Source organism: Tinamus guttatus, unplaced genomic scaffold (genome assembly GCF_059628265.1).
Source record: "Tinamus guttatus ecotype Peru unplaced genomic scaffold, ASM5962826v1 Tinamus_guttatus_pri_ptg001307l, whole genome shotgun sequence".
Lineage (NCBI taxonomy): Eukaryota > Metazoa > Chordata > Aves > Tinamiformes > Tinamidae > Tinamus > Tinamus guttatus.
Genome location: NW_028289841.1, coordinates 1 through 53,118, shown reverse-complemented (window position 1 = coordinate 53,118; position 53,118 = coordinate 1). Strand labels below are relative to the sequence as shown.

Genomic DNA, 53,118 nt, shown 5'->3' with positions numbered 1-53,118 from the left:
GATGTACGGTAGGGGATCTCCCAGCGTCATTGGCAGCCGCAAGGGGGTGGGAGGGTTCGTGATTGACGGCGCGGTGGCGAATCAGAAGCGGGTTTTGCCCTTGGGCGCCCGCCCACCTTCAATGCGGATTGGCCGGTCCCGCAGACTGGCAAAAGGGCTGGCCAATGACAAAGGAGGAGGGCGAGGCCTGAGGAAAGGTGGGAATGAGAAGTCCCGTTCTCTTCGCGAAGCGATTGGCTGGCGGGCCGGATTGGCACTTCTCTTGGCCAATAGGGTGGCGGGAGCGGTGCCCTGGGGCCGGGGCCCGCCGCTGACAGGCCCTCAGCCCTTCCCATTGGCTGGCGGGACGGAGCGACGCATAGCGCGGCCAATGAGGCGGGAGGGGATGGGCGTGGCGACGCAGTCCCGCCCTCCACTTTGAGTGACAGCGGGTTAAGCCACTCCGCTCTCCCGCTCGCCCTGACTGACAGGGAAGGCAACCAATGGCGCCGCGCGCCGGGGGCCGCGGGGCGGGCGCGGCGGAGCGGCGCCGCGGGGGGTGTCGCCAGTGCCGGATGAGGAGACGCGGAGGGGAAGTTTGGCCGCCGCCGCCGGGGACCGTGTGAGGAGGCGCCGCCGCCGCGAGCGGCCCTCGCTGCCCCCGCCGCCATGGGGAACCGCGGCATGGAGGAGCTCATCCCGCTCGTCAACAAGCTGCAGGACGCGTTCAGCTCCATCGGGCAGAGCTGCCACCTCGACCTGCCGCAGATCGCCGTGGTGGGCGGGCAGAGCGCGGGCAAGAGCTCCGTGCTCGAGAACTTCGTGGGCCGGTGAGTCCCGCCGCGACGCGCCGGGGAGGGGCGGCCGCGCCGTGCGCCAGCGGCGCAAGCCGCCCCGCTGCCGCCCTGCGCCAACTGCGTAGCCGCCGCGCTGCGAGCCGGGCCGCGCGCCCGCCGGTGGCGTAAACGCGCTTCGTGAATAGCGCTTGCGGAAGGGGCAGTCGCTACGCAAACTGCGTCCGGCCGGCGCTGCCCGCGTTGCGCACTCTGCGTAAGGCGCCGCCCGGGGGAGCCCTTACGCCAACAGCGCAGGCGGAAGCCCGAGCCGCGCGCGGCGCCCGCGGCGCTGGCGTAGGGCGGCTCCGTGAATAGCGTAGCGGCTCCCCGGGTTAGCGCCCGGTTTCCGTTCCCGCCGCTGCCCTGTGGCGCCGGCGGCGCTTGGGGCTCTCCCGAGCCGGGATCCCGCTCGGATGATCCCGGGCGGATGCGCCGCGCACCGGGGATGACCCCCTTCCGCTTCCCTGCTGCGCTCCGGCCTCATCCGGAGCCGCCGCAGTGACAATAGCGGCTTTCCGGCCGCGTCGCCTCATCCCGACGCCCGTCGGGAGCACACACGGAGCAGCCTCTCTCCCATTGGGAATAACGGGAGCTTCCCTGGCACCGACCCGTCTTTCCCAGTCTTTTTGGCCTTGCAGTCGCCTATGGGACCTCTTGGAAGCGCTGCCTGAGGTTTCTCCACCGTGGGGCTCTTCCCAGGTCAAATTCCACCTCGTTTAACCATTTTCCTAGCAGGAAGCTCCGGATCCGGCGCCTGCCCGGCGTCGCCTGACGCCGTCTGCCTTTTCCCCCGCGCTCACAGGGTTCTGATCCGTAACGTGGATTCACAGCCCTCGAGGAGGCCCTTTCCATGCGGGAAGGAGCGGAGGCGCCGGCCGGAGCAGCGCGGGTCCGAATCCGCCGGGATAGGCTCATCCCGGGCGTTTTCCCGGGTGTCTTTGCAGAGAGGTGGGAACGGTTGAGTTTTCACCCCTCACCTTGGCAGCCTCTAATTACGGAGCTGCTGGAAAACCAGCCTGGTAATTAAAACATCCCTCTTCCGGGGCGTCTAAGTCATCAGGAGGATTTAATGAGGGTTTAACTGCGCTCCGACGGCCGCTCCCAGCGGAATATGTGCGGGAAGGCTCTCCCAGATGCTTGAGCCGAGTGTTTTTTTCCATAAACGGGATTTTTTTGCGTATATTTTGGGTTTTTCTCCCATGTTTTGCACTATCTCTGCGGTGAGGCTTGTGTTTGTGACCGTGCGTGGCAGATTCCGCCTTTGCGCCGATAAAATCCGCGTTAGCGTCTCGCTTTTCCCATTGATTCCTGTGGGCACAACAGAAGCCTTGGGGGCGAAATAACGACGGATCCGGATTAGAGCCGGGATTCGGCGCCGCGAGGGATTAATCGCTCCGAAACGGAGCCCGTGGAGGGCAGGGCCGAGCGCTTATCTCGGCGCGCAGGGCCCGGGCGGCCGCTCGATACGGCTGCTTTTAGGCACCAATATCCGTTTGTGTCCGAATTCCCCCGTAGAGGCCGACGTGCCCTTCCCGCTGGGAAAAGAGCCGCGTTCGGCCGCGACGGTGTCCGGAGAAGAAGCCGATTGCGGCTCCGGATGGTGTGTGGAGCTAGTATGTGTGTTTATTGTTGTATTTTTATTATTTGTTGTACAAAACGCGATGGAAAGGGGAAAACCTGCCTATGGAGAGCCTGGAAGACGCGTCCTCCCGTCACAACGGTCGCGACAACGGAAAGGGAATGGGAATGGGAAAGCGTGTTGGATTCCACGTGCTCCAGAGTGACTCGTTCCTCTCTTTTTTAATGGAGGAAAGCCTCAAAGGGAACCTAAAACCTGCATGGAAGTGACATGGAAACGTGCTCCAAGCGGGTCCCGTCCTTGTGCCGGCGCAAACGCGCTCGACGCTCCGGGATCCGTCTCTCCGGCGGGATGACAACGGAGCCTTTGTGGCCGCTGTCCCTGGAGCGGCACCGGCCTCAATGGCGCATTATGAAGCGCGGCCGGATCGGGGCCTGCGGAGCCTCCGGATGCGGGAGAAACGCGGCCGAACGCGCCGGGAGCCGCGAGGGATGTCGGGAATGCGGCCGGTGTCGGGAATGCGGCTCCGCGCGGGGTCCGGATCTGCGACGGCCGAGCCTTTCCGAGGGAAAAATCCCGGGATAGCGACAAGCGCGACCTGTTCCTGTCCCGTTCGGCCGCTTGTGGCAAACGCTTCCCGGCTTCTCCCGAGGGAACGGGCCACACTCGGAGCCGGGATCTGCCCTGCAAACCGCAGCCTTGACTCCGCATCCGAAGGGTTTTACAGCCGGAATGGCCCTGGGATTTAATTGCTGGGCGTTGCTGCGTTAGCAGCTGCTTGGAAATGCAGCAAGAAACGAGGAAATAGGGAAAACGGAGAGCGCTTCCGGGAGAGCTCCCGCTGCCGTATCCCTGGGGATGTCTTTTCCATGTGCCAGCCCGAAATCCCGGCGCCCGCAGCGGGCACGGAGGAGGCTCCGTGCGCACCGCCCATGTTGGGAATAGCGGAGATCCCGGGAAGCGCTGACTGTTCCTTCCCGGGAAGGGCCGTCCGTCCTTTCGCTCCGTCTTGGCAAACAGGAGAGGGTTTCCAGGCGCCGGGCGCAAACACGGATAGAGGAGCCGTGAGTAACCGGATCGATGGGGCAGATCCCGCGGCACTGTTGACATTCCCGATATCCCTTTGTGTCCCCTCGTCGCTGGCGTCACTCCTGCCCCGCCGATGGGACAATCCCTATTGTGTCGATTGGGAAATCGCTCCCGTGACGTCCCGCTCCTCTTCCTCCCCGCGGAGAGGGGGGTTATCCACCTGCAAGGAGAAACGGGGTGGGAAAAGCGGAGCCAAAAGCTCTCGGGAATGCTCGGACACGCCGGAATAACGTGGCGGCGGTGGGAGTTATCCCTGCTCTTTGCAGCCCCGTTTCCTCTCATCCGAGGCTCCGTTTTGGTGACACCCGCCCGGAATGTCGGCAAAGCCTCCGGCATCCTGGACTTTTTTTCCCCGTGTTTGTTTAAAGGGGCAGGAGCGGCCGCCGCGCTCCTCGCTGCGTCACAAGGAAGCCGGAGCCGCGGCGTTCCCGGCATTCCCAGCGCCGTGCATGGCTCCGGCCTCCCCCGCTCTGGATAAGGCCGCTCCGGATAAGGTGTTTACTGGCCTCCGGATGCTCAAGGACAAAGCGGAGGAGCGAGCGGAGCCGGGGCCGTCGGCGAGCCCGGATAACAGCTCCGTGCTCCGATTTATCCCACAGGAGCAGCCGGGGCTATGCCGATGGAGGGACCTTGTCCGCTCCTTGCCATCCCGGAGAGCGGCATTCCCGCTGTGCCGTAGCATCCGGGGAGGAATCACCTCCCCTCCGGTGGCGGATGCGGATCCGGTTTTCCCAGCGCGTTGGCCGGCAGCTCCGGTATCGGCGCGGGCTTCCCGGCGTGTTTAATCCCGCCAATGATCCCGTGTTTTCTCTCGATTCCTTGCAGGGATTTCCTCCCCCGGGGCTCGGGAATCGTCACGCGGCGGCCGCTCATCCTGCAGCTCATCTTCTCCAAGACAGGTACGATCCAGCGCTCCGGAGCCGCTCCGAGTCCCGCTGCGGATGCTCCCAGGCATCAGAGGCTCTTGCGGATCCGTCATGGAGCCAATATTTTGGTTAAAAACCCTGGCACTTTTAAAAAAATCCCTTAAATCAGCCCCTTTTTAGCCCCGTTGCAGCACACGGGGCACCCACGAAGCCGCAGACGGGGGAAGAGCCGGAGCCCCCGCGCGTTTCGGGCCTCTCTTCCATTCCCATCCACTGGAATCTCTTCCCAAGCTGCGATTCCGCTGCTGGCAAATCGCTCTTTGCCCTGTTCATCCCCCTCAGCACTGCTGAGAAGCCCGGAATTCCTGAGGATAAACCACAAGGCGCCTTCCCACCAAGCGGAACGTCGGGAAGCCGCTGGCCGGGGGCTCCCATTGCCCTTCTCCGTAGGGAATACGTGGGATTATCCTCTTGCTCAGAGGTGCCTTCTTGGATAAATCCTTGCTCTGCTGTCCGGAACTGCAGCCGCTCGCTTTTTGCGCCCTTTTTTTGCATTTATTAAAGGAATTTTTATTGCTGCTGCACAAAGATCGGGAGTCAAGAGGTCCTGGAAGTGGCAGGAGCGGAAAGGTGACATTGGCTTTCCCCCTTGTCCCACCCCGCGTCCGTGGTGCCGGAGGAAGAAAGCAGGAAGCGCCATCCGTGCGGAACGTCTCCTCCCCGAGGCCGGCAGCGGCTGCAGATTCCTTAAAACCCTTCCCAAGGGATTCGGAGCTGTTCCCGAAGCCAGGGAGCCTCTCTCCGGCCATGCTGCATGTCCCGCGCTGCTCCATGGAGTTTTCCAAGTCCTTGCAAAGCTTCTCTTGAACTAGGGGCTCATGAGACCCCTTTGGAAATATCTCCCATGGAATTTTCTTCCCTAACGGCACCGTGGTCCTTCCCACTGGGTTCGTTTCCCATCCATGGACCTGAAGATCCAGTGCTCCGGGCCGGAGCCGCCGCCACCTCCAGGCAGCAGGGTGGAAGATGAGGTGCCAAATCCTGGGATCTGTGACCTCCTTTGGAGCGAAACCCTTTCCCTTGGCTCCGGAACGGGTCGGAGCCCGGATTGGGAATTGCGATCCTTCCCCAGCTCGCTCAAGGGGGATAATGCAAGGACAAGGGCCCGCGTTCCCAGCACCCTCTCCGAGAGCTGGCCGGAGCCCTGCCGCCTTCCTGGCGCTCCGCAGTGGAAGACTCGGATCTTTCCTCGGCAGCGGGAGCATCGGAGAGATCCCAAAGGAATCGGCGGGTGCCGAGAAGACACCCGAGCCCGGGTGCCGGCAGACACGGCCGCTCCGCTGCGGGAATTGCATAAAACGGGCAAATCCTGGCGCGTGTCTCCCTGGGCCGGGCTTGAGGTAGGAGCCGGATTCCCCGTTCCCGTTTTCACGCGCGCGGGGGCTTCTTTTTTGCAGAATACGCCGAATTCTTGCACTGCAAATCCAAGAAGTTCACGGATTTCGATGAGGTGCGGCAGGAGATCGAGGCGGAGACGGACAGAGTCACCGGCACCAACAAGGGCATCTCCCCGGTGCCCATCAACCTCCGGGTGTACTCGCCGCACGGTGAGCGAGCCGCGGCCCTCGGGATGAGCTTGGCACGGGGGAAAAGGTGGATTTTCCATGGGTTTGTCCCTGATCCGCAAACGGGGCCGTTAACCCCATCCTGGGGATACACGGAGCAAAATTCCTAAGAGCTGGAGCTCCAAAGCCCTGTCCCTTTTGCAGTGTTGAACCTGACGCTCATCGACCTGCCGGGGATCACCAAGGTGCCCGTCGGGGACCAACCGCAGGACATCGAGTACCAGATCAAGGAGATGATCCTGCAGTTCATCAGCAGGGAGAGCAGCCTGATCCTGGCCGTGACGCCGGCCAACATGGACCTGGCCAACTCGGACGCCCTCAAGATGGCAAAAGAAGTCGATCCTCAAGGTAAGGACGCGTCCTGCCCGGTGGGGACGCGGTGGCTTGCGGATTGGTGGCCTAAAGAGCCACAAAAGTCTTAGCCGCTGTGGCAGGAGAGCAGCAGAAGCCACCAGCACCGTTTTGGGGGTCTCCTCCTGTTGCTGGGGCTCCTCCAATGGTTGAGGAGGTGTCAGCCGCTCCGGAGTTCCGGAATTGCGGATCTGCTGACACCCGCGGGCCTCTTCCCGGTGCGTCCCGCGGAATAAAGCGGATTGTTGCTTCCCTGTGCGGCCGCCTCAGGCTTGCGGACGATCGGAGTGATCACCAAGCTGGATCTCATGGATGAAGGCACCGACGCCCGGGATGTGCTGGAGAACAAGCTGCTTCCCTTGCGGAGAGGTAACCGGAGCGGCGGAGCCTTCGCATTATCCCATATCCCGCGCCGAAGCAGAGAGCGGTTCCTATGCCATCCCTTATCCGCAAACGGGATCTCCAGGGACCCTCTTCCCGAAGACATTCCCTTCTTTTCGGGAAGAGGCGCTCGGCAGGGCCTTCCCAGAGCCGCTGTGTCCCCTCCAGGCTACATCGGCGTCGTCAACCGGAGCCAGAAGGACATCGACGGGAAGAAGGACATCCGGGCGGCGCTGGCGGCCGAGCGCAAGTTCTTCCTCTCCCATCCGGCCTACAGGCACATGGCCGACCGCATGGGCACCCCGTACCTGCAGAAGGTCCTCAACCAGGTAGAGCAGGAGCTTTGGGGCGAATTCCCGCTTTTCCGGCGCTCAAAAAGCCGCCCGCGGAAAGCAGCGGCTGCCCCGGGCGCTCCGGCCGCGCTCCCATTCCCGCTTTTTCCGTAGCAACTGACCAACCACATTCGGGAGACGCTGCCCTCGCTGCGCAGCAAACTCCAGAGCCAGCTGCTCTCCCTGGAGAAGGAGGTCGAGGAATACAAGAACTTCCGTCCCGACGATCCCACGCGGAAAACCAAAGCCTTGTTACAGTAGGTCTCTCCCGTCCTCCATCCCGGGGCCTCCGGTGGCAAAGGAGGGTTAATGTCACCCCCATCTTTATGAAGGGCTCCTTTATTGTCACCAATTCTGCTCCAGCGACTCCCGCGGAGGGAATCCGCTCTTTAATCCGGCTGCTTCTCCGCAGGATGGTCCAGCAGTTCGGCGTGGACTTCGAGAAGCGGATCGAGGGCTCCGGAGACCAGGTGGACACGCTGGAGCTCTCCGGCGGGGCCAGGATCAACCGCATTTTCCACGAGAGGTTTCCCTTCGAGCTCGTGAAGGTAAAGCCGGATCCGGGAGGCCGCAGCGGGAGCCTCCGCGGTCGCTCGCGGCGCGTTCCGACCCCGCGATTCCTCCCTCCGCAGATGGAGTTCGACGAGAAGGATTTGAGGAGGGAAATCAGCTACGCCATTAAAAACATCCACGGGGTGAGGCAAGTGTCGGAGCGGCCCTTAGGATAGAGCCGGATCCGGGCGGCGTGTCCCGTCGGATAGAGCCGGATCCGGGCGGCGTGTCCCGTCGGAATAGTGCGGCCGAGCCGGGGTGAACCGTGTCCCGTGGAGACCATGTTTTCCAGGGGTGGAGGGATCGCATTCCGTGCGAGTCCTTGGCACGCTGGATATCTCCATGGGAAAGGGAAATCCGTTGTTTCCTTACCTGGATGCTCTCCCCAAGGAGCTGCTCCTGGGAATCCCTTCTCCCTAGACACCCCTGGAAAAGCCGCTTCCCGTCCGCTCCCGCTGGCTCTCGCCCCTCTTGGCGGACGGAGCGCTGGGATTTGCCCGTGGATCCGGGAAGGGCCACGGGGGACCTCGCGACCGCCCATCCAGGGAGGGAATCGCTCTCCAGGGTGGGATCCCGGCGGCCTCTCCGGCTCATCCCTGTTTTTTTCCTTCTCTCCGCTATATCCCGGCCCGCGTGCGGATTCCTCCAGGACGGGGCTCTTCACCCCGGACTTGGCGTTCGAGGCCATTGTGAAAAAGCAGGTGGTGAAGCTGAAGGAGCCCTGCCTCAAGTGCGTCGACCTCGTTATCCAGGAGCTAATCAATACCGTTAGGCAGTGTACCAGTAAGGTATCGATCCGCTCCGCGGGCCCCGGAGCGCCGCGCCGCTCCGCCCTGCCGGCTTTCCCCTCCCGAAAACACACAAAAACGCCAAATTTGGGAGCAAATTGGGGCTTTCTGACCTTCTCCTGCCATGGAGCTTTCCTCTCCCGAAAACACAAAAAAACCCACCAAATTTGGGAGCAAATTGGGGCTTTCTGACCTTCTCCTGCCGTGGAGCTTTCCTCTCCCGAAAACACAAAAAAAACCACCAAATTTGGGAGCAAATTGGGGCTTTCTGACCTTCTCCTGCTGTGGAGCTTTCCCCTCCTGAAAACACAAAAAAAACGCCAAATTTGGGAGCAAATTGGGGCTTTCTGACCTTCTCCTGCCGTGGAGCTTTCCCCTCCTGAAAACACAAAAAAACCCACCAAATTTGGGAGCAAATTGGGGCTTTCTGATCTTCTTCTGCCATGGAGCTTTCTCCTCCCGAAAACACAAAAAAAACCCACCAAATTTGGGAGCAAATTGGGGCTTTCTGACCTTCTCCTGCCGTGGAACTTTCTCCTCCTGAAAACACAAAAAAACCCACCAAATTTGGGAGCAAATTGGGGCTTTCTGACCTTATCCTGCTGTGGAGCTTTCCCCTCCTGAAAACACAAAAAAAAAACCAAATTTGGGAGCAAATTGGGGCTTTCTGACCTCCTGCCGTGGAGCTTTCCCCTCCTGAAAAAACAAAAAAAAAAAAAAACAAATTTGGGAGCAAATTGGGGCTTTCTAACCCTCTCCTGCCGTGGAGCTGAGCCCTGTGGAGCGCTCCGTGTTGCCGGGCCCTCCGAGGCCTCGTGGATTCGGGAGCGGCGCTCCCAGCTCCGGTTTTTGGGAAGTGCTCGGAGGGGCGTTGTGCATCCCGGGAGCCTCGGGAATGCCGGCATGGCCGGAGCCAGGCAGGCCCGGCTCCTCTTTCCGCACGCGGCTGCTTCTCCGGCCGCGGTTTAAACCACTCTGGGAGCCAGTGGGAATCGGAGGCTCCGGGAGCCTCCGTTGCAACCAAACCTCTAGCTCCGCATCCGCAATTAACAAGCCCGGGATAACGAGCGCGGCTCCATGCAAAGCAGCTCCCTTTGCTCCCGCGTCCAAGCCGGAAAGAGGCCGGGATGAAGAGCTCCCGCTTCCTCCTCGCGCTGCTTTTGCTCCAAAACGGGCAAGATCCGGAGCGCAGCCGAGGAGCCGGCTGTCCAGAGCGGGATGCGGAGCGGTTTAAACGCCCGGCTCCGGCGGGGCTCCCGGTGCTCCATGGAATTTCCTGTGCGCTCTGTAATGTGGTGTAGCCACTGCCTGCTGCCGAAATTCCTTCGGTCCCCAGGAATCCCCCTTGGAAAAAGCGGAATTCCCACTCGGCCAGAGGGTGAGGATGAGGAGAGGCTCCATCCTATGGAGCGGAGGCCGAAGCTCCAGTTTCTGCTCCATAGGGATGACGTTTTGGGATAACATGTGTTGTTCGGAGCAGAGCGGGAAGTTTTACCCTTCCGTGTGGCTCCAAGAGCTGGAAGGAGGCCCTTTATCCCAAAGGGACTTGGGAATTCCCACTTGGCCAGTGCCGGATCTCAATGATCCGAGCTCACGAGCGCCGTGGGGGCTTCCAGGGAAACCTCGGAGGCAAAGGGGCATCCTAGGCACTGCCACCACTGCAAATCCATCCCGGCACGGCGCGCAGCCGGAATTCCGATCCAAGATGTCAGGGCAGCAAAGGGGATCCGAAGGGCCCGCCAAGGGGCCGAAGGAATTTCCCAGGCGGGCGCTGTAGCTCTTTCCCATGCATGTGGCTAACCTTAACTTGGAATTTTCCGGGGAAAATCTCACGCTCTTCTCTCCCTTTTTCCGGCGCTTTTCCCCCCTTTCTCCGCGGGGCGCAGGACGGGGCTCTTCCCAGAGCCCTGGGAGCGCCGGTGGGAAGAGCGCCGGCGTTAATCCGGCTCCGCGGCACGGATCCTGCCGGGATATATTGCCCAGGTGTTTGCTGTGCTGAGAATCCCCCTCCTTCGCCTCGCTCCGGAAAATCCTGGCTCTCCGCTCCGGAAAATCCTGGCTCTGCTTGGCGGGAGGAGGAGGTGGCTCCGACGGGACGCGCGCTCCCGTTCCCGTTGGGAATGGGCTCCGGGGCTGCTCGCGCTGCGTCCCGCGGTCCCCGCGTTCCCATCAGCAGCCGTTTTCCCCGGCCTTTTCCCTCTCTTTTCAGCTCGGTTCCTACCCCAGGTTACGGGAGGAGACGGAGAGGATCGTGACCACTCACATCCGCGAGCGGGAGGGCAAGACCAAGGACCAGGTGAGCCCCTTCATCCCAACCCATCCTCCTCCTCCCTTCGCTCCGCCGGCTCGCGATCCCGGAGCTCCCTCTCGCGGCTGGCGCTTCCCGACGCTCCGGTCTCTTCCCAGATCCTGCTGCTCATCGACATCGAGCTCTCCTACATCAACACCAACCACGAGGACTTCATCGGATTCGCCAAGTAGGTCGCTGGCCGCTTTTTTTGGGGCCGTTTCTTTCGTAAACGAAGCCCCTGGGCCCGTCCCCGGTTTGCAGGGGACACGTGGGGGACGTTAAGTGACACTTTTGGGGTCACCTATGCGATGAGGAGGCCCCGCCGCTTCGCTTGCCACCAGGCCCAAGCCACAACCGCTTCCTTCTCTTCAAATTCACTTCTTCTTCCTCCGTAAATTCACTTATTCCTCCGTAAATTCACTTATTCCTCTGTTTTCTTTTCCTCCCCTCTTTTTCTTTTCTTTTTTTCTTTCTTTTCTTGTCATTTTTGGTTTCTCTCTGCGTTTCACGTTCATCCGCAGTTCCTTCCTCTCCTCCTAATCTCTCCTGTTTTTCCTTTGAACCGTCTCTTCCCTCTTTCCTCCGGACTCCTCCGAAACTCTTCCCACTCCCCAGCTGTTACACTGAGCAGCACTTGACGACAGGGTGGGTACCTGCCGAAACTGTACGTACCGAGGGCCCGGCGCTTCCCGAGCGCTTCCCGAGCTTCCCAAAGCGGCGCCGGAGCCTCCCGCCTCCCAGGATAGGGGCAGGAGCTGCTGGGAACGCCGGGATCTCCTGCTCTTCATCCGGGTTGCGTTAGGGACAAGGCGGATAAAGAGCCGCCTGCTCCGGTGGCAGCGCAGGGACATCCCGGGCTCGCAGGGACATCGGCTGCGGCCCTGGGTGGAAAATATCCCAATTTGTGGAAAATATCCCAATTCGCCTCGTCGCCTGCTTGTCCCCGGGGCGTCCCGGCAGATCCCTAACTCTTTTCCCGGATTTTCTTCCTGCTGCCGCCTAACGGTCGCGTCCCGCACCTCGCCCCTTGGCTTGCTCAGGAGAGACAGGTAGCTTCTCCCTGGGAATGCCGGTCGGCTCTTCTCCATGCCGGGGGGACCAGGAGCTTTCCCGGAGCCTTGGGGCTGCTCCGCGCTGGTGGCCGGGCTGGGTGCACGCGTCGCTCTTCCGAGCGGGCACACGCTGCTGAGCTGCTTGGGTTTTCCAGCTGGGATTCGGAATCTCGGGAAGCGCCCGCGTGCCCGGAGATAAGGGCTGTAAGGAAGAGCATGGAGGTATCCGGCGGGGGGGAAAAATTCCCACATTGGGGCCTTGGAGCCTCAACTCACGCGGCCGTGCGAGGAGCAGTGGATCCGGGGGCGCTTCCCGCGGATCCGGGGGCGCTTCCCGCGGATCCGTTGGGATGCGGGGGGCGCGCGGCGGTCCCGGCGCGCTGCCGCCCGCTCAATCCGCGCGCTCCGCTCTCGTTGCAGCGCCCAGCAGCGGAACACGCAGACCAACAAGAAAAGAGCCATCCCCAACCAGGTAGGGCCCCCGCTTCCCGCTCCGAGCGCGCTTCCGAGCGGAAAGCCGGATGCGCAAACGCCCTCCCCGAGACAAAGCAGGATTTGCCGGGGCAGGGAACGCCGAGCTCCGACTCGTGCCATTGGGAGCGTTTTGCTCCGTCTAAAAACGGTGGGATTGGGACATGCCTAGGAAGCGGCGCATCCGGGCAGGAGCCAGCGGAATTCCGTGCTCCCGGTCCGCAATAACCGAAGCTTTCCAGGGAAGGGGCAGCGGGAGCCGAGGGAGCCGCGTTGGCCTCCGCTCCGTCCCTTCCCGCTCCGAGAGGGAATCGCTCTCCGGGCAATCGGAGCGCGATCGGAAGCGCCCCCTCGCATGGTGTTAGTCCTAGCGGGATATCCCGCCTCGTGCTTGGAAAGATTATAATGAAATATTAACACTGGAAAATTTGAATTAATAGCATGTAACTTTTTCTTTTGCTGTTTTCTGCTTTTTTTTTCCTTTCCTCCCACCGTTTTTTGTGCTTCCCGCTCTCCTCCCGTCCATCCCCTCGTTTTTTGTCCCTCTCCTGTCTCCTTGTCCTGCTTTTTCCTCCTTTCCCCCCGTTAATTTTGCGCACCTAAAGGGTGAGATCCTGGTAAGTACCCACAGAGCGCGATAGAGCCGGGAGCCACCGGGCAGCGATGGAAGCGGCCGTGCCGGGCGGCTCCGCGCGCATCCCGCACCGGAGCGCTCCGGCGGCGTTTCCTCCGGACGGGAAAACTTTCCCTCTTCGGCCACGCGCTCTGGGGTGGGTGGAAGGGCCCCGATCCCACCGTTCCAGAGTTGGCACCTGTAGCCCAAGGAGATGGAAGTGTCTGATAGGGAAGCGGTCTCCGGGTTCCCAGGGATCGCCTGCACTCGGATCCCGGGACGGAAGCGAGGATCCCGCTTCCAGGATGATAATTGGGCTCCGGTGAGAGGGTGGATGAAGCAGCTGGAAGGTGGTGGATGGGAGCCGGATTTCCCCGGGATCTCCCTCGACTGCAATTCGCTTCCCGCTCCCAAAAACGGGGTTGAAACGACTGGATTTTTACAAATCCAGAGGAGCGAGAGGGTTGCGGCGCCTGCCGCGCTCTTCCCAGGGAATTTCCTCCGCTCCCTTCCACTCCGGCTCTTGGGGCTCCCATTCCCAAATCCCGGCTCTTCCAAGCGCTCAGCCACTTCCATCCTCCTTTGGCGCCATCCAGGCGTTCCCGGGAGCTCCGCGCACGGCTGCTCTTCCATCGCTGCCCGGGGGGACGCGGTTGTCCAGGCGAGGGGACAGCGCAGGAGACCTGGCAATTAGGGAGCCGCTTCCCATTGGGAGCCGGGGCGAAGCCGGAGGCGCCTCGGAGCGCTCTGGATCACCCGGGATATCTCCGGCTCCGGAGGGTTCCCTTTCCCTCCATTGCCCTTCAGCTAAAGAAATCAAATCCTGGCTTTTCCTTCTTGAATTCCGCAATTCCCTCTGTGCTACAACCCAGAGAGCGCAAAGCAGGAGGCGAGAGCTTTAAATTAATATTTTTATTATGAGGAAAATGATGATTTTATAGATTGGCTGCCCAATCCCAGGGCTCCTTCCTCCCCCTCGCCGGGAAAGCCGCAGGGGTCTGAGCCTTAGCACTAGCTGCTGCGCTCCGAGCGGCCGGGATTTGCTCGCGGCTTCTCCGGGAGCCTCATCCGAGCTGGGAATCGCGGGGGCTCCTTCCCCGCGCGGGACTCGGAGGCGGCTCCGGACAAGCCGCGACGGAGCCGGGAAGCGTCCGGCATCCGGCTCCTGGCCGCGAGGGTTGGCGCTTCCCCCGCGCTTCCCGCTTGGAATTCACCGGGCGCTCACAACTAACCGGAGCGGCGGCACTAACACCCGGCGCTGGGAAGCACCGCGTTCCTCCCGCTCCCGGGCTTTGCGGCGCGGGATGCTCGGAGCCGCCGGAGCATCCGGGTCGCTCCCAGGATGGGATCTGCACTAGCCGTGGCGGAAAAGCTGGGTGCCCAGGGCCACATCCCGCCGGGAGCACGGGGGGTTTCCTATGGGAATGGCTTTCCCGGGTCCTTTCCGGCCTTGCCCGCGGTCCGTGGCTTGGAAGCAGCAGGGAAGAGCTTCCCGCATCCGAGGGCGTTCGCTTTGCGGGAGCGCCCCCGGAGCCGCCCGTAATCCCGGTCCTTCCGCGTCCCCTTCCCGGCTCCTGTCCCTCCAGGTGATCCGCAGGGGCTGGCTCACCATCAACAACATCAGCATCATGAAGGGCGGATCCAAGGAATACTGGTTCGTGCTCACGGCAGAGTCCCTTTCCTGGTACAAGGATGAGGAGGTAGGTGTGGAAAAATCCTTGGATACTCCGGGGAAAAAGGAGCATTTTTCCTAACTCCCAGGCTTGGAGTGAAAAAAAAATGATATTTTTTCAAACTAAATTGAGGGGGATAAACCCCCAAATTGTCCCGGGACCGGAGCATCCGCGTGTCCCGGAGGAGCCCGAGCTCCGGCCCCGCCAGCGAATTCCCTGGCTCCGGATGCTCTCCCGGAGCATCTTTATCTGTGTTTACACAATTTACTGGGATTGCATAAACACAGATAAAGCGGGAGATTCCGGCAGGGACAACGGGATCCGGCTGCCTGGGTGGTCTCAGCAGGACCCCCACCCCCTCCTGCCTCTTTTGGGGAGGATTATTGGGAATTTGGGGTGAAGGATTAAGGCGAGATCTGCCACCCCTCCGGAGTCCTCCTGTTATCCCAGCCCCAAGGGCTCTTCAGCTCCGGCTTCTCCCGGAGCCGCTGCAGGATGCGGCCATTGGGAAAAGGCTCTGGGAAGCGCAGGACCCGGAGCCGGCGTCTTGGCCGCGCCGCCTTGGAATCTTTTTTCCCGTTTTTTCCCGGTGCAAATCCAATTCCATGCCTGCTCCAGAGGGAAGCTCCGTGGGGATCAAGGGAGCCACCGCGGCCCCTTTTCCTGCCTGGGGGCCTCTGGGATTCAGAATAAGGAGAAGCAGCCGGTGCCGAACGGGGCTCCGTGTGGGTAGCCACATTCCCGGCCGCTTCCCGGCCGCTTTGGGGACAGCAATCCCGCTTTTCCCCCCACCCTGGGAATAACGGGCGATGCCGAGCAGAGCAAGGCGATATTCCCGGGATTCCCCCTTACCTGAGGCTGCCGGGGGGGGAATTGCCGCTTTGCCGGAGCGGGATAACCAATGTGCAGACTACTGTACAACGTGGCAGGCTCCTGAACAGGTAGTCTGAACACTGGGAAGCCCGGGCCGGAATCTCATCCCGCCGGTGCCGGAGTCGCCGCCTCCCGGGATTTTCCAGCGGGAGCGGAGCCGCCGGGCGCGAGGAAAACCGCTTTGTCCCTTCTGACGTGGCACCCGCGGCCGGGCTGGAAAGGGGAGGGAAAGAAAAAAAAAAGGGAAAAAAGGAGCCTGTGGGATTTTCAGGAAATGGTGAGGAGGAGTGTGGGGGGCGGGGGCGGCCCCACGTCACTTTTTGGGAGCGCGCGGACAAAGCGGAGCCGTAAACGCTTCCAGATGTGGGAAGGAGGGAAGCGGCCCCCGCTGCCGGCCCCGGCCCTGCCCGATTCCTGCTTTTTTTTTTTTCCCTGGGAGAAACTGGCTGGCGCTCACCCTGGTTTCCCTCCGTGCCCTCTGTTTCCAGGAGAAGGAGAAGAAATACATGTTGCCGCTGGATAATTTGAAAATCCGGGATGTGGAGAAGGGATTCATGTCCAATAAGCACGTCTTCGCCATCTTCAACACGGAGCAACGGTGAGAGGCCGGGATCCGAGCCGGGTAGCTCCCAAAATCCCTGGTAGGGCCCAGAACACTCTGGGATACGCTCCGGGCTGGACTGGGATACGCTCCGGGCTGGACCGGGATACGCTCCGGCTGGACCGGGATACGCTCCGGGCTGGACCGGGACATGCTCCGGAGTGCGCAGTGTTGTCCTGGCCTCGGTGCCGATCCAGGCTCCGGCCACGTATCCGGCTGCGCGATCCCATGGATGAGGATCTCCCCGGAGGGAGCGGCGGCTCCCAGTTTTCACCCCCATTCTGCAGGATTTGGGGCTTCCTCCGGCTCACGCTCCGGCCCGGAGCCCCTCCGGAGTGGCCGCTGGAGCCTCCGGCCTCCCCCTTCCTGCTCCATCTTTATCCCCGTCCCTCCTCTCCCAGGAATGTGTACAAGGATCTCCGTCAGATCGAGCTGGCCTGCGACTCCCAGGAAGACGTGGACAGCTGGAAAGCCTCATTCCTCCGAGCAGGAGTTTATCCGGAGAAAGACCAGGTAAACGTCTCCCCCGGGAGCCAGACACGAGCCGGGACCTTCTCCGCATCCCGGCCGGAGAAGCCACTGGCCTTAGAAACCCTGAGCTCTCATCCCAAATTCTCCATGTTTTCGGTCCCGGGGGTTGCAGTAAATTCTGGGAATCCCTGGGGCCGTGCGTTGGCTTCTCCATGTCCAAGTCTAGATCGGGATTCCTGGAAAACACTCGGATACTGCAGAACCTGAGGGAATTCAGTCTCTCTTTAGAACCTTTAGCTTTTACGCCGTGGCCTGGCGCGATCCGACTCGGAGCGGGCCATCCCGGCGGGAATCCCGCTAACCTGTGCCCTGCTCTCCCTGTGCAGACGGAAAACGAGGACGGCGTCCAGGAAAACACCTTTTCCATGGACCCGCAGCTGGAGCGGCAGGTGGAGACGATCCGGAACCTCGTCGACTCCTACGTGGGCATCATCAACAAGTCCATCCGGGACCTCATGCCAAAGACCATAATGCACCTCATGATCAACAACGTGAGTCCCGCATCCCGCCCGGAGCCGGGATGGACGCCGGGATCGAGGACGCGGAGGGGAGGGATTGGAGCCGCTCCGTGTGGAGCGGTTCTGCTCCGAGAGGAGGGATGGAGCGGAGCAGCCGTTCCGCATGGATCCGGGATAGACGCCGGGATTGAGGACGCGGAGGGGAGGGATTGGAGCCGTTCCGTGTGGAGCGGTTCCGCTCCAAGAAGAGGGATGGAGCGGAGCAGCCATTCCGCATGGAGCCGGGATAGACGCTGGGATCGAGGACGCGGAGGGGAGGGATTGGAGCCGTTCCGCGTGGAGCGGTTCTGCTCCGAGGAGAGGGATGGAGCGGAGCAGCCGTTCCGCATGGATCCGGGATAGACGCCAGGATTGAGGACGCGGAGGGGAGGGATTGGAGCCGTTCCGTGTGGAGCGGTTCCGCTCTGAACAGGGATGGAGCGGAGCAGCCGTTCTGCCCGGAGCCGGGATAGACGCCGGGATCGAGGACGCGGAGGGGAGGGATTGGAGCCGTTCCGCGTGGAGCGGTTCCGCTCCGAGGAGAGCGATGGAGCGGAGCAGCCGTTCCGCATGGAGCAAGGGGAGGGATTGGAGCCGTTCTGTGTGGAGCGGTTCTGCTCCGAGGAGAGGGATGGAGCGGAGCAGCCGTTCTGCCCGGAGCCGGGATAGACGCTGGGATCGAGGATGCGGAGGGGAGGGATTGGAGCCGTTCCGTGTGGAGCGGTTCCGCTCCGAGGACAGGGATGGAGCGGAACAGCCGTTCCGCACGGAGCCGGGATAGACGCCGGGATCGAGGATGCGGAGGGGAGGGATTGGAGCCGTTCCGTGTGGAGCGGTTCCGCTCCGAGGACAGGGATGGAGCGGAGCAGCCGTTCTGCCCGGAGCCGGGATAGACGCCGGGATCGAGGACGCGGAGGGGAGGGATTGGAGCCGTTCCGCGTGGAGCGGTTCCGCTCCGAGGAGAGGGATGGAGCGGAGCAGCCGTTCTGCCCGGAGCCGGGATAGACGCCGGGATCGAGGACGCGGAGAGGAGGGATTGGAGCCGTTCCGCACGGAGCGAGGGGAGGCATTGGCGCGGAGCCGCTGTTCCACGCGGAGCGGCTCCGATCCAAGGGGATGCATCGGAGCCCTCCGGCCCCGTCGCGTTCCGCACGCCGAGCTCTTCCCGGCGCCGCTTCCCGCAGACCAAGGATTTCATCCACTCGGAGCTCCTGGCCTACCTGTACTCGTCGGGAGACCAGGGCAGCCTCATGGAGGAGTCGGCGGAGCAGGCGCAGCGGCGGGACGAGCTGCTCCGCATGTACCACGCGCTCAAGGAGGCCCTGCTCATCATCGGGGACATCAGCACCAGCACCGTGTCCACGCCGGTGCCGCCGCCCGTGGACGACACGTGGCTGCAGCCCAGCGGCGCGCACAGGTACGGAGCGGCGGGAGCGCGGCCGGCGTTCCGCACGGAGCGCGGGCGGGAGCGCAGCCGGGAGCGGAGCCGGCGTTCCACCTGGAAGGGAGGGATTGGAGCCGTTCTGCATGGAGCGGTTCTGCTCCGAGGGGAGGGATCAGAGCGGTTCTGCTCCAAGGGGAGGGATCGGAGCGGTTCTGCTCCAGGGGATGGATCGGAGCGGAGCCGCCGTTCCGCACGGAGCGTGGCCGGGAGCGGAGCTGGCGTTCCGCACGGAAGGGAGGGATTGGAGCCGTTCCGCGTGGAGCGGTTCTGCTCTGAGGGGATGGATTGGAGCGGCTCTGCTCCGAGGGGATGGATGGGAGTGGAGCCACCGTTCCACACGGAGCAGCTCCGCTCTGAGGGGCCGGACAGGCTTGGATCCTTCCCTCTCTATGGAGCAGCTCCGAGGGGCCGGGCGGGCTCGGATCCTTCCCCATGGAGCAGCTCCGCTCCGAGGGGCCGGGCGGGCTCGGATCCTTCCCTATGGAGCAGCTCCGCTCCGAGGGGCCGGGCGGGCTCGGATCCTTCCCCACGGAGCAGCTCCGCTCCGAGGGGCCGGGCGGGCTCGGATCCTTCCCCATGGAGCAGCTCCGCTCCGAGGGGACGGGCGGGCTCGGATCCTTCCCCATGGAGCAGCTCCGCTCCGAGGGCCTGGCCGGCTCCGCGCTCCGGCTCCGGCCGCGCTCCGGCCTCATTCCGTGCTCTCCGGCCTCATTCTGTGCTCTCCGCAGCCCCCCTCCGCAGCGCAGACCCGTGGCGGCCGCAGGGCCTCCGGGGCGGCCTCCGGCCGTGCGGGGCCCCACGCCGGGACCCCCCCTCATCCCGGTGCCCGCGGGGGGCCCGTCCTTCGCCGCCCCCCCGGTCCCGCTGCGCCCGGCCCCGCAGAGCGGCTTCGCCAGCGACCCCTTCGCCGCCCCCCCCGCAGATCCCCACGCGCCCGGCGCGCATCCCGCCCGGAATTCCGCCCGGCGTGCCCAGGTGAGAGACGCGGCGCGGGAGCTTCCCGGGAAGCCCCGGGTGTCCCGGGATAACGGCCGCGTTGCAGCACCCTCTGGGATGGCTCCTGCTGCAGCCGGATCCCTCTGGCTTTCCAGAGCAGCTCCCTCTTCCCACCCTGCTGGAGATCTCCGGCCCTGACTCCCCTATGGACACATTAGTCCTTGCTGGAGCTGCTTGGAAGGTTCTGGCATTCCAGAGCTTGGGAGCGCCGCTGGGGATCCCATGGGATTCGCTCCCGTTTTCGGGAGCGGAACAGCGGGACTCGGTGGGGCGGCACCATCCCGGCTCCGGGAGGGACCGTCCGTCCGTTCCCGCTCACGCTCCCTTCTCTCCGCAGCCGGAGACCCCCCGCGGCACCGACCCGACCCACGATCATCCGCCCGGCCGAGCCCTCCCTGCTGGATTAATCCCGGTGCCGCTCGGGATGGCGGGGAAGGAGGGCGGGATCCGCCGCCTCTCCGCTCCCCTTTCCCAAGGAGCCGCCGGCGCCGGATGGACCCTGCAGGATCATGGATTTGTTTGGGGAGGGGGGGTTGAACATTGCACTTTGTCCCCCCCTTGTCCCCATCCCGCAAGGAGCAGCCTCAGAGCCCCCTTCCTTCCTCTTCCTCCTCCCCAGAATTTTTGTATTAATATATTCTATATAAAAATAGTGATTTTTGGTTTCCGCCCCCTCTCCCCCAATCGATGCTAATCTGACCATAATCTTTCACTTTTTATAGCTTTGAGGGGAAAAAAAAACAAAAAAACCCACAGATTTATCCCCGGAAAAGGAGGGGAACGCAGCTCGCGATCCGCTAATCCCTCTAATCCGCGGCGCGCCGGAGCCTCCCTGCCCCGCGCCCACCTCAGGTATCCCGGTGCCGGCCCGGCCTTCCCGGCGGAGCCTCCCGGCTCCCGCGGGCAGCAGACGCTGTAAATATTTTTAAAGACTTGTGATAATTGTATAGAAAAAAGGAGAAAAGCAAAAAAAAAAAAGACAAAAAAAAAGATAAAAATAAAAGTAGGTTTCGAAGAACATCGACCGCAGCCCCGGGCCGGGGAGGGGGCTGCGGACCGGCCTGCCTTAACTCTGCTCCCTTTCCCGGAGGCTTTTCCATAGGGATCCGCTCCGGGATGGAGGGAGATTCCCCATCCGGACGGACGGATCCGCTGGGAAGGGGACGGCCTCTCCCGCCGCCTCCGTGTCCCGTGGATGAACTAAGAGCAGCCCCAGCCCCTTCCCTCGGTTTTGCCAACGTGTAAGTGCCTCCGGTCTGTATCCTATTAATAAACTAAAAAGGAAAAAAAAATAAAGGGAAAAACTCTCCTGGTGGAAGGTGACGGCGCTTCCTGGTGTTTCTGTCGGCTCCGGTGGTGGAGCACCCAATGGGATCGGGATGGGGAACCTTTTCCCGCTGCCTTTTCCCCAGGAATGGGGAAGGAGGGAGCTCCAGAGCAGATGCTCCAAGCTGGAGCGCGGGATCGTGTCCCCGGAGAGGGAAGCAGAGCCGGGACACCGGATCCTTCTCCATGGGGTGGATTTGGTACCGTTTAAGGAATATTCGGAGCAGGGATCGCAGCGGCACATCCCAAGGGTGGGAATGGTGGAGAAAGTGGCGGATATTCCCCAGGGAGCATCCCAAGGCCCCAGCAGGGATGGAAGCGGCGCCTCCTCCCTCCCGCATCCAGAGCGGCGGGAAGAGCGCGGCCCGATCCCGGCGGGAAGGCGGCTCCGGCGCCCCCCTCACGTCCGCAGGCGCCGCGGCTCCTGGAAGAGGCTCCGCAGGGTGTAGACCTGGAGCAGCGCCACGAGGAGCAGCGCTCCCAGGTTCACGGCCGACCAGAAGTCCACGCGGCCCCGGTTGCTCTCCTGGAGCTTGCGGTCGCGCGCCTCGAACGCCCGCAGCAGCGCCTGCATCTGGATGCTCCGCTCCAGCCGGCTCCGCATGGTCTCGATGGATTCCTGCGGGAACGCGGGAGGCCCCCGGACGGGATCGTCGGCCTCCCCTCTCCAGGCCGGGATCACCCTTTTCCTGCCTGGATTGTCCCCCCTGCTGGGATCATCCCCCCTTCTTGCCGGGATTGTCCCCCTCTGCCAGGATCATCCCTCTTTCTTACCGAGGTTGTTCCCCTCTGCCGGGATCATCATCCCTCCCAGGATCATCCTTCCCCCCAGCTAGGATCATCGCTCCTTCTTGCCAGGATCATCCCCCCACTCACCGGGATCATTCCCCCCACCCCAGGCTGGGATCATTCCCTGCCCCAGGCCGGGATCATCCTCCCCTCACCAGGATCATTCCCCCTTCCCAAGTCGGGATCATCTCTCTCTTGCCAGGATCATTCCCCGCTCTGATTGGGATCATCCCCCTCTCCCTGGGATCCCTCTCGCTGGGATCATTGCCCCCTCCCGTTGGGATCATCCCTCTCTTGCCAGGATCATTCCTCCTCCTCCAGGTCGGGATCATCCCCCTCTGATCAGGATCATTCCCCACCCTGGGTCGGGCTCATTCCCTGCTCCAGTTGGGATCATCCCCCTCTCACCAGGATCATTCCCCCCCGAGTTGGGCTCATTCCCTGCTCCAGTCGGGATCATTCCCTGCTCCAATTGGGATCATCCCCCTCTCCCTGGGATCATTGCCCCCTCCCCTTGGGATCATCCCTCTCTTGCCAGGATCATTCCTCCTCCTCCGGGTCGGGATCATCCCCCTCTGACCGGGATCATTCCCCCCTAGGTCGGGCTCATTCCCTGCTCCAGTTGGGATCATCCCCCTCTCACCAGGATCATTCCCCCCGGGTCGGGCTCATTCCCCCTTCCAGTTGGGATCATCCCGCTCTGACCGGGATCATTCCCCCCTAGGTCGGGCTCATTCCCTGCTCCAGTCAGGATCATCCTCCTCTGACCAGGATCATTCCCTACCCTGGGTCGGGCTCATTCCCTGCTCCAGTCGGGATCATCCCTCTCTCACCAGGATCATTCCCCCCGGCTCGGGCTCATTCCCCCTTCCAGTCGGGATCATCCCCCTCTCACCAGGATCATTCCCCGTTCCCATTGAGATCATTCCCCCTAGGTCAGGCTCATTCCCTGCTCCAGTCGGGATCATCCCCCTCTCACCCAGGATCATTCCCCCCCAGGTTGGGCTCATTCCCTGCTCCAGTTGGGATCATCCCCCTCTCACCAGGATCATTCCCCCCGGGTCGGGCTCATTCCCCCTTCCAGTTGGGCTCATCCCCCTCTCACCAGGATCATTCCCCGTTCCCACTGGGATCATTCCCCCCAGGTCGGGCTCATTCCCCGCTCCCGTCGGGATCACCCCCCACCTTGATGTCCTGGATCTTGACGTCCAGCGCGTCCTCGGGCTCGGCCGCCTCCAGCCAGGCGTCCCCGTCCCCGTCCCCGTCCCCGTGGGCTCCGTCCAGGAGCAGCTCGAAGAACACGAGTTTCTCGGAGACGGCGCTGAAGGAGTTGTCGAAGCAGAGCCGGTAGTCGCCAGCCTCCGTGGGCTCCACGCTGCGGGCGCGGGGACACCGTGGGGACATAGGACACGGGGACATGGGGAGGACATGGGGACACCGTCGGGGACACAGCAGGAACAGGGGGAGGACAGGGCAGGAACACTACGGGGACACGGCGGGGATATCAGGGGGATGCGGGGACACCGTGGGGACACAGGCAGGACACAGGGACACAGCGGGGACATGGGGGACACCGTGGGGACATGGGGACACTGTGGGGACACGCAGGGACACAGTGGGGGATACTGGGGGACATGGGGACACCGTGGGGACACAGGCAGGACACAGGGACACAGCGGGGACATGGGGGACACCATGGGGACACAGGGACACCGTGGGGACATGGCAGGGACAGGGGGAGGACACGGCAGGGACAGTGGGGGATATTGGGGGACACGGGGACACCGTGGGGACACAGGTAGGACATGGGGACATGGGGAGGACATGGGGGACATGGGGACACAGGCAGGGACAGGGGAGGACACAGCAGGGACACCATGGGGACACGGTGGCAGATATCAGGGGGACATGGGGACACAGCAGGGACATGGGGAGGATACACGGGACACCATGGGGACATGGGGACGCCGTGCGGACACCGCAGGGACACGGGGGGGACTTCGGGGGACACAGGGACACCATGGGGACACCATGGGGGCACGGTGGGGACATCAGGGGGGCACAGAGACACCGTGGGGACATGGCAGGGACAGGAGAGGACACGGCAGGGACATGGGGAGGACATAGGGGACACTGTGGGGACATTGGCAGGACACAGCAGGGACACCGTGGGGGGACACTGAGGACACAATGGGGACATGTTGGGATGTTGGGGACACACTGGGCCACTGGGGACGTTTGGGACACGCTGGGGACATTGGGAACACATTGGCGGACACACTGTGGACACGTTGGGGACACACCAGGACATTGGGGACGCGCTGGGGACACGTTGGGATGTGGAGGACACGCATTGTGGACGCGTTGGGGACTCACTGGGGGCACGTTGGGACATTGGGAACACACGAGGACATTGGGGACACGTTGGGGACGCCCTGGGGACACGTTGGGGACGCCCTGGGGACATGTCGGGGACACGTTGGGGACGCCGGGGCCGCTCACGTGTGCAGCCCGTCCGCGCGGCGCCGCTCGCTGACCAGCAGCCGCCCCGAGGGGCTCTCGAGGGAGAAGTCGACGTCGAGGCCGGCGCCGCCGATCACCTGGAGGGGGGGGGACACGGCCCCAAATCCCCCCCGTTTCACCCCAAAATCTTCACCAAAACCCTCCAAATCCCCATGGGAAAACGCGCCCCCCCCCCGCCGCTTCCAGACTCCCTGGCCCCGCCCCCTCCCCGTACCGACCCCAAGCCCCGCCCCCTCCCAGAACAGGCCCCGCCCCTTCAGACACCGCCTACATTAGCCCCGCCCCTCCCCGTCCCGACCACCTCTAGCCCCGCCCCCCAAATCGGCCTCCTTAGGCCCCGCCCCCTGACACCGACCTCTTCTGACCCCTCCCCCCTCCCGGTACCCACCTCCTACGGCCCCGCCCCTCCCCGGCACCCATTTCCCAGGCCCCGCCCCCTCCCGGTACCGCCCCGCCCCTCAACGCTGACCTCCTCTGGCCCCGCCCCTCGGGATCGGCCTCCCGAAGCCCCACCCCTCCCTCCCGATGCCGGCTCCGCCCCTCCCGGGCCGGGCCTCAGTCTGCCCCGCCCCCCCGCTGGCCCCGCCCTTCCGGTACCCACCTCCCTTGACCCCGCCCCTTCGTGGTACCGCCCTCATATGGCCCCGCCCCCTCGCGGTACCGAGTCCTTCGAGCCCCGCCCCCAACACCGACCTAGGGAGGCCCCGCCCCGGAACCGACTTCCGTTGATCCCGCCCCCTCCCGGTGCCGCCCCGCTCCTTTCCGGTGCCGCCGCACCTGGTACTCGGCCTCCATGGAGGCGTTGGCGGGCGCGCTCTGGTAGAAGCACTCCCGCCGCCCCGCGGGCAGCACGAACGTGATCTCCGCGTCGGCGGGAGGCGGCTCCGCGGCTCCCGGTGCGGCCCACAGCGCCAGCAGCCACAGCCAGGGCGCCGCCATTGCCGCGCGCTGCGCCTTTAAGGGCGACGGGGCCGCCCGCGCCGCGCGCCTGAGGTGGGAGCCGGCCCCGCTGCTCGCGCCTGCGCGGCGGCTCCTCGCAGGCGCCGCCGCGGACACCCCGCCGGGGAGGGGGTCCTCGAGAGCGGCCAGGCCCCCTCCGCGTGCCGCCCCGCCTCCTCATAGCTCATTGGCTGCGACGCTTCGTCCCCGCCCCCTCTGGCTCCTCATTGGTGGAGCCACTCCCTCCCGCGCTTTTGGCGCCGTCCAATGGGCGTCGTGCGGCGGCTGAGGCGCTGGCTCCGCCCCCTAGGGCAGCCGAGTTCCCACAGTGCCCTGCGGGCGGGGCCGTAGAGAGGGGGCGGGTGGGGGGTTCGGGCGCAACTCTATGGCCTTGGAGGGCAAATAGGGGCCTGTGGGGCAGATATGGGGGTCTATGGGGCAGATATGGGGGTGGAGAGCAGATATAGGGGCTTGTGGGGCAGATATGGGGGTCTATGGGGCAGATATGGGGGTGGAGAGCAGATATAGGGGCCTGTGGGGCAGATATGGGGGTCTATGGGGCAGATATGGGGGTGGAGAGCAGATATAGGGGCTTGTGGGGCAGATATGGGGGTCTATGGGGCAGATCCCATATCTGTGGGATAATCTGTGGGGTGATTATGGGGGTGGAGGGCAGATATAGGGGCTTGTGGGGCAGATATGAGGCCAGTGGGGCAGCTGTAGGGGCCTGTGGGGCAGATATAGGGGCCTATGGAGCAGACATATGGGCCTGTGGGGCAGATATATGGGCCTGTGGGGCAGATATAGGGGTCTATGGGGCAGATATGGGGGTAAAGAGCAGATATAGGGGCCTATGGGGCAGTTATGGGGGCCACGGGGTGGATATAGGGGCCCTGGGGCAGTTGAGGATGTTGTGGGGCAGCTCTAGGGCCTTGGGGGGGCAGATATGGGGGCCTATGGGGCAGTTATGGGGGGTTATGGGGCAGGTTGTGAGGCTGTGGAGCAGGTTTAGGGCTTTGGGGGGCAGCTCTAGGGGCCTGTGGGGCCGATATGGGGGTTGTGGGGCAGATAGAGGGGCCTGCAGGGCAGATATGGGGATAGAGGGCAGTTCTGGGGGCCTATGGGGCAGCTCTAGGGGCCTGTGGGGCCGATATGGGGGTTGTGGGGCAGATAGAGGGGCCTGCAGGGCAGATATGGGGATAGAGGGCAGTTCTGGGGGCCTATGGGGCAGCTCTAGGGGCCTGTGGGACCAATATGGGGGTTGTGGGGCAAATATAGGGGCCTGCGGGGCAGATATGGGGATAGAGGGCAGTTCTGGGGGCCTATGGGGCAGCTCTAGGGGCCTGTGGGGCCGATATGGGGGTCGTGGGGCAAATATAGGGGCCTGCGGGGCAGATATGGGAATAGAGGGCAGCTCTGGGAGCCTATGGGGCAGATATAGGGGTCTGTGGGGCAGATATAGGGGCCTGTGGGGCAGATACAGGGAATCCCACGCGAATTCCTGTCTCCCGCTTTCCGGCACGCCAAGCGCCCCCGGCTCCTCCTCGGAACGCCGGGATAACCCGGAGCGGCCCCGCGGGACGCGGCAGTTTCGGGGCTGGAAACAGCCCTTTTGGGGTGGGATGACCCCAAACTGCAATCCCGGCGTGAGCCGCTTCCTTCCGGCCTCGCGCAGCTTCTCCGCGAGCCAAAACTTCTCCTTTTCTCCCCGGAACGTCGCCCGTCTGCGGCCTCTCCGGAGGATGACGATGGTGCTGATGAAGCTGCTTTTCCTCGTGGCCGGTGCGTTTCCCTTTTCCCATTCCCTCCCATCCCGCCGTGCCGGGCGCCCACCCTCATCCTCCTTGTTTTCCCGCAGGAGCGTCGGCAGCTCCGGAGCTTTCCCTGTTGCCGGCGCCGCTCGGGCTGCTCTCCGGAGATTCCGGGGGCTCCCTGCGTATCCATTGCTTTGCTCCGCGCGGCTTTTCCGGCGGCACCTTCGAGCTCTTCGGAGCGGATCCCGGCAATCCGGTGCGGAGCATCCCGGCTGCGCCGCTCCAGCATGTGGCTGACTTTATCCTGGATGAGGCCGTCCCGGATTCCGCCTGTTTCCGCTGCCGCTACCGGAGCTTCAACGGCAGCGCCTGGCTCAGCTCCCGCTTCAGTGCCGTCATGGCCGTGAACGGTGCGGGAATGCCGGGATGCTCGGAGAGACCGGGATGGGGCTGGGAATGTCGTGGCTCATCCGTGCGCGTTTCCCATTCCAGCCTCATCCGGCTGCGACGCTCCGGTCGTGCCCAGCCAAGCGCCGCCGCCGCTGCCGCCGGAGACCCTGCGGGAAGGTAACGGCACGCGGATCCCGCCGGATATCCGAGGAGGGATCCGGGCTCCTTCCGAGCGCTCCGGGATGACGGCAGCCTTTCCCTCCGCTTCCCAGCTCGCTCCTGGATCATCCCGGTGGCTCTGGGCGCCGCCGGATTCGCGCTGTTGGCGGCGGCGCTGGCGGCGCTGGCCTGGCGAGGTGCGAATTCCGGGTGATTCCACTCCTCCTTCCCCCTCAGTCCAGCAAATTCCAGAAAAATGGAGCAGGGATTTGGCCGGATGGGTCTAAGGTACCCTCGGATATCCGGGGGGATCCGCTGCATCCATCTCCTTCCTTCCTTGGCAGGCAAAGCCAGGATTCGGCAGGCAAAGAGGTGAGCGCCGGCACCTCCCCGCATCCATAGGGATCCGGGGGTGTTGCCATTGCTGGAATGTCACCGGCTTCGCTTTGCAGGGCCCAGGAATCACGCCGGAATGAGCAGCGACATCCCGGGAGCGGTGAGTCCCGACAGCCGCGTGCCGAGGTGGGAAACGCTCCGGCTCGGCTTCCCGCTGACGCTCCCGGATTTTTGTCCCACAGAGTTTTCCTTGGATTTCTGCGCTCAGGGCAGCTCCGTGGTGAGTGGCGCCGGTGCTGGGAATGGGATGTGGATCCGGCCGCGGCGCCCGGCCCATCCCTGCATTCCCAAGAGCAGGATGGACACCGGGAGCCAAGCGTGGCCGCTCCGGAGGAGGGAACATCCCGGAGCCGCCGCGCTCCAGCACCTCCAAGGCTCTCATGTGACCCCAGTGAATCCCAGATTCCCGGCAGCTCCGAGGTGGCCGGCACAGCCTTTCCCAGGCTGGGAGGAGGCCTGGCTCCGGCTCCGAGGGCTTTCCCGGCTGGATAGGAGCAGGACGGCAGGGGAAGGATGGACAGCACCGAGCTCCATCCGGCTGCTCACGCCTTTGTCTTCCCTGTTTTTGTGTCTTTTTCCAGGAAAAGAGCGAGGTTTAGCGCTGCCGCGGCCGCATCCCAACGGACACGGAGCCAGGGGGCCGCTCCGGGCTCAATAAAGGCCTTTGCTCCGGGACAATCGTGGATCACGTTCCGGGGCCCCATTCCCGGTGCCAGCTCCCTGTTCCCACTGGCTTGCCTGGTGCCTTGCAACATTCCCGGTGTCCTATTCCCGCTGTGTTGCCTGGTGCTTTGTTCCATTCCCGGGGCATTATTTTCTTCCCAATGTATTGTCCAATGCGTTATCCCATTCGTGGGGCATTATCCCTCTTCCCAACCCCATCCCAGTTCTATCCCAGTCCCATCATGGTTCCAACCTGGCATTATCCTGGCTCTATCTCAGTCTCATCCCGACTCTATTCCCATCTTATCCCGATCCTATCCCCACTTTGGCCTGGTCTCATCCTGGCATCATCCCGTCTTTGTCCCCGCTCCCATCCCACCTCGATTCCAGTTCCATCCTGGCTCTATCCCGGTTTTATCCCGCCTTGATCCTGGTCCCACCTGGCCCCCATCCTGCCTCAATCCCGGTCCCATCCCAGCTCTATCCCTGTTCCATCTTGGTCTCAATCCGGCCCCATCCTGCCTTGATCCCAGTCCCATTCCGACCCCATCCCACCTCGATCCTGGCCCCATTCTGGCTGTCTCCCGGCCCCATCCCGTCTCGATCCAGGTCCCATCCCGCCTTGATCCTGGCTCCATCCCAGTCCCATCCCGGCTGTCTCCTGGTCCCCTCCTGGCCCCATCCTGGCTCCATCCTAGTCCCATCCTGTTGCGATCCTGGCTCTATCCCGGCCCCACCCCGCCTCGATCCAGGTCCCATCCTGGTCCCATCCCACCTTGATTCCGGCTCCATCCCAGTCCCATCCCGGCTGTCTCTTGGCTCCATCCTGGCTCCATCCTAGTCCCATCCCGGCTCCATCCTGTCACGATCCTGGCTCTATCCCGGACCCATTCCGCCTCCATCCAGGTCCCATCCTGGCTCCATCCTGGTTCCATCCCGGTCCCATCCCGGCTGTTTCCTGGCTCTATCCCGGCCCCATCCCACCTTGATCCAGGTCCCATCCTGGCTCCATCCCAGTCCCATCCCGGCTGTCTCCTGGCTCCATCCTGGTCCCCTCCCGGCCCCATCCTGGCTCCATCCCAGTCCCATCCCGGCTGTTTCCTGGCTCTATCCCGGCCCCATCCCACCTCGATCCAGGTCCCATCCCGGTCCCATCCCAGCTCCATCCCAGTCCCATCCCGGCTGTTTCCTGGCTCTATCCCGGCCCCATCCCACCTCGATCCAGGTCCCCTCCCGGCCCCATCCTGGCTCCATCCCAGTCCCATCCCGGCTGTTTCCTGGCTCTATCCCGGCCCCATCCCACCTTGATCCAGGTCCCATCCCGGCCCCATCCTGGCTCCATCCCAGTCCCATCCCGGCTGTTTCCTGGCTCTATCCCGGCCCCATCCCACCTCGATCCAGGTCCCCTCCCGACCCCATCCTGGCTCCATCCCAGTCCCATCCCGGCTGTTTCCTGGCTCTATCCCGGCCCCATCCCACCTCGATCCAGGTCCCCTCCCGGCCCCATCCTGGCTCCATCCCAGTCCCATCCCGGCTGTCTCCTGGCTCCATCCTAGTCCCATCCTGTCGCGATCCTGGTCCCATCCCGGCCCCATCCTGTCGCGATCCCGCTCCGCTCCCGCCCTCCCACCCGCCAGGGGTCGCTCCCCCCCCCCCACCACGCAGGCGCCGCCGGGCGGATGTGACGCAGCGACGCCGCGAGGGGGCGGCGCGCGGCGCCATGGGCCGTGTGGGCGGCGCGGGGGGCGGCGGCGGCGGCTCCAAGATGGCCGCGGTGTCGGTGTTCGCCGGCGTGCGGCTCCTCACGATCGGCGACGCCAACGGCGAGATCCAGCGGCACCAGGAGCAGCAGCCGCTGCGCCTCGAGGTGCGCACGGGGCCCGACAGCGCCGGCCTCGCGCTCTACAGCCGTGAGTGGCGCCGCACGGGGCCGGGGGGGGGGCTCCGGTTGGGGATGGGGGGGGGGCTATGGGGCTGGATCTATGGGGGGGGTATGGGGAGGTGGGGGGGGCTATAGGGGGGGTCTGTGCGGTTGGATCTATGGGGAGGTGGGGGGGCCTGTAGGGAGGTGGGGGGGTCTATAGGGTTGGATGTATAGGGAGGTGGGGGGGGGGTCTATAGGGCTGGATGTATAGGGAGGTGGGGGTCTATAGGGAGGTGGGGTGATCTATAGGGCTGGATCTATGGGGAGGTGGGGGCTCTATAGGGCTGGATCTATGGGGAGGTGGGGGGGGTCTATAGGGTTGGATGTATAGGGAGGTGGGGGGGGTCTATAGAGTTGGATATATGGGGGGGTCTGTAGGGCCGGATCTATGGGGAGGTGGGGGCTCTATAGGGCTGGATGTATAGGGAGGTGGGGGGTCTATAGAGTTGGATATATGGGGGGGGTCTGTAGGGCCGGATCTATGGGAGGTGGGGGCTCTATAGGGCTGGATGTATAGGGAGGTGGGGGGTCTATAGGGAGGTGGGGGGGTTCTATAGGGTTGGATGTATAGGGAGGTGGGGGGGTGTTTATAGGGCTGGATCTGTAGGGAGGTGGGGTGGTCCATAGGGTTAGATCTATAGGGAGGTGGGGGGTCTATAGGGTTGGATGTATAGGGAGGTGGGAGTCTATAGGCTTGGATGTATAGGGAGGTGGGAGTGTGTATAGAGCTGGATCTATGGGGAGGTGGGGGCTCTATAGGGCTGGAGATGGGGTGGTCTATAGAGTTGGATATGTAGGGAGGTGGAGGGGTCTATAGGACTGGATCTATGGGGAGGTGGGGGCTCTGTAGGGCTGGATCTATGGGGAGGTGGGGGGGCCTGTAGGGAGGTGGGGGGGGCTATAGCGTTGGATGTATAGGGAGGTGGGGGGATCTATAGGGAGGTGGAGAAGTCTGTAGAGTTGGGTCTATAGGGAGGTAGGGAGTCTATAGGGAGGTAGGGAGTCTATAGGGTTGGATGTATAGAGAGGTGGGGGGTCAGTGGGGGTCTACAGAGATGTGGGGGGGTCTGTGAGGGGAGTCTATAGGGCTGGATCCATAGGGAGGTGGGGAGGGGTCTACAGAGCTGGATCTATAGGGAGGTGGGCGGTCTATAGGGAGGTGGGGGCTCTATGGGAGAGAGTCTATAGGGTTGGATGTATAGGGAGGTAGAGACTTCTATAGGGCTGTGGGGGGTCTATGAGAGGATTTGTAGGGCTGGATCTATAGGGAGGTGGGGAGTCTATAGGAGGAGGTTTATAGGGCTAGATCTATAGGGAGGTAAGAGGATCTATAGGCTTAGATCTATAAGGACGTAGATGGACGTAGATGGTCTGAGGGAAGTCAATAGGGTGGCATCTATAGGGAGATGAGAGATTTAGCGGGGTCTATATGGCTGGATCTATAGGGAGGTGGAGGGGCTATGGGGGGCTGGATCTATAGGAAAAATGTGTGGGGGGGTCTGTGGGGCTAGATCTATAGAGAGATGGAGGTCTATAGGGTTGGATCTATAGGGAGATGAGAGACTGTGGAGGATGGGTCTATAGTGGGGCGTGGGGGGATCTGTGGGGCTGGGTCTATAGGGGAGGCTCTGGAGGTGCTGGATCTATACGAGGCTGGGTCTGTGGGGCTGGATCTATAGGGGAGGCCTATGGGGAGCTGCATCCGTGGGGCAGGGGGGCTCCGGGAGCCCCCCCGTGCTGGACCCGTGGGCTCCGTTAGGGGCAGGGGGACCTATGGGGGGCCCTATGGGGCTGGGGGGGGCCTATGGGGGGCCCTATGGGGCTGGGGGGGCCTATGGGGGCCCCTATGGGGCTGGGGGGGCCTATGGGGTGCGGGAGCCTCCGGAACCCCCGCGGCTCCGAGTGAGGGGGCGGGAAGGGGGATCCCGGGATTGTTCTGGCGATCCCGGGAGGGCCTTTCCGGAGGGTATCCAAGGACGGAGCGCCCGGAGTGCCCCCCGCCTGTCCTCTGGCTCCGTCCGCGCATCCCGATCCGTCGGATCTGTTGCGTCCGCGGGCGGCTCCGGAGAGCACCGGGAATGGGCGGGATCCCGCCCAGCTCGGAGCAGCCCCGGAGCCAGGGAAGCAGCCGAGGTCATTCCCGCTGCCTCCGGCCCGCTCCGGATGGCGTTCCCGGTCCGAGGCTCCGCGCGGCGCCGGAGGCATCGGATTCCGTCCCCCTTAGCGCGTTATTCCTGTTAATTGTGTCAAATCCGGCTCCGGAGTGGGAACGCGGGGACAAAAGCCTGGATATTCCAGGCTTTGTGTCATGGTTGTGGTGGTCCTGGCTCCGGATTCATTGCGGGATGATCCCGGGTGCCTGGGAAGGACCAGGTGGGTCGGGATAACCCCCTATGTCAGGTATCGACTTTATCCGGATTGGATCCGCTCCGGTGATCCCGGTGCTACTGGATTCCCAAGAGTTGGTTTGTGGATCCGCTTTCCTGAGGCTTTTCCTATGGGAAGATGCATTTGGAGCTCCGTGAGGAGATCTGGGCGTGGGGAGGCTTTGCCAGCATTCCCAAAGTCCGGAGCCCTTGTGACATCCGGGATGGGAATGGGGGGACGGATGCAGGGATGACGGGAATGGAGGAGCTCATGGAAAACAGGAGCTTTTCCTGGCCGTTCCCTCCGGATCGATGCCGGCCGCTCCGGGCGTTCGCACGTGCCGATGCCGGCCGCGCTCCGCCTTTGTTTTCCCAACCCGCGGAATTCCGGCCGCCCGGGACTTCCTTCCCTGCTCCGCGCCGCCGGAAACCTCCTCCCGGCGCCGAGGGGCGGGAAGCGCCGGGAGCCGGTTCCTTCCTTCCCGCTCCATCCCGTGACCTTCCGGGCGATCCGCAGCTCCCGCTCCGGCCGCGTTCCCCTCGGAACGATCCCTTTCGCGCCGCGGGGGGATTTGCCGGGATTATCCGCTCTGTGTCCGTCGCCGGGTGCTTTAATCCACCCTCTTTTCCTTGGGAGCGGGATTCCCGCTCCGGGGCTCTCGCGGGTTAATTCCCGATGATTAAAGGGGTGCTGGGAGGTGAAGATTCCCCTCCGGAGAGGGATCCGCTTCCGAGACAACCGGAATAGGGAAGTCTGCGGAGGTGCCGGCTCATTGTCCGATCTCGACTCCTTGTGGAATTCCTCCCTTGTGCCTTTTTCCAGTGGCAACGGAGCTGATTTTGTTTTCCACAAATTAATCCCAGATCCCGATTTTTCTTTTTAAAGCAGCTCCCTGCTCCGAGGTGTCCCGGATCCCGCTTGGTTTTGTCCGGGATCTTCCCATGGCGGCTCTGATGAAGCTCCCTGCTCTTTTCCCTTGGGAATTCGGCGGCCTTTGCCGCACATGCGGGATCGGGGCTCTGAGATTCCCGGAGCTCCGGCTCCCGGGATGCTAAAAGCAGGACAAGGCCGAATCTGGGACACTTCGGAGAGACGGGAATGGCAGCGCTCGGCCCTGCACAGGCTCCTTATCCATGAGTTTTCCCTGTGGGATGTTGAGACCCTGCAGGGCGAGCACTTTGTGGGAATTTTGAGGGAATTTGGGGTCGCTTGGTGCACGGATCTCTCCCGTACAACCCTGGGATAGCAGGAATGCTGCTCTTGGAGCACTCCCGCGCTCGTTCCGGCATTCCCAGCACAGCCGAGCTCTCGGATAACCCCCCTCTTCCCAGCGCTCCGAGCCTTTGTGCCGCCCGGGAAGGCGGGGGAGCTGCGGAGGCCGCGATCCCTGGGAATGATCCCGGCTTTTCAGCGGCCGGGAAGCCCGGAGCGCCACTGCTGCCCCCTTTGATCCTCACAAAGGACCCGGGGGCCCCACGGGGATGGGCGGAATTTGCATTTCATGGAGCGGCGCCCGGAGCCGCGGAGGCTTCCCGGGATGCTCCGATCCGCGCCGGGATGCTCCCATTCCCATCCCTGCTCCGTGGCCGAGCTCAGGGCTCTCCCTCTTTCGGGCCCATCCCGGAGGAAACACTCCATCGTTTTGGGAGCGCCGTCCTCGGGATTGGATCCGGGAGCGCTCCGGGATCCTGGAAAGTCCCTTCTTGGCCGTGGGAGCCTTGATCCAGAGCGAGGGGCATCTGCACGCTTGGGAACGCCGGATTTATCCCGCATAAACCCGGGAAGGCCGCCGGGTCGGGCTGTTTAAAGCGCCGGCTCTGCCGGAGCCGCTCCGTAAGGCGATCCGTACGGATCCCTGCGGATCCGCCCCGCTCCCCAGCCGCTGCCCTTGCTGGGATGCGGATCCGGGCTTGCCCGGCCCTCCCTCCTTCCCAGGCCTCATCTCCAAGGCAAATCCCCTGCGGATCGGGGGGAAAAGCAGGGAAAGCCGGAGGGAAAAGCAGGGAAAATCGTCGCCGAGGCGGCGCGGATGGGTTTGACAGAACTGGGTTACGGAGCAGCGCGGGAAGCGGGTCGCGTCCCGGTGCCCGTTCCCGCTGCCGCTTCCCGCTCCGCCTGGGAAAGGGGGTCGGGAGACGCCTGGAAAACTCCCGAGGTGGAGGCTGCGCGTCCCGGAGCGCCGTTTTGGGGGGCAAAATGGGAAAGGAGGGACCGGCCGCTGGGAAAGACGCGGGGAGGGAAGCGGAGGCTCCGCAGGGATGTGGGGGCTCCGCAGGGATGTGGGGGCTCTGCAGGGATGTGGAGGCTCCACAGGGAAGCAGAGGCTTCTCCGCAGGGATGTGGGGGCTCCGGATGGATGCGGAGGCTCTGGATGGGTGTGGAGGCTCCAGAGGGAAGCGGAGGCTCCGCAGGGACGTGAAGGCTTGGTCGGGGAATTGGAGGCTCTGCAGGGATGTGGGGGCTCCAAAGGGATGTGGAGGCTCTGCAGGCATGTGGAGGCTCCAGAGGGAGGCGGGGGCTCTAGAGAAGCAGAGGCTCGGGAGGGACATGGAGGCTGTGCAGGGCCATGGGAACTCCAGAGGAAAGTGGAGGCTCTGCAGGGATATGGGGGCTCTGGAGGGACATGGAAACTCCGGAGGGATCTGGAGGCTCCAGAGGGAAGCAGAGGCTTGGGAGGGACATGGATGCTCCGCAGGAACGTGGGGGCTCCAGAGGGACATGGAGGCTCTGGAGGGATGTGGAGGCTCCGCTGGGGCATGGGGGCTCCCTAGGGCCGTGGAGGCGCCGCAGGGAAGTGGAGGCTCTGCAGGGCCGTGGGGACTCCAGAGAGAAACAGAGGCTCCGGTGGGATGTGGAAGCTCCAGAGGGAGGTGGAGGCTCCACGGGGAAGCAATGGCTCGGGAGGGACATGGAGGCTGCAAAGGGAAGCGTAGGCTCCGCAGGGATGTGGGGGGCTCCGTAGAGATGTGGAGGGTCCAGAGGGAGGTGGAGGCTCTGGAGGAAAGTGGAGGCTTGGGGGGAACTGGAGGCTCTGCAGGGCCGTGGAGGCTCCAGAGGGAAATGGAGGCTCCGGAGGGATGTGGAAGTTCCAGAGGGAGGTGGAGGCTCCATGGGGAAGCAGAGGCCTAGGAGGGACATGGAGGCTGCGGAGGGACGTGGAGGCTCCGCAGGGCCGTGGGGGCTCCAGAGGGAAACGGGGTCTCCGGAGGGTCATGGGGGCTCCAGGGAGATGTGGAGGGTCCAGAGGGACATGGAGGCTCCAGAGGGGAGTGGAGGCTTGGGGGGAAGTGGAGGGTCTGGAGGGAAGTGGAGGCTCTGCAGGACTGTGGGGACTCCAGAGGGATACGGAGGCTCTGCAGGGACGTGGGGGCTCCAGAGGGAAGTGGAGATTCTGCAGGGATGTGGGGGCTCCAGAGGGACGTGGAGGCTCTGGAGGGAAGTGGAGGCTTGGGGGGAAGTGGAGGCTCCGCAGGGCCGTGGAGGCTCCGGAGGGAAACGGGGGCTCCGGAGGGATGTGGGGGGGCTCCAGAGGGAAGTGGAGGCTCGGGGTGAAGTGGAGGGTCCAGAGGGAAGTGGAGGCTCAGGGGGAAGTGGAGGCTCTGCAGGAACTTGGGGGCTCCAGAGGGAAGCGGAGGCTCCCGAGGGATGTGGGGGGCTCCGCAGAGACATGGGGGCTCCAGAGGGAAGTGGAGATTCTGCAGGGATATGGAGGCTCCAGAGGAAAACGGAGGCTCTGGAAGGATGTGGGGGGCTCTGGAGGGATGTGGGGGGCTCCGGAGGGATGTGGGAGGCTCCGGAGGCCCCGGAGGCCGGCGGCTCCCGGGCAAGGGAGGCCGGCGCGAGCTCCGTGTCCCGCAGCGGAGGACGTGTGCGTGTTCAAGTGCGCTGTGTCGCGCGACACCGAGTGCAGCCGCGTGGGCAAGCAGAGCTTCATCGTCACGCTGGGCTGCAACAGCGTCCTCGTGCAGTTCGCCACGCCGGCCGGTACGTTCCCGGCCTTCCCGGCATTCCCGGCGCCCCGCCGGCGCCTCCGGAGCGCGCTGACGTCCCGCCGGGATCGCTCTCCCTTCCAGACTTCTGCTCCTTCTACAACATCCTCAAGAACTGCCGCGGGCACAACACGGAGCGCTCCGTGTTCAGCGAGCGCACGGAGGAGTCCTCGGCCGTGCAGTACTTCCAGGTGAGCATTCCCGGCGCGCGGAGGCCGCCCGGGAGCGCCGGGCCGCCGTCCGACGCTATTCCCGCTTCCCATTCCCGCAGTTCTACGGGTACCTGTCGCAGCAGCAGAACATGATGCAGGATTACGTGCGGACGGGCACCTACCAGCGCGCCATCCTGCAGAACCACAGCGACTTCAAGGACAAGGTGAGCCGCGTTCCCGCCCGGATCCGCGCACGGAACATCCCACCTGCCCCCTTTCCACACTGGATTTCGGGCCGCTTCTCTGCCGGGGTTTTTTCCACGGGAATTATAAGGAGGCTTCGTTAACGTTCTCCAGCCAAATCCGCGTTTTCCTGTCTGGAATCTCCTGTGGCTTTTCCCTGCCTCCTCCCTGGTCTTTTTTTATCCTGGATAACCGGGACATGCTGCACACGAGCCGCCTCCGAGCACGTGTTCCCTGAGCAGCTCCGGCTCCGGAGCTCCGGGAACGCTCCGAGCGCTCGGCCCCTCTCCCAGCGGCTCCGGAGCTCCGGGAACACTCAGAGCGCTCGGCCCCTCTCCCGGGCGGCTCCGGAGCTCCAGGAATGCTCGGAGCACTCGGCCCCTTTCCCGGCGGCTCCGGAGCTCCGGGAACGCTCCGGCCGCAGCGTTGCCCTCTCCGTTGCAGATCGTCCTGGACGTCGGCTGCGGCTCCGGAATCTTGTCCTTCTTCGCGGCGCAGGCCGGAGCCAGGAAGATCTACGCGGTGGAGGCCAGTACTATGGCCCAGCACGCCGAGGTGCCCCCTATAGCTCCCTATAGCCCCCTATAGCCCTGCAGCTCTGCTGGGGTGCTCCCTATAGCCCCTTAGAGCTCCCTATAGCCCCCTATAGCCCTGCAGCTCTGCTGGGGTGCCCCCTGTAGCCCCTATAGCCCCGTGGTTCTGTAGAGGTGCACATTATAGCTCCCTATAGCCCCTATAGCCCCATGGCTCTGGTGAGGTGCCTCCTATAGCTCCTATGGCCCCATGGTTCTGTCAAGGTGCCGCTTATAGCCCCCTATAGCCCCTTATAGCCCTGCGGCTCTGCCGAGGTGCCCCCCCATAGCCCCTATAGTCCCTTATAGCCTCCTATAGCCCCGTGGCTCTGCCGAGGTGCTCCCTATAGCTCCTGTAGTCCCTATAGCCTTTATTGCCCCACGGCTCTGCCGAGGTGCTTCTATAGTCCCTATAGCTCTGTGGTTCTGCTGAGGTGCCCCTTATAGCTCCTATAGCCCTTATTGCCCTGTGGCTCTGCTGAGGTGCCCCCTATAGCTCCCTAGAGCCCCTATAGCCCCACAGCTCTACTGAGGTGCTCTCTATAGCCCCTGTAGCCGTTATTGCCCCACGGCTTTGCCAAGGTGCCCCCTATAGCCCCTGTAGCCCCACGGCTCTGCCAAGGTGCCCCCTATAGCCCCTTATAGCCTCCTATACCCCTGTGGCTCTGCTCGGGTTCCTCCTATAACCCCCTATAGCCCTGCGACTCTGCCAAGGTGCCCCCTATAGCTCCTATAGCCCTTATTGCCCCACAGCTCTGCCGAGGTGCCCCATATAGCCCCTCTAGCCCTATGGCTCTGCCAAGCTGCTCCCTATAGCCCCTGTAGTCCCATGGCTCTGCCGAGGTGCCCCTATAGCTCCTATAGTCCCTATAACCCTGTGGCTCTGCCAAGGTGCCCCCTATAGCCCCCTATAGTCCCTATAGCCTCTTATAGCCCCGTGGCTCTGCCAAGGTGCCCCTTATAGCCCCACGGCTCTGCCAAGGTGCCCCCTATAACCCCCTATAGCACTGTGGCTCTGCCAAGCTGCTCCCTATAGCCCCTGTAGTCCCATGGCTCTGCCAAGGTGCCCCTAGAGCTCCTATAGTCCCTATAACCCCACGGCTCTGCCAAGGTGCCCCTTATGGCCCCCTGTAGTCCCTATAGCCTCCTGTAGCCCCGTGGCTCTGCCAAGGTGCCCCCTATAGTTCCTATAGACTCCTGTAGCCCCGTGGCTCTGCCAAGGTGCCCCTGTAGCTCCTATAGTCCCTATAACCCTGTGGCTCTGCCAAGGTGCCCCTTATGGCTCCTATAACCCCACGGCTCTGCCAAGGTGCCCCCTATAGCCCCCTATAGTCCCTATAGCCTCCTATAGCCCCGTGGCTCTGCCAAGGTGCCCCTTATAGCCCCACAGCTCTGCCAAGGTGCCCCCTATAGCCCTGTGGCTCTGCCAAGCTGCTCCCTATAGCCCCTGTAGTCCCATGGCTCTGCCAAGGTGCCCCTATAGCTCCTATAGTCCCTATAGCCCTGTGGCTCTGCCAAGGTGCCCCTTATGGCCCCCTGTAGTCCCTATAGCCTCCTGTAGCCCCGTGGCTCTGCCAAGGTGCCCCCTATAGTTCCTATAGCCTCCTGTAGCCCCATGGCTCTGCCAAGGTGCCCCCTATAGCCCCACGGCTCTGCCAAGGTGCCTCCTATAGCCTCCTATAGCCCTGTGGCTCTGCTGGGGTTCCTCCTATAGCCCCTATAGCCCCCTATAGCCCTGCGGCTCTGCCAAGGTGCCCCCTATAGCCCTTTATAGCCTGCTACAGCTGTGCGGCTCTGCCAGGGTTCCTCCTATAGCCCCTATAGCCCCTATAGCCCCCTATAGCCCTGTGACTCTGCCAAGGTGCCCCCTATAACCCCCTACAGCCCCATAGTTCTGCCAAGGTGCCCCCTATAGCGCTTTATAGCCTCCTATAGCCCCACGGCTCTGCCAAGGTGCCCCCTATAGCCCCCTATAGCCCTGTGGCTCTGCCAAGGTGCCCCCTATAGCCCCCTATAGCCCCACGGCTCGTGACACCATGCGCCGCCTGTCCGCAGGTGCTGGTGAAGAGCAACAACCTGACGGAGCGGATCGTGGTGATTCCCGGGAAGGTGGAGGAGGTGTCGCTGCCGGAGCAGGTGGACGTCATCATCTCGGAGCCCATGGGCTACATGCTGTTCAACGAGCGCATGCTGGAGAGCTACCTGCACGCCAAGAAGTACCTGAAACCCAGCGGTGAGCGCCGCCCCCGCGCTTCCCGAGCCGCCATCCCGCCCGGAATCCCGCGGGACGCGTCCCCACCCCTCCGCTCCCCTCCGCAGGGAACATGTTCCCCACCATCGGCGACGTCCACTTGGCGCCCTTCACCGACGAGCAGCTCTACATGGAGCAGTTCACCAAGGCCAATTTCTGGTGAGTGCTGCCCCATCCCGAGCGGTTTTCCCGGAGACGCCGTTCCCGAGCTTTTCCCGTTTTCTCCCGGCAGGTACCAGCCGTCCTTCCACGGCGTGGACCTCTCGGCGCTCCGAGGAGCGGCCGTGGACGAGTATTTCAGGCAGCCCGTCGTGGTAAGCTCCTCCCGGCACGGCCGCTCCGCAGCCTCGGAGCCGGGCCGGCATTCCGGGATCTCATCCCGCTCCTCTCGCCCCAGGACACCTTCGACATCCGGATCCTGATGGCCAAGTCGGTCAAATACACGGTGAACTTCTTGGAAGCCAAAGAGGGCGACTTGCACAGGTGGGTGCGCGACGCACCGGGCGCATCCGGCACATCCGGAGCCGGGATCGTCCCGATGCCGGGATCGTCCCGACGCCCTCCGCGCTCCTTGCAGGATAGAAATCCCCTTCAAGTTCCACATGCTGCACTCGGGGCTGGTGCACGGCCTGGCCTTCTGGTTCGACGTGGCCTTCATCGGCTCCATGTAAGCGCGCGGGGACGTCGTGGTGCCGCCGCGCGCTCCGGGTGCCACCACGGTCCAGGTGCCACCGCGCTCCGGGTGCCACCGCGTTCCGGGTGCCGCCGTGCGCTCCCGGTGCCACCACGCGTTCCAGGCGCCGTGCTCCCGGTGCCGCCACGTGCTCTTGGTGCCGCCGTGCGCTCTGGTGCCGCTGTGCGTTCCCGGTGCCGCCGCACGCTCCTGGTGTCACCACGCTCCCGGTGCCACCGCGCGCTCCGGATGATGCCACATGCTCCCGGTGCCACTGCGCGCTTCCGATGCCACATGTTCCCAGTGACACCGTGCGCTCCGGGTGCCGCCGTGCGCTCTGGTGCCGCTGTGCGTTCCCAGTGCCGCCGCACGCTCCCGGTGTCACCACGCTCCCGGTGTCACCACGCTCCCGGTGTCACCGCGCGCTCCGGATGATGCCACACGCTCCCGGTGCCACCGCGCGCTCCCGATGCCACACGCTCCCAGTGACGCTGTGCGCTCCAGGTTCCGCCGTGTGCTCCGGGTTCCACCATGTGCTCCGGGTGCCGCCGTGCGCTCCGGTGCTGCTGCGCGCTCCCGGTACCGCCACGCTCCCAGTGCCACTGCGTGTTCTGGTGCCACAATGCTCTGAGTGCCACCACGCGCTCCGGGTGCCGCCACGCACTCCGGTGCTGCCGTGCGCTCCCGGTGCCACCGCGTGCTCCGGTACCACCATGCTCCGGGTGCCACCACGCACTCCCGGCACCACCGCGCGCTCCCAGTGTCACCATGTTCCGGGTGCCACTGTGCGTTCCCGGCACCGCCGCACGCTCCCGGTGTCACCATGTTTCGGGTGCCGCTGCGTGCTCCGGTGCCGCTGCGCGCTCCCGGTGTCACCGCGCACTCCGGGTGCCGCCGTGCAGTCCCGGTGCCGCTGTGTGTTCCCGGCACCGCCGCGCGCTCCGGGTGCTGCCATGCGCTCCCGGTGCCCCCGCGTGCTCCGGTGCCACCACATTCCTGGTGCCACCACGCGCTCCCGGTACCGTCGCGCACTCCCAGTGCCGCCGCGCTCCGGGTGCTGCCATGCGCTCCGGTGCCACCGCGCTCCGGTGCCACCGTGCTCTGGGTGCCACCGCGTGTTCCGGGTGACGCCACGCACTCCCGGTGATGTCACCGTGCTCCTGGTGCCACCGCGTGGTCCGGATGCCGCCGCGGGCTCCCGGTGCTACCGTGCGCGCCCGGTGCCACCCCCTGTCCCCTGCTGTCCCCGCAGCATGACCGTGTGGCTCTCGACGGCGCCCACGGAGCCGCTCACGCACTGGTACCAGGTGCGCTGCCTGTTCCAGTCGCCGCTCTTCGCCAAGGCGGGTGACACCCTCTCGGGGACGTGTCTGCTCATCGCCAACAAGAGGTGAGTGGCGGCCACCGGCCACCGGGCGGAGGGGCCCTGCGAGCTCGGGGTGGCCCTGGGTGTCCCCTTGAGCTCATGGTGGCCCTCGGGGACCCTGTGTGTCCCCGCGAGCTCAGAGTGTCCCCGTGAGCTCATGGTGGCCCTCGGGGACCCTGTGTGTCCCCGCGAGCTTGGCGCATGTCCCCGTGAGCTTATTGTGGCCCTTGGGGACCCTGTGTGTCCCTGTGAGCTTGGCATGTGTCCCCGTGAGCTCATGGTGGCCCTCGGGGACCCTGTGTGTCCCCGCGAGCTCAGAGTGTCCCCGTGAGCTCATGGTGGCCGTCGGGGACCCTGAGTGTGCCCATGAGCTCAGTGTCCCCATGAGCTTATTGTGGCCCTCGGGGACCCGGTGTGTCCCCGCGAGCTCAGAGTGTCCCCATGAGCTCGTGGTGGCCCTTGGGGACCCTGTGTGTCCCTGCGAGCTCAGAGTTTCCCCCCGAGCTCATGGTGGCCCTTGGGGACCCTGTGTGTCCCTGCGAGCTCAGAGTGTCCCCATGAGCTCGTGGTGGCCCTTGGGGACCCTGTGTGTCCCTGCGAGCTTGGAGCATGTCCCCGTGAGCTTATTGTGGCCCTTGGGGACCCTGTGTGTCCCCGCGAGCTCAGAGTGTCCCCGTGAGCTCATGGTGGCCCTTGGGGACCCTGTGTGTCCCCGCGAGCTCAGAGTGTCCCCCCGAGCTCATGGTGGCCCTCGGGGACCCTGTGTGTCCCTGCGAGCTCAGAATATCCCCGTGAGCTTGGCATGTGTCCCCATGAGCTCATGGTGGCACTTGGGGACCCTGTGTGTCCCCGTGAGCTCAGAGTGTCCCCATGAGCTCAGAGTGTCCCCACGAGCTCCATGCAGTCCCCGGGGTCCTCACATGTCCCCGCGAGCTCCATGCGGTCCTGGGGGACCCCGTGTGTCCCCATGTGTCCCCACAAGCTCCATGCGGTCCCAGGGGTCCCCGTGAGCTCCATGTGGTCCCGGGGGTCCCTGCACATCCCCATGCGTCTCCGCGAGCTCCATGTGGTCCTGGGGGACCCCGCACGTCCCCATGGGTCCCCACGGGTCCCCACAAGCTCCATGCTGTCCCTGGGGTCCCCACAAGCTCCACGCTGTCCCTGGGGTCCCCACGTGTCCCCGCGCGCTCAGGCCGTCCCGTGCCGCCGCAGGCAGAGCTACGACATCAGCATCGTGGCGCAGGTCGACCAGACGGGCTCCAAGTCCAGCAACCTCCTGGACCTGAAAAACCCCTTTTTCAGGTGGGAATCGCGCCGGGAAGGGGGGGAACCATCCCTGCGTCCCCCCCCAACTCGCTCATCCCCCCGTCCCGCAGGTACACGGGGACGACGCCATCGCCGCCGCCCGGCTCCCACTACGCGTCGCCCTCGGAGAACATGTGGAACACGGGCAGCTCCTACAACATGAGCTCGGGAATGGCCGTGGCCGGTGCGTGCGGAGCCGCGGGCCCTTCCCGCCCGCCGGGAGCGCCCGGCTCAGCGGGATGCGGCGCTGGGCCGCGGTGCTGACGTCCTCCCGCTCTTCCTCCTCCTCCTCCCACTCTTCCTCCTCCTGCTCTTCCTCCTCCTGCTCTTCCTTCTCCCGCTCTTTCTCCTCCTCATCCTCCTCCTCCTGTTCTTCCTTCTCCACCTCTTCCCCCTCTTCCCGCTCTTCCTTCTCCTGCTCTTTCTCCCGCTCCTGCTGCTGCTCTTCCTCCTCCCACTCTTCCTTCTCCTCCCGCTCTTCCTCCTCCTCCTCCTCCTATTCTTCCTTCTGCACCTCCTCCCCCTCTTCCCGCTCTTCCTTCTCCTCCTGCTCTTCCTTCTCCCACTCTTCCTCCTCCTGCTCTTCCTGCTCTTCTTCCCCCTCCTGCTGCTGCTCTTCCTCCTCCCACTCTTCCTTCTCCTCCCGCTCTTCCTCCTCCTCCTCCTCCTCCTGTTCTTCCTTCTCCCGCTCTTCCTCCTCCTTCTCCTCCTCCTGTTCTTCCTTCTCCACCTCCTCCTCCTCCTGCTTTTCCTCCTCCTCCTGCTCCCTCCTCCTGCTCCCTCCTCCTGCTCTTCCTCCTCCTGCTTTTCCTTCTCCACCTCCCACTTTTCCTCCCCCTCCTCCCGCCCTTCCTTTTCTTCCCGCTCTTCCTCCCCCTCCTCCCGCCCTTCCTCCCGCTCCTCTTCCTCCCGGCACAGGGATGCCGGCCGCCTACGACCTGAGCAGCGTCATCGCCGGCGGCTCCAACGTCGCCCACAACAACCTCATCCCTCTAGGTGAGCGGCCGCCCGGGAAGCGCCCCGGGAGGCTCCCGGGAGGCTCCGGCCCGGCCTCGCCGCCGGCGCCGGTGCGGGGGCGGCTCTGGCCCCCGCTCCCGCCCCATTCCCGTTCCCGGTGCGGCGGGGGGAGCCGGGCCGCCCGGCCGCCCTCAGCCGCCTCCGCTCGCTCCGCAGCCAACACCGGCATCGTGAACCACACGCACTCCAGGATGGGCTCCATCATGAGCACCGGCATCGTCCAAGGTACCGCCGCGTCCCGCCGGCCGCGCCGCGGCGCCGCCGCCGCCGCCTCCCGCTCATCCCGCCCTTCCCGCTCCTTCCGCAGGCGGCTCCGGCGGGCAGAGCGGCGCCGGCGGCAGCGCCCACTACCCCCTCAACAGCCAGTTCACCATGGGCGGCCCGGCCATCTCCATGGCGTCTCCCATGTCCATCACCACCAACACGATGCACTACGGAAGCTAAGGGCGCCGGGAGCCGGGATCCCGCCCGCGGCGCCGCCGTTCCCGCCGCGCCGGACTGCGCTTCCCGCCCCCCGCAGCCGGGGGGGAGGATTTTCCCGTCGCGCGGAAGCCGCGGCCACCGGCGCATGGACCTGGACAGGTTGTTTTTTTTCTCGATTTATTTCGTTTTGGGTTTTTTTTTTTTTTTTTTGCCTTTTTCTAACGAAACGTCGGAACCTCCGGACCCGCTGGAGCCGCTCGCGGAGCCGCCGCCGCTTCCAGCGCCGCTCCGGGGCGGCCGGAGGCGCCGGCTCCGCACGCGGGCGGCGGGCGCTGAATGTACCCGGCGGAGCCGCTCCCGGCTCCCATCCCGGCCCCGCGCGCGGAAGCGGAGCCGGCGCCTGCTCGTGTCCCGCACTCCTTCCCCTTCCCATCCCGGCGGCTTTGGGACAGGAGCCGCCGTCCCCCCCCCGCTTCCCGGGGCCGCAGTGTCGGATTTGGCGGCTCCGTGGGTTTCCCGGCTGTAGTAGTGAATAAACGGGAGGGTTTCGGAGCCTCGCACCCGGATGGCTTGGATCCCGCCGCGGCATCTCATCCCTCCCCATTCCCAACCCGGATCCGCCGGGAGACGATGCGGCCGCGCTCCCGGCTCTATTCCAGGCGCCGTTTCCATAGGGAAGAGCGTGGTGTCGGGAAGAGCCGGGCGCTGGCGGCCGCTCTCACTGCGCGGCCCTGGATACATTGGTGGCATCTGGGGCCACCGCGGCGCTTCCCGTGGGATGCAGGGGCTCCGGAGCGGCGCTGCCGGGCGCTTGGATGAAATAGAGCTGGGAGGAAAAGAGGGATGTCGGGATGGCGGCGTTCCCGGCGTTCCGGCGCGGGGGACGGCGCCGGTACCTTGCAGGCGACGGCGAGCAGCGCGTGCAGCGTCACCACGGCCAGCGGCAGCGCCAGCGCCGCCACCGGGCCCCGGCCGGGCGCCCGGAACGTCAGCGCCAGCACCGAGGCCGGGAGCAGCGCGGCCACCGCCAGGAGCAGCCACTGGAGCCAGGCGGCCGGGATGGCCCAGAGAACCTACGGAAGAGCACCCGGATCAGGCAGGGACGAGCGCGGAGCCGCGGCCGGCCCGGATCAGGCAGGGATGAGCGCGGAGCCGCGGCCGGCCCGCCGGTCCCGTCCTCACCGCGGCCGGGACGCAGGCGGCCAGGGAGTATCCGTAGGCGCTCACGGTCTCCAGGAGGCTGTAGGAGCCGGAGCGGGAGCCCGGATGCCACCGCAGGAAGCCCCAAAGCGCCAGCGGCGCCAGCCCCGCGTAGCCGAACACCAACGTGGCGGCCACTGTCACTGCAGGGAGGGGACAAAGAGCCGGGGGGTCACGGAAAAGCTCCGGCTTCTCCCCTTCCCGATCCGTGCGCGTCCCGGCACCTTTGTGGATCTGGGAGCCGGAGTGGGAAGTGGGAGCCGCCCGTTTTTCCAGCACGTGGGACAAGTGGCTGCTGACGGCCAGGGACAAGGACAGGGTGACGCAGATCCAGAAGGGGCCTGGAAGGGCCAGAATGTGCTGAGTTCCCCCCCTCGGCATTCCTGGAGCCGCGGCATTCCCAAACCTGCGGCATTCCCGGCTCTCACCGTAGAGATCAGGGTTGTTCCGCAGCCGGTGCCGCACGAAGTTCTTCCCCGGCAGCACCGAGCCCCGGATCCGCTCGAGCACCTGTGGGAAGGGAGCGGGAGCGGGAGCCGCTTCCCGGCGGATCCGTGTCCGCCAGGGATCCGCCCGCGGCTCCGGTACCTGCGGGGTGTCCACGTCGAACAGGCTCCGGTAGAACTCGAAGCTCCAGAAGTTCCGCGGCTGCTTCTGCCCGGCCAGGAGCTGCGGGGAGGGAAGGGGCCGGGATGGGTCCCCGGAGGATCCCGGCGCTGCTCCGGGGGATCCGGGATTCCCTCCGGAGGATCCGGGATTCCCTCCGGATCATCCCGGCGTCGCTCCCTCACCTCGGCCGTGTCTCCGGCCTCGCCGTCCTCCTCCAGCCCCAGGTCCAGAGCCGCCTCCTGGCCCTGCCGCCCGCCCGGACCCGCCAGCGGCTCCGCCGGCTCCTCCGGATCTGCAGCGGGATCGGGAGCTGAGGGGGGGGCGGCGGGAGCTGCCCTCCCCCCGGTGCGACCGGGTCCGGGGGATCCCGGTACCGAGAGGATCCTGGTACCGGGGGGATCCCAGTGCTGCCGGGTCTGGGGGATCCCAGTACCAGGGGATCCCAGGGTGGCCGGGTCCGGGAGATCCCGGTACCGGGGGGATCCTGGTACCAAGAGGATCCCGGTGCTGCTGGGTTTGGGGGATCCCAGTACTGGGAAGGATCCTGTTACCGGGGGGATCCCGGTACCGGGGGACGGATCCCGGAGCGGACGCTCACCCGGGAAGCGGAGCTGCTCGGACGCGGCCATGACGGAGCCTCCTGTTGCGGGAGGGAAACGCGTCGGGGGGGAGGAACCGGGACCGGGACCCCCGTGAACAGACCAAGACCCCCGTATCCCGCCTCCCCCGGGATCCCGGTCCCGGTTCCCCCCCCCCAGATCCTCCGCCCCGTTCTGGTCCCTCCCGGTCCCATCCCCGCCCGGAACCCCCCGCCGCGGTCCCGGTTCCCCCCCGCCCCGGTACCGGCCCGGCCTCACGGACGTGGCTTCCCCCCCCCCCCGCCGCTGCCGCCGCGATGGTTCCGCCCGGTCCGTTCGCACGCGGGTCCCCCCCCGGCCCCGCTCTCCCCACCCCCGCCGCGATGGTTCCGCCCGGTCCGTGCCCGCGCGCGCTCCGGCCGGGGCCGCTTCCGGCCATGGCGGCCCCCGGGAGCGGCGGGTGGTGGCGGCGGGCGGCGGAGGGACGAGTCGGTGAGAGCGGGGGGGGGGAGGCCCGGACGCCTGGGCCCACGGGGGGGATCTGGGACTGCGGGGGCCACTGAGGGGGTTGGGGGGTCCCGGACTCCTGGGCCCCAAATGGGAATTGGGGGGGGGGTCCCCGCGGGGCTCTCGATGTCCCCACCGTGTCCTCGGCCCCACGGGGCTGTCCCGGCCCCACGGTGTCCCCATCCCTGTGGGGCTCTCCCTGTCACGCCGTGTCCCCGTCCCCACGTGTCCCCGTCCCCGCGTGTCCCTATCCCTACATGTCCCCGTCCCCACGTGCCCCTGTCACACCGCGTCCCCGTCCCCGTCCGTCCCCGTCCCCACGTGTCCCCGTGATGCCGCAGGTCTCCGTCCCGTCTCCCTGTCCCCATGTGTCCCTGTCACGCTGTGCCCCCGTCCCCATGTGTCCCCGTCCCCATATGTCCCCATGACGCCGTGTGCCCCCATTCCTGCGTGTCCCTGTCCCCGCATGTCCCCATCCCCACGTGCCCCTGTCCCCACATGTCCCCATCCCCACGTGCCCCCGTCCCCATGTGCCCCCATCACGCCACATCCCTGTCCCTGCGTGTCCCCGTCCCCGTGTGTCCCCATCCCCACATGTCCCCATCCCCTCATGCCCCTGTCCCCACGTGCCCCCGTCCCCGCATGTCCCCGTCCCCGTGTGCCCTCGCCCCCACGTGCCCCCATAGCGCCACATCCCTGTCCCCTTGGTCCCCGTATGTCCCCATCCCCACGTGCCCCCGTCCCCACGTGTCCCCATCCCCACGTACCCTCGTCCCCACGTGCCCCCATCACGCCACATCCCTGTCCCCGTGTCCCCCTCCCTGTTTGTCCCTGTCCTCACATGCCCCCATGATGCCACATCCCCGTCCTCGTGTTTCTCTGTCCCCACATGTCCCCGTGACGCCAAGTGTCCCTATCCCGTGTCCCCATCCCCGCATGTCCCCATCCCCACGCGCTCCCGTCCCCGCGTGCCCTCGTCCCCACGTGCCCCCATCACACCACATCCCCCTTCCCACATGTCCCCATGACGCCGCGTGTCCCCGTCCCATGTCCCTGTCGCACCGTGTCCCCATCCCCACATGTCCCGGTGACACTGCGTGTCCCCGTCCCCACGTGCTCCCGTCCCCGCGTGTCCCTATCCCCACATGTCCCCATCCCCACGTGCCCCCATCACGCCACATCCCTGTCCCCGTGTGTCCCCGTCCCCACGTGCCCTCATCCCCGTGTGCCCCCATCACCCCGTGTCCCCGTCCCCATCCCGCCATGTCCCCGCACACCCCCGTGACGCCGCGTGTCCCCGTCCCGCTGCGTCCCCGCGCGCCCCGATGACGCCGCGTGTCCCTGTCCCCACGTGTCCCCGCACATCCCCATGACGCCGCGTGTCCCTGTCCCCACGCGCCCCCGTGCCGCCGCGTGTCCCCGTCCCTGTCCCCACACACCCCCGATGACGCCGCATGTCCCCATCCCCATCCTGCCATGTCCCCGCACACCCCCGTGACGCCGCATGTCCCCATCCCATCCCGCTGCGTCCCCGTGCCCCCGTGATGCCACGCGCCCCCATGACACCACATGTCCCTGTCCCCACGTGTCCCCACACACCCCAATGACGCCGCATGTCCCCATCCCCATCCCGCTGCATCCCCGTGCCCCCGTGACGCCACGTGTCCCTGTCCCTGTCCCCACGCGCCCCCATGACACCGCGTGTCCCTGTCCCCACACACCCCAATGACGCCGCGTGTCCCCGTCCCCATCCCGCCATGTCCCCGCACACCCCCGTGACACCGCGTGTCCCCGTCCCGCTGCGTCCCCGCGCGCCCCGATGACGCCGCATGTCCCCATCCCCATCCTGCCATGTCCCCACACACCCCCGTGACGCCGCATGTCCCCATCCCGCTGCGTCCCTGTGCCCCCATGACGCCACGTGTCCCTGTCCCTGTCCCCACGCGCCCCCATGACACCGCGTGTCCCCGTCCCCACGTGTCCCCGCACACCCCCGTGACGCCGCGTGTCCCCATCCCATCCCGCTGCGTCCCCGTGCCCCCGTGACGCCACGTGTCCCTGTCCCCGTCCCCACGCGCCCCCATGACGCCGCGTGTCCCTGTCCCCACGTGTCCCCGCACATCCCCATGACACCGCGTGTCCCCGTCCCCACGTGTCCCCGCACACCCCAATGACGCCGCGTGTCCCCGTCCCGCTGCGTCCCCGCACACCCCCATGACGCTGCGTGTCCCCATCCCCGTCCCACCGTGTCCCCACGTGCCCCCATGATGCCACATGTCCCCGTCCCTGTCCCCGCACACCCCAATGACGCCGCGTGTCCCTGTCCCCACGCGCCCCCATGACACCACGTGTCCCTGTCCCCACGTGTCCCCACACACCCCAATGACGCCGCATGTCCCCATCCCCATCCCGCTGTGTCCCCGTGCCCCCGTGACGCCACGTGTCCCTGTCCCTGTCCCCACGCGCCCCCGTGACACCGCGTGTCCCTGTCCCCACGTGTCCCCACACACCCCGATGACGCCGCGTGTCCCCATCCCATCCCGCTGCGTCCCCGTGCCCCCGTGACGCCACGTGTCCCTGTCCCCACGCGCCCCCATGACACCGCGTGTCCCCGTCCCCACGTGTCCCCGCACACCCCGATGACGCCGCGTGCCCGCAGGTCGCTGGTGGCGGGCGCTGCTGCAGGACTACGCGCAGTCGGCGCGGGACGCGGCGCGCGGCGCCCGCTCCCGCCCGGCGCGGGCGGCCTCGTGGGCGCTGCTGGCGCTGGGCGCGGCGGCCTGCGCCGCGTCGGCGCCCGACGCCGCCTCCTTCGACGCGGCGCTGCTGGACGCGGCCGGGCGGCTGCTGCTGGTGCCGCCGGCGCTGCGCGGCGCCGACGCCGAGCGCCACGTGAGCCGCCTGCTGCGGCTGCGCGCGGCCGGGCGCCTGCGGCACCGCGACGCCGGGCTGGCCGCGCTGCTGCTGGAGGCGCCGGCCGAGACGGTGCCGCCGCCGGCGCCGCTGCGGCCGCGCTGGCGCGAGCTCCCCGCGCGCGTCCTCGACGTCGGCTTCCTGGGGCGCTGGTGGGTGCTGAGCGCCCGCGCGCGCCGCTGCGACGTCAACGACGACGAGTTCCGCGTGCTCCCGCCGCACCTGCGGGGCCTCTCGGCGCGGCAGCTCCGCTCCGAGCGCAACGAGCGGCTCTTCCAGGAGAAATTCCGGCCCGTGGTGCTCAGCGACGAGCAGATCCGGCGCGCCGAGGAGGAGGACGCGGCGCTGCGGCGGGCGGCCGGGCAATGAATCCGGCCGCGCTCCCGCGTTCCGCGTCCGTGCGCGTTCCCTGGATGCGGCGGGAAGCGCCGGGCGGCAGAGGGTGCTGCCGAGCTGAGTTCCGTGTCCCAGGAGAGCCGGAATCCTGTGCCGGAGGGTCGGAATCCTGAGAGAGAGACAGAGAGAGCCGGAGAGTCGGGATCCTGTGCCAGAGAGTTGGAATCCTGTGCCGCAGAGTCGGAATCCTGTGAAACCCCAAATCCCGCTTTTCCCCTGGGATTTAGGGCAAGTTTGGGAAATCAGGAAGCTCCAGGCTGGTTTTGTGTCTCACCGACGTCCTGCCGGGCTCCTCGGCAGCCCCTGAGCTCTGTGGATCAATTAATCACTGCTTAAAACATCCGTTATTCCCACCACGATCCATAAAGGATGATAAACTCCCATCGATCCCTTATGGATTATTTACAGCCCGTGTCTAGCACGGAGTTGTGCCTTTTCCCGGCTGTTTTCCGCTTTCGGGATTTGCCCCCGTCAAATATCCGGGTGAATCCGCACCGAGTCCGAGGATCTCCCGCCACTGCCACTGGCTGGAGCGGAGCATCCCTGAGCTCCGCAAATCCACAGGGATCTGCCTGCGGTTGAGTCGGGATGGGCAGTGCAGCCCGGGAATATTTGCCTCTCTGCTGGAAAATCCTGGTGTCCGCAGGGATTCCCATGGCCCATTCCCATGCTCAGATTCGGGGGGGAGTCCCTGGGGCTGGGAAATCAATCCGGATCCATGGGAATCCAAGGGCGATTCCGGAGCTGTGGGTGGCTCTGGCCCAGCCCTGGAAGCGTTTCAGGCGGCCGCAGCTCCAGATAATTAACGGCATCGCCAGGAAACGCTAATTACAGCAGGGGCTCGTGCCAGGGAATGACGGCGCTCGGCTTCTTTATTCCCCCCAGCTGCTTCCGAGCCGCTTCGGAAACGATCCTGGGAGCGTCTCCAACGCGCTCGCGTGTTTTCCTCCAGGAAAAATCCTGGGAAAATCGCACTCCTGCCCTTTTCCACCAGCCATTGGGGAATCCCTGTTCCAGCTTTTCCTACATTCCTCATGGACTCCTTCCCTCTTGGACTTCATCTCAGACCCCCCTTTTCCCTCATGGATCCCATCTCAGACTACCCCTTTCCTCATGAACCCCCCCTTTTCCTTCATGAATCTCCCTTTTTTCCTCAAGGGTCTCATCTGAGACCCCTCTTTTCTCTCATGGATCCCCTTTTTCCCTCATGGATCCCTCTTTTCCATCACGGATCTCTCTCAGAACCTCTCTTTTCCCTCATGGATCCCTCTTTCTCCTCATGGATCCCATCTCAGACCCCCATTTTCCCTCATGGATCCCTCTTTTCCATCACGGATCTCATCTCAAACCCCTCTTTTCCCTCTTGGATCCCCCTTTTCCCTCATGGATCCCCCTTTTCCCTCATGGATCCCCCTTTTTCCTCATGGATCCCTCTTTTCCCTCATGGATCCCATCTCAGATCTCCCTTTTCGCGTATGGATCCCCCTTTTCGCATATGGATCCCCCCTTTTCCCCTCATGGATCCCTATTTTCCCTCACGGATCTCCCTTTTCCCTCATGGATCCCTCTTTTCCCCTCATGGATCCCATCTCAGATCCCCCTTTTCCCCTCATGGATCCCCTTTTCTCCTCATGGATCCCTCTTTCTCCTCATGGATCCCATCTCAGACCCCCCTTTTTCCCTCATGGATCTCTCTTTTCCATCACGGATCTGATCTCAAACCCCTCTTTTCCCTCATGGATCCCTCTTTTCCCTCATGGATCCCCTTTTTCCCTCATGGATCACATCTCAGATCCCCCTTTTCCCTCATGGATCCCCCTTTTCCCTCATGGATCCCCCTTTTTCCCTCATGGATCCCTCTTTTCCGTCATGGATCCCCCCCTTTTCCCTCATGGATCCCATCTCGGAGCCCCCCTCCCTCCATGGCCCCCCCTTTCCCTCCCCCCCCCCCCCCCGCGCAGCCCCCCCTTCGCCGCACGTGGCGCGGCCAGTGCGCATGCGCGGAGGAGGCGGCGCGGGGCGGGGGAGCCCCCGGCAGCCTCGCTCCCATGCCTCCCCCGCCTCCCAGCCCCGCCCCCGGCCCCAATCCCGCCACCCCATTGGCTGCGGCTGGGATGGAGCCAGCGCTACGGCGGGTTGCGCGGCTCCCATAGGCTGCCAGCGCGCTCGAGGGGGCGGGACGGAGATCGCGAAGCCGGGGGGAGCCTCCCATTGGCTGTCCGCGCGGAGCAGAGGCGGCGGGCGGGCCCGCCTCACCCCATTGGCTGTCGAGCGA

The 53,118-nt window shown here is 64.9% G+C and overlaps 6 protein-coding genes across 6 annotated transcripts; 4 read left to right on the top strand and 2 right to left on the bottom strand.

Moving 5' to 3' along the window:
* Positions 1–529: 529 nt before the first annotated feature.
* DNM2 (dynamin 2) lies at positions 530–19,839 on the top strand. Its single transcript, XM_088538981.1, is given in 23 exon segments — positions 530–809; positions 4,309–4,382; positions 5,807–5,956; positions 6,119–6,322; positions 6,596–6,694; positions 6,875–7,035; positions 7,153–7,295; positions 7,451–7,586; positions 7,671–7,738; positions 8,240–8,378; positions 10,588–10,674; positions 10,785–10,855; positions 11,284–11,313; positions 12,141–12,192; positions 12,797–12,808; positions 14,391–14,504; positions 15,839–15,948; positions 16,353–16,464; positions 16,809–16,973; positions 18,164–18,396; positions 19,152–19,335; positions 19,337–19,398; positions 19,757–19,839. Coding segments are annotated over 23 exon segments (2,637 nt in total). The 5' UTR covers positions 530–648; the 3' UTR covers positions 19,827–19,839.
* Positions 19,840–21,145: 1,306 nt separating this feature from the next.
* On the bottom strand, positions 21,146–25,028 carry TMED1 (transmembrane p24 trafficking protein 1). The gene is made up of 4 exons (XM_088538978.1): positions 24,835–25,028; positions 24,037–24,134; positions 22,720–22,909; positions 21,146–21,364 (listed from the first exon to the last, which is right to left on the bottom strand). The coding sequence occupies exons 1-4, from the start codon at positions 24,994–24,996 to the stop codon at positions 21,146–21,148; spliced, it is 669 nt and encodes a 222-aa protein (XP_088395104.1). The 5' UTR covers positions 24,997–25,028.
* A 1,710-nt stretch (positions 25,029–26,738) lies between these two features.
* LOC148590494 (uncharacterized) lies at positions 26,739–28,294 on the top strand. Its single transcript, XM_088538980.1, has 7 exons — positions 26,739–26,778; positions 26,855–27,178; positions 27,243–27,317; positions 27,413–27,496; positions 27,644–27,671; positions 27,752–27,836; positions 28,277–28,294. Exons 1-7 carry the CDS (start codon positions 26,739–26,741, stop codon positions 28,292–28,294), a joined length of 654 nt encoding a protein of 217 aa, XP_088395106.1.
* A 1,805-nt stretch (positions 28,295–30,099) lies between these two features.
* Positions 30,100–44,664, top strand: CARM1 (coactivator associated arginine methyltransferase 1). Its single transcript, XM_088538979.1, has 16 exons — positions 30,100–30,268; positions 36,508–36,633; positions 36,723–36,829; positions 36,910–37,014; positions 37,478–37,588; positions 39,661–39,838; positions 39,925–40,015; positions 40,089–40,170; positions 40,254–40,339; positions 40,434–40,523; positions 41,782–41,919; positions 43,108–43,197; positions 43,272–43,384; positions 44,119–44,196; positions 44,374–44,442; positions 44,525–44,664. Exons 1-16 carry the CDS (start codon positions 30,124–30,126, stop codon positions 44,659–44,661), a joined length of 1,746 nt encoding a protein of 581 aa, XP_088395105.1. The 5' UTR covers positions 30,100–30,123; the 3' UTR covers positions 44,662–44,664.
* A 610-nt stretch (positions 44,665–45,274) lies between these two features.
* Positions 45,275–47,099, bottom strand: YIPF2 (Yip1 domain family member 2). The gene is made up of 8 exons (XM_088538977.1): positions 47,048–47,099; positions 46,632–46,741; positions 46,429–46,509; positions 46,269–46,350; positions 46,065–46,181; positions 45,823–45,983; positions 45,537–45,713; positions 45,275–45,466 (listed from the first exon to the last, which is right to left on the bottom strand). The coding sequence occupies exons 1-8, from the start codon at positions 47,076–47,078 to the stop codon at positions 45,359–45,361; spliced, it is 867 nt and encodes a 288-aa protein (XP_088395103.1). The 5' UTR covers positions 47,079–47,099; the 3' UTR covers positions 45,275–45,358.
* A 223-nt stretch (positions 47,100–47,322) lies between these two features.
* TIMM29 (translocase of inner mitochondrial membrane 29) lies at positions 47,323–50,816 on the top strand. The gene is made up of 2 exons (XM_088538982.1): positions 47,323–47,357; positions 50,194–50,816. Exons 1-2 carry the CDS (start codon positions 47,345–47,347, stop codon positions 50,814–50,816), a joined length of 636 nt encoding a protein of 211 aa, XP_088395108.1. The 5' UTR covers positions 47,323–47,344.
* Positions 50,817–53,118: the final 2,302 nt, after the last annotated feature.

What these genes read in the sequence shown, in the direction of transcription:
- TMED1 (XM_088538978.1), bottom strand. Translation starts at nt 24,996, where the DNA reads ATGGCGGCGCCCTGGCTGTGGCTGCTGGCGCTGTGGGCCGCACCGGGA. An exon ending in CCATGGAGGCCGAGTACCAG is followed by an intron (nt 24,135 to 24,834) that starts GTGCGGCGGCAC and finishes CCCCCCCTCCAG; the next exon opens with GTGATCGGCGGCGCCGGCCT. An exon ending in TCAAGATCCAGGACATCAAG is followed by an intron (nt 21,365 to 22,719) that starts GTGGGGGGTGAT and finishes GCGTTCCCGCAG; the next exon opens with GAATCCATCGAGACCATGCG.
- LOC148590494 (XM_088538980.1), top strand. Translation starts at nt 26,739, where the DNA reads ATGACGATGGTGCTGATGAAGCTGCTTTTCCTCGTGGCCG. An exon ending in CGGTGCGGGAATGCCGGGAT is followed by an intron (nt 27,179 to 27,242) that starts GCTCGGAGAGAC and finishes TTCCCATTCCAG; the next exon opens with CCTCATCCGGCTGCGACGCT. An exon ending in GCCGGAGACCCTGCGGGAAG is followed by an intron (nt 27,318 to 27,412) that starts GTAACGGCACGC and finishes TCCGCTTCCCAG; the next exon opens with CTCGCTCCTGGATCATCCCG.
- CARM1 (XM_088538979.1), top strand. Translation starts at nt 30,124, where the DNA reads ATGGCCGCGGTGTCGGTGTTCGCCGGCGTGCGGCTCCTCACGATCGGC. An exon ending in AAAGAGGGCGACTTGCACAG is followed by an intron (nt 40,340 to 40,433) that starts GTGGGTGCGCGA and finishes CGCTCCTTGCAG; the next exon opens with GATAGAAATCCCCTTCAAGT. An exon ending in CAACAACCTCATCCCTCTAG is followed by an intron (nt 44,197 to 44,373) that starts GTGAGCGGCCGC and finishes CTCGCTCCGCAG; the next exon opens with CCAACACCGGCATCGTGAAC.
- YIPF2 (XM_088538977.1), bottom strand. Translation starts at nt 47,078, where the DNA reads ATGGCCGCGTCCGAGCAGCTCCGCTTCCCGG. An exon ending in CGAGCAGCTCCGCTTCCCGG is followed by an intron (nt 46,742 to 47,047) that starts GTGAGCGTCCGC and finishes ATCCCGCTGCAG; the next exon opens with ATCCGGAGGAGCCGGCGGAG. An exon ending in CGGCTCCCAGATCCACAAAG is followed by an intron (nt 45,984 to 46,064) that starts GTGCCGGGACGC and finishes CCCTCCCTGCAG; the next exon opens with TGACAGTGGCCGCCACGTTG.